This window comes from Salvia splendens, chromosome 18 (assembly GCF_004379255.2).
Source record: "Salvia splendens isolate huo1 chromosome 18, SspV2, whole genome shotgun sequence".
Taxonomy (NCBI): domain Eukaryota; kingdom Viridiplantae; phylum Streptophyta; class Magnoliopsida; order Lamiales; family Lamiaceae; genus Salvia; species Salvia splendens.
In genome coordinates this window covers 5078075-5150163 of record NC_056049.1, presented here as the reverse complement: position 1 = coordinate 5150163, position 72089 = coordinate 5078075, and the positions used below count along the sequence as shown (strand labels likewise).

Here is a 72089-nt window from a genome sequence, read left to right as displayed (position 1 = left end):
CATGTGGTGACCTGTAACATGGGGTGGACCTAAGAGTAAAACCGTGAGGGCTTTGCCCAAAGCGGACAATATCATACTAATGTGGAGTTCGGGTGTGCACCACTGATCCCCAACAGTGGTATCAGAGCCCTGGTTCAGGGCTGGGCCTGTGTGGCTCGGGGTTCGGTGGATTGCGCTTGCAAGTTCTCCAATGTCTCTATGTGAGCTCGATCAAGACATGTGGTGACCTGGTTGTTAGAATTGGTATACTGAAAAACATATTTCGAGCATGTTGCACGGATAGAATTGCTTGTATACAATAAACTCTACAATCCACTTCTAACCCAAGGTGAGAATAAGTGATTTTATCGCATTGGTGTTTGCTTGTGCATTTATAAGATGTTTCTCAAACATTTAAATGTATAAAAAGCAAACAAGTCTAATTCTTCTACATAGTAGATTGGTCGTGAACGACGTTCACAGAAGGTGACGTAGTCAGTTCTTTATAGAAGAGAAATAGAATTTCATAACCTAGATAGGCTTTGGCTACCTACCCTGAAAGGTTGCAGTGTCAGTCCTCATGTTTCCTTACCTTAGGAAATAAACGACATTGGTGTGGTATAGCACTGAAGGATCTAACAGTTGAGATAAGTCTTTCTTGCTATTTACTGAAAGACGAGGTCTCGGTGATTGTTATTTCTTAATCATTGTTGACATGACATTAAGCATACGATATTGATTATGCACTACTTTGATTTATCAAATGGTGCGGATTTTTCGCAATCCAAGAATCCTAATATCTTGGGTAGTGGTGATCAATGTCTAGAGGTGCTAGTATTGTTATTGCAATGAATCGTGTGCTGGGTGAGTCTAGTTTGATAATATCCTCAAGAGGTGTTCGAAAAAGGTTTTATTTTCAGAAACCCGTCCGGTTGAAATTTATTCCAGAATAATAAATAAAGATTTTGAACTAGACAACCCTCGGAAAAAGATATTAATTAATTAAAGTCAAATAACAGACTTAAATTAATTAATGGATATTTATATCTTAAACACGAGAAATAATAAATTAAATAGGTAAAGCTCGAATTACTCGTAATTTGGGATTGGATGGGCAGTCAATATTATTATACTTTTGTGGATGATAATAATATTCTGTTTGGATTTGAATTAAATTGAGGCTCAATTAATTAGTAAAAGTCCAACAGGTTTGACCCAAGTCCAACCTCCATGGATCTCTAATCTGACCCATCATAACTCTATACAAAAGAGACTAAATAGAAGACTTATTTAATTGATTTTAGCATCAAAATTCGTGCCCCCCTCTCCTAGGGAGTGGACGAAATTTTCAGTTTCACGAAACTGAAGTTCAGTCTTCTATCTAGTCAAGCCCTTTTCGATTCTGACAAGCTTTGCCCACCCAAAGGTCATTATCTGAGTTCGGGATACAGATTAGAAGATTCGTTGTCAAGTACGAAGATCTTCATATGGAGAAGGAGCAAACAATCGTCGATTCTTTGGAGAATCAGATCGGTAACCCTAGACCGTAGAATACCATGAATTAGGTTTTAATTCCTTAAGCATGATTTATGTGCGTTCTTGTATGCAATTCAATGTTTAACATGTGATTAATTGATCCCATAATCGGTCAAATAGATCCATATGTATGATTTATTTGAGAATGCATGACTTCCGCCGTGCAAGTGGCACCAATCTCCAACACTGGTGACCTGTAACATGGGGTGGACATGTGGTCTTGATCTGGTGGTCTTGGTTTGAGGGGAGGATTGTGAGGGCAAACAATTCCCATGTTGGAAAATAAACAAGAGTTGCAAGCATATATAAGGGCTACCCCAACTCCATTAGTATGAGGCCTTTTGGGGAGTACCCCAAGAATAAAACCCCGAAGGCATTGCCCAAAGCAGACAATATTATACTAATGTGGAGTTCGGGTATGCACCACCGATCCCCAACAATCATAAATTTAGAGAACAATGGTAAAAACCGGAATTTCACTTTTAAAATTGCTGAAAACTCATATACGTCAATATCAAACTCTATGTCTTTGTACTACTATTTTTTAAAAACTGATTCTGGGGAGCAAATCATTACCTCCTCATCTTCATCATCATCTCTAATCAGCCTAGTATAGCATTTGTTAGGGAGATTTACTGAATCTGACCAATTGGATATCCTGAAATGCGTGAAACACTTTTAGATCAAATCAATTTGGTGGTTCTACCAATATTTGATCGAATACAATTCAGGTTTGTAGAAGATTCGTCTGTTAATTCTGCGATAACAACTTTGAACCGAAAATGATCAATAAGAAGAGGTCTGAAGTGAAACGCCGCGTCTCTTCACGAAACGTCGCGTCTCTTCCGATATTAACCGATTTTAACTGTTTTTCAAGGGTTTCGAAAATTGCAAATTAGTCCTTCGACTATCAGAAATTACATTTCCTGATGAATTTTCTACACAGCTCGACCCCAGCCAAGGGCTCTGCTTGGACCCCGCCAGAGGTTGCCGCCCCTTGGACCCCGCTACTCGGGGGCGCTGCCCCCGAACCCCTGTCTAATCATAATGAATTCAAACAAGCGTGCACTCCGCACTTCCAAACTTATATGATGTCTCATTATGATAATATTGATCAATCAAGTTAATCCAATTACACTAAAATAACCAATAGCATTCCTTCCCAATTATGCACTAACTCCACTTGAACCTACATAATTTTGTAAATTGACATGGCCTATAATATAACATCATATTTGTAAACATACATTACATATATATAAGTGAAAAAATTAAAATACATTGAAGTGGGAATTGTACTCATATTATAAACAACAAGTACAACCGTGTTCGGTCCAATTATTGTGATAAGATAAATTAATCTAATAGCATTCCAACAAAATATTGACAACTTATAAACCAATGAATCACCTCATCATTCAAGAAACCAAATAAAATCCCAACATAAAAAAAAGCCATCAACTCAAATATAGCCATAGGAGAGCATCTCCATGAAGTCCATCTCCTTTTGGATGTCAAATTGCACGTTCATCTGCGTCTCCAAAGACGCGATTTGATGCATGCAGAAGGTGTCGTCATGGGCAGGGGCGGGGGTGGGGGCCGGAGAAGGGGCCTTGGCATCGACAATGATGGTTCGGATGTAGTTTTGGAGAGGGGTGGAGGTGGAGTTAGCATTGGTGCGTGAGGAAAGTTGCCTCCTCTTTGTTGCATTCCAATGGTTTTTTATAGTGTTCTCACTCCTCCCGGGCAAGTTCCGCGCAATCTCTGCCCATCGATTGCCTAGCTTTCGATGGGCTTCGATCAGAACCTTGTCTTCTTCCTCCGACCATCGATCTTTCTGCAATATGTATATGTAGTGTATATGATGGATATTAGTGTGTTTTGTTATAGTGTGTGCTCTTGTGGAATAAAATATGAAATTGAATGGAAAAAAGAAGTTTTTGACTAACAAAATATGGATTGAACATATTAACAAAAGAGAAATCGACCAAAGTAGTTACTAATTTCACATATATTGCCATCTTAATTATGTATATGACCAGAGAAGAAAATTTAAACTCATGAGATTTTTAAGTATAAAATGTTGGTAAATTAGTCAAACTATATGTGGTATAATTTCTTTGTGCACGGTTCACATGCAATGCATGTGTTTCCTAATGGTTTCGATTTAATTTGTTTTATAATTATATGTATAGGTATAATATCTAACAATATCATATTTTAGTAACCAGCACTAATACATCATGCATACATGTACTTCGAAAATTAAAAGTACACTCTTTGAGAAGAATCTTGAATTTGAAATGAAACCTACAAGATTTAACCCTATAATCCGAACTAAATATACAAGAATGTCAGTTACAAGATTTAACATACTCCATTTCTTATAATTTTATTTTAGCATATATTTGAGAATATAATTTCTTAAACTACAAATATATAATCGCAAGCGTATAAGTCACACGTAAAAAGTACAATGGTAAGCCGCAACTGCACTCTTGGACATATTGAAAACTCAAGTGCGTCAATTTTCAACTCTATTTTCGTGTCATGTCGAAAAGTTGAAAACTCAAGTATGTCAATTTCGACTCTGTTTTTTAATATTTTTTTTAAGCACGCCTAGAAAACAAATTTTGGAAAGCAAATCCACCTCATTCTCATTCCTAATCAGCCTAGTATGTAATACCAATACAATATCAAACAAAAAAGGCACAAAATGAATTAAAAAGGAAGAAAATAATGCAAAAATAGAAGCAAAGAAAAACCTTAATATCCGGTTTTAAATGGTTGTGCCATCTTTCCCTACATTGCTTCCCAATTCTCCCAGGAAGCAATTGAGCAATTGTAGACCATTTTCTCACACCGTGCTTCTCCACCAACTCCACCAGCATCCTACAAAAAACAAAAAAAATTAAAGATCAAGAATATAATTACAAAAAATTTTTTAAAAATTACCCATCTTCTTCTGGAGTCCATTGGCCTTTGATGATTTCTGACTTTGTATCTACAACTCTTTTTCTTTTATTTGGATTTTTTCCAACACTAATCCCTCCTTTGTTGTGATCATCATCTTCTTCCAAAAAATTCTTGCTCTGCAAATAATACTCTTCAAAATGGTGGCTTGTTTGAAACTGATGATGATCAACCGCTGTCTGAAACGAAGCATGCATGTAAGAATTCTGGGAAGAATCTTGTCCGAGAGCGGAAAATTCTTGGTTCAATCTGATGAAAGAGGCTTGAAAGGGGTCGAAGGGATCTTGAAACGTCGGGAAATTACAAAGCCCGTTCAAATTATTAGATCCCTCGACCGGGAAGTACTCGAGAGTGTTGTTAGTGAAGAATCGGTTTGAAGAAGATGAAGAGGAGGAAGCAGCGCCACCAGTGGTGAAGCTACTGCCCTCATCCATTTGTGGGATGTAGGGATTTTCGTCGAGGATTTTACATTGCAAAATTTCCTCCATTGATCGTGTCAAAGTCCATGGAAATTGCAAGAGAGATGAATGTAGGATTGGAGGAGAGAAATGTGGCTTTATCAGTGCGATAAAAATGGGGTTTTCATTAATATTCCTAATTGGAAAAAAGGTGGTGAGGGATGAGAAATTGAAGTTTGGGAGTGAAGAGTTTCAATTTTGTGAGAGATGAAAGCTGTGAGAATTTATGGTTAGGGGTTGCCCTTATATAGACCTTATAGCTAATTCTATTTTACAAATATATCTTTTATGAGAAATGGAGATATGGCTAAATTAAATATAATATGACCATACGGTGCTGAGATTTGACTAGCATCGATACTTTTTTGCTGCGAAATTTTATCTGGATAACTTGACTAAGACCGGCGATTGGCCACTGTAGTATCTTTACATGTAATGAGATAATAGTGAGACATCTAAAATAAATGTTTTTTTTTCTTTTTTTAAGGAAATTCATATTAATTGTAGAGTCTTAATAAAATAAAATATAATGCACAGATATTACATTTCCTTTTTATAAAACAACATATATATCATACATCAAATTATGGATACAACTCGTTTAAGCTTTATAGTTAAAGAAAAAACAGTCTATGTGGCAAGTTTATCAAATAATTATGTATAATAGCGTTTTTCTCTAATTAATAGGTTGTGTGATCGAATCACTGCAAGCAAGTTAGTGCGATAATGATTTTGGTTGAATAATAATTAAAAAGAAAAAATATATACTCTCTATGTTGCTACTCACAAACTGGAATGTTACATGTGATAACTTATTTCATGAAATTATATAATTTGACAGATTTGTTATACGTACCAGATTAATGCTACTTGAAGATACTATATGTTAGTATTATTTTTTACATTAAGATATACTTATACGTGTGACAGTGTTTTAAATTACTCCCATGAAACAAGAAAGACCATTTTTATTTACTGCAACATTAGTTATATGAAGTCCTTAAAACGATGAGGTGGAGCTTTAATTTGTAATTGATGGGTTGATAAATTCTATTTATGTCTTAACATAATTATTCGGCATTTATATAGGGAGAGCTTAAATTGAGCTATTGACTCTTCAAATGATAGCATTAATAATAGTAATAATTGACATTAAAATCTAATCTTTCTTCTTTGATCCTGTTATGAGGATTGGGGCAAAACTGCACAATCAGTTCAGTTCGGTTACCAATATACTGTTCGGCGATTAGGGACCGATATGCTGTTCGGTGATCTGACGAACTGCAATCATGCTCGGTGATTGGTCGAGTTTGTAGTCGTGCTCAGGGATTAACCGAGCTCAATGTTCGGTGTTGAGCTCGGTGCTCAGTGCTCGGTGCTCAGTGCTCGGTGTTGGTGCTCGGTATTGGCCGAACTTAAACGAGTTCGGAGTTGACAGTTGTTATTAACTGATGCACGTCGTCGGATGCGACTAGTTAGTTAGCTTTAAATGAAAGCCGTTAGGTTGAACTAGTTGTTAGATAAGTGTTAGTTAAATAGAGCCGAGCTGTGGAAAAAGAAAAGAGAATTTTTCATCCAAGAGTTTTGTAATCTTCCACACAAATAAAACACAAGATTTCCATTGACTCCCCAAGAATTGTTTTTTGCTTATTCATTTTCATATCAAGTATTCGTTCTTCTCGTTCCGGAATCGATCTCGTTGTGATAACAAGATTGAGTCGCGTATCTGATAGCATTACAAATTGGCGCCGTCTGTGGGAATCGAAGAAGGACGACGAATTCAACAATGTCTACCGCAAAGTTCGACGTTGAGAAATTCACCGGCGAAAATGATTTCGGCCTGTGGAGATTGAAGATGAGAGCTGTTCTGATGCAGCAAGGCGTCTGGGATTATGTGAAATCCAAGACGGACAAGAAAGAGATTCAAGGGATGGATGCGGCGAAATGTCAAGAACTGGAATACAAGGCGTATAGCTCGATTGTCTTGTGCCTCAGCGATAGAGTCTTGAGGGAGGTTCAGAAAGAGGATGATGCCGCGGGAGTGTGGGAGAAATTGGAGAAAATATATATGGAGAAGTCAATCTCCAATAGGTTGCATCTCAAGCAAAGATTGTTCAACTTTAGATTTTCTGACTCCAAGAATCTGGCGGATCAGCTGGAAGATTTTCGAAAGTATATAGATGATCTTGAGGGTGTGGATGATCCCATGAAAGATGAGGATAAAGCTTTGATGTTATTGAATGCTCTGCCTCAGAGTTTTGAGCAATTCAAAGACTCAATACTTCTTGGAAGGGATTCGAAAGTGACTTTGGAGGAGGTATTTTCTGCATTAAAGCTGAAGGCAATGCAGAAATGTGTCAGCAAGCCAATCGATCAAGCTGCTGAAAGCCTCAATGTGAAGGCAACTTCAAAGAAACAATTCAAATTCAAGAAACCCCCATCTGACAAGTGGAAGCCAAGATCATCTAAGGAAGGAGATCAAAAGGAATCTAGAAGCTGCTTCTGGTGTAAGAAACCAGGACACATCAAGCAAAATTGTTTTGCTTGGAAGAAAAAGCAATCTGAAAATCACAAAGGAGATGGTACAGCAGCTATCACTGAGGAAATTGAAGAGGCAAGAGCTCTCAATGTGGTGGAGGATAGCCCATTATCAAGGCTATGGATCATGGACTCAGGCTGCAGTTTCCATATGTCCTCCAATCTCGACTGGTTCCAAGATTTAAAGGAATCTGAAGGCTCGGTGTTGCTGGGAGATGACCATGTGTGTGATGTAAGGGGTGTTGGGAGCATATGTTTGAGGATGGACAATGGAATTTTCAGAACTCTCACTGATGTGAGATACATCCCATCCATTAAAAGGAATCTTATATCCTTGGGTCTTCTTGAGAAGAATGGCTACGAATTGACTCTCTTTGGTGGAGAGATGCTTGTCAAAAAGGATGGCCAAATGATCATGAAGGCTGTCAGAAACAATGTGCTCTATTATCTGAAAGCTGAGGCAGTTGCTGGAACAGCTAACAACACACAAAAGACCATCAATTGGCATGCTAGGCTGGGCCATGTGGGGGACACTGGGCTGATGCAGCTGGTAAAGCAAGGCATTATTCAGATGGCTGATTCAGAGATACAAAGAGCCATTGGATCGTGTGAAGAATGGATTCTTGGCAAAAACAAGAAGCTGCCATATGGAGTGGGCAAACATAACTCAACACAACCTCTCCAATATGTTCACAGTGACATATGGGGCCCTGCACCAGTAAATAGCATTGGAGGAGGCAGGTATTTCTTATCATTTGTTGATGATTTTTCAAGAAAGGTTTGGATAATGATCATGAAAGAAAAGTCAGAGACCTTCAAGAAATTTCAGGAGTGGTGTACTGCAGTTGAGCTAGAAAAGGGGAAGCCTTTGAGATGCCTAAGAACTGACAATGGGCTGGAATTTTTGTCCCATGAGTTTGATGAGTTTTGCAAGAGAAAAGGAATTAAAAGGCATAGAACGGTGCCACACAACCCACAACAAAATGGGGTCGCCGAGAGAATAAATAGAACCATTCTTGAGAGGGTAAGATGCATGTTGATAGCATCTGGAATGTCAAAACCATTTTGGGCAGAAGCAGCCTCCACAGCTGTTGTTTTAATCAACAAATGCCCCTCTGCTGCCATTGAAAATCAGACTCCGGATAGTAGATGGTATGGATCTTATGGAGACTATTCAAAATTAAGACCATTTGGGTGTAGAGCATATGCTCACATCAAACAAGGAAAGCTGGAACCAAGGGCTCTCAGATGTGTGATGATAGGCTATCAGGTTGGAGTTAAAGGTTACAGATTATGGTGCTGTGAGGAAGGGAATAAGAAGGTTGTCATCAGTAGGGATGTTATTTTCAGGGAATCTGAAATGCCTTTCTTCATGAAGCAAGTTCAGACTGTTGAGTTTGAGGTGGAGGGTCAGAGGGAATCCTCATCTGATGCTGTAAGAAGTCCACCAGATACTGTGAGAAATTCACAAGAAACCAGTGTTGGTGGATCCTCTGAACATGAAAGTAACATCAAGACTCCACAGAGACTGGTTGCAAGAGACAGAACCAGAAGGAGGATCAAGCTCCCTTCCAGATTTCAGGATTTTGATATGATGCACTATGCACTGGCCATAGCTGAGGAGATGGACTATCATGAACCTTCAAATTACAAGGAAGCAATAAGGAGTCCGGAGAAGGATCAGTGGCTATTAGCCATGCAGGAGGAGATTGATAGCTTGTACAAAAATCACACATGGATTTTGGTGTTGAGGCCAACTGATCAGAAAACAGTTGGTTGTAAATGGATTTTTAAGAAGAAAATTGAGGCCTTCAACAACAATCAAATCAGATTTAAAGCCAGGTTGGTGGCCAAAGGCTTTACACAAAAGGAGGGAGTAGATTATAATGAAATATTCTCCCCTGTGGTAAAGCATAGCTCCATCAGGATTCTACTTGCCATTGTTGCTCAGAGAAATTGGGAATTGCAGCAACTCGATGTCAAAACAGCCTTTCTTCATGGAGAGCTCGAAGAGAAAATTTACATGGAGCAGCCTCCTGGTTTTGTCCAACCAGGAAATGAAGGAAAGGTGTGTTTGCTGAAAAGAAGCTTGTATGGTCTAAAACAAAGTTCAAGACAGTGGTATCTCAGGTTCAATGAGTTCATGCATAAGATCGGTTTTGAGAAGTCTTTGTATGATCATTGTGTCTTCATCAAGAGAAGAGGTGGAGTTGCTGTGGCATATCTACTATTGTATGTAGATGATATGCTGATCTCTGCAGAGCATAAGGAAGAGGTGGAGTTAGTGAAAGGTGATCTGAAATCTGAATTTGATATGAAGGATCTTGGAGATGCAAAGAAGATCCTTGGAATGGAGATCATAAGGGATAGAGACAAGAAAAGGATATGGCTAACTCAGAAAGATTACATCAGGAATGTGATCAAGAAATTTCAGATGGATAAAAGCAAACCAGTGAGTGTGCCCCTGAGCCAGCAGTTTAAGCTCAGTGTAAATCAGTGCCCTAAAGATGATAGTCAGAGAAGAGAGATGGATAAAATCCCATATGCAAACATAGTGGGAAGCATCATGTACACCATGGTGTGTACAAGGCCAGACATCAGCCAAGCCATAAGTGTTGTGAGCAGATACATGGCAGATCCAGGTATGGAGCATTGGCATGCTTTAAAATGGATACTAAGGTATCTGAATGGTACTCAGGATTATGGCATACTGTTTGATGGAAGTAAGAATTTTGATGCACAGCCTCTATTGGGATATTGTGATTCTGATTTTGCTACTAACATTGACACAAGGAAGTCCCAATCCGGCTATGTTTTCTGCATGTATGGAGCTGCTGTAAGTTGGAAGTCGAGTTTGCAATCTGTGGTGGCACTCTCAACAACTGAGGCAGAATATATTTCCATGGCTGAGGCCGTAAAGGAGAGCATGTGGCTGAAAGGAATCTGCTCGGATTTTGGAGTTGATCAAGGAGCTGTGACTGTATTATGTGATTCAAATAGTGCCATATGTTTGTCAAAACATCAGACATTCCATGAGAGGAGCAAGCATGTGGATGTTAAGCTTCATTTTGTGAGGGATGAAGTTGAAATGGGCTCAGTGAAGATTGAAAAGGTAGCTACTGAGCACAATGCAGCTGATATGCTAACAAAGGTGTTGCCCGGACTTAAGTTGAAGTATTGCATGGATTTGGTGAATCTGATTCAGCTGGAGTGATTGTGGAAGATGGATGAAATCTATGGATTGTCCAGTTATGTCCCAAGGTGGAGATTTGTTATGAGGATTGGGGCAAAACTGCACAATCAGTTCAGTTCGGTTACCAATATACTGTTCGGCGATTAGGGACCGATATGCTGTTCGGTGATCTGACGAACTGCAATCATGCTCGGTGATTGGTCGAGTTTGTAGTCGTGCTCAGGGATTAACCGAGCTCAATGTTCGGTGTTGAGCTCGGTGCTCAGTGCTCGGTGCTCAGTGCTCGGTGTTGGTGCTCGGTATTGGCCGAACTTAAACGAGTTCGGAGTTGACAGTTGTTATTAACTGATGCACGTCGTCGGATGCGACTAGTTAGTTAGCTTTAAATGAAAGCCGTTAGGTTGAACTAGTTGTTAGATAAGTGTTAGTTAAATAGAGCCGAGCTGTGGAAAAAGAAAAGAGAATTTTTCATCCAAGAGTTTTGTAATCTTCCACACAAATAAAACACAAGATTTCCATTGACTCCCCAAGAATTGTTTTTTGCTTATTCATTTTCATATCAAGTATTCGTTCTTCTCGTTCCGGAATCGATCTCGTTGTGATAACAAGATTGAGTCGCGTATCTGATAGCATTGCAGATCCTTTTCTCCTAGGAAAATTTTAATTTATTAAAAGTATTCTATATATTTCTGAAATTGGAAAATTGTCGAAATTGTTGTTGCTTTTGTTTATTTAGTAAAGAATGTTGTGTTTTAATAACATCATTAACAATAACATAAAATTGTTGAGGATTACATTGATAACAAAAATATTACTATACATAAACGATATACAGATATTTTTTATGGAGTTGCGCTATTTCAATTTTTAGTGCTCCATTTGCGTTGAGATTTATGATTTCAAAATTGTTAATTGAAAGATTAATTTGCGTAATTATTTGTTGTTTTCATGATTCAACCTGTTGTATCCATATATAGTGATATTATCCGACCATAATAACTGTTTCTTAGCCGGACTATGTTAATTGGTATTTCTTTACCAAAAAAAAAATTGTATTTGTTCGTCAATAAAGTATCTCTCAAGATTAACTATCCCGATATATATAACTGGTCAGATCCAGTCAGACCCGAATTAAACCTAACACTGAACTCATATTCAACTAATTTATTTTCATACTTTTATACAATGGGTAAAATATAATTTGGATTGAACTCTAGGACTCATTGTCCATTGATTAAATAGTGCTAATGGGATTTATACTTGAAATTAAAATACAAAATACCAAGTCCTTATTTACGCAATCTCGACTTCAATGAGCATCTGAATATATAGGAGATCTAAAATCATATCCTAATTATTACTACACCTTAAGCACGATCTTAATTGCTTGATCAATTCAATTAATTTCTGTTTCTGAAACTCCTGATATACCTCTAAATAAAATTTCCTTTTAACTTCTCAGAATTGTCTCAGATTGTGAAAATTTCACTTGGTCTTTAACCTTTAGGGTGTTTTTATATTTATTCTCCTAAACAAAGAGAAAGTATAATTAAAAATGAATTTATTAGTTAAAGTGGGAGTCACATTTTTATCTAGATCTATCTCACCTTTATATATATAAAAATTGATGGAAAAAATGTTAAATATTTAAATTGCTCTTATTATATTTTTTTCATTGGACTAAAAATAAATTTTAAATCGGCGTAATCAAATCTTTTCATTAAAAGACGTAATAATAAAATTATATTCTACCTTAAGCTAAGTACATAATTTTATCCCTTAACACGATTAGAATATTAATTTCTTTCAATAATTATAATTTTTTAATATTTTTACAACAAAGCAGAAAGAAAGCAGCTACACGAGCTATCCAATATTCGTATCCATTGCATTATAATTGCAGTCCAAAAATATTAAGTGTTTAACACGTATCAGTACACACCACAAATTCTACGGCAAAATTGGCTACCCTTCATTGTTCTCTTTACTCGACATATTTCAATGGACAACACAACCACCAAAGGTAATCAAGGCATGAATGAAAGCTTGCACCTTTTCGACATCGATCCTTTCGGACATTTTAAGGAGCCTCGAGGTACCACGCCCTTCTTATCGTCGTCCTCTTGCTCTTGATAATTGGAGTTTACTCAACGGGTAGAGGTCCTGTTAACGTTAGGAGATGAATGTGATTTCTCATAATGACTCAATTTCTATAATCCTTGTTTCCATAAGAAGAGGGCCTTGTGCTCTTGGATGGAAACCTCTCTATGCTACGACTGCGACTTCGAGGCCTTTGCCCCCATCCTGAAATCTTTCTAGGGCTTCTGCTACGACTGCGACTTCTACCTCTAATCTTTGGAGCAGTCACCCCGTTCTCGTGGAAGCTCCTCTGATGGAAACTTCCAGTGCCATTTGTCTCGTATCCGTTAGAGAACCCAGAGACATGTCTGAAAGTATAGAAAGACAATCTTAGGACTACAGAAATAAAGGCAAAGGGAATAAAACGATCCATATGGTATAACTATCACATACCTATCACGACCACCAGCCCTATCTGTGGATGATGGCATTCCCCAAACACCTCTTCCGCCGTCCCTTCCAGTTTGAGAAGAACTGAAACGTCCACCACCACCACGACCTCCTCCATCACGCCCTCCAGGGCCTGATCCCCACTGACGTTTTGCTCTCCCCATTCCACCACCACGTGAAGCCATGTCACGGAGTTCGCTGGGCACATGCTGACTAGCACCTTCCAGGAGTTTGATAAGCTCTGAAGCATGCTTTGCATCCTGCTCACAAAAGAAAGTATATGCCACACCAGTGGCACCGGCCCGGCCAGTTCTTCCAATTCTGTGAACATAGTCCTCTACTCCTGTAGGGAAGTCGTAGTTTAAAACCACCCTGAGACAGACAACATAAAGATATGAGACAAAACACAATAGCCAAAACACATGTAAAACTAAAATGTAATATTGCAAAAGAAATTGTTGCTTTGTTCCCATAATATAATAGCAATAGCCACGATGCATAGATGGTTATACGACACACAGAGGGCGGTTGAAGAGAACAAGAGCTGCTGCAGCGAACAGTATGACATGCCTAACTTCTAGTAATCGTATCATAGCTGAATTAATTTATGTAAGACTGATAGACAGAGGACAATGGCTGGATCACAAAAAAATCCATCCTGAAAACAGTATTTGGTTAACATCTCAATTCTCAAGGCATAACTAATCCAGACAGAGGTGAACCACGCATGTTCAATAAATTATAAAGTCAATTCAAACACCAACCTTATATCCTTAATGTCCAGGCCACGGGCAGCTACATCAGTGGCCACAAGCACTGGGGATCTTCCATTTCGAAACTGATTCAACACGTAATCCCTCTCACCCTGAGATTTATCGCCATGAATAGCAGCTGCTCCGAATTGCCGGGTCAGATTACCTGCCAGCTGGTCACACATTTTCTTTGTAGAACAGAAAATTATTATCTTAGAACCAGGTTCCTGAGATCTCAATATCTGTTCAAGCCGCCTGCGTTTGTCCGTTGGCGACAAAACTTCAACATACTGTGAAAAATACAAAGCTCTACATTAATAAATGTCCAACCAAGCAAGTGCTGACAAGCATTTCCAGTCTTCACATGATTAAAAGAAAAACCAGTAGATCAATGTTATACATACCTGCGTTATTGCCTTGTTGGCAACGAGCTCATTAACATTTCCAATATTAACCTGAACAGGGTTAATCAGTAACTCAGCCGCAATTATGCGCACCTCCTTTGGCCACGTTGCTGTGTACATCAAGGTTTGTCTACGAGCAGGGACCTCCTTCACTATCTTTCTTATCTGAGGTTCAAAACCCATGTCCAGCATCCTGTCCGCCTCATCTAAAACCAAATATGAGACCTGATGGAGGCTTATCCTTCTCATCTCCAGAATATCATTCAATCGACCAGGAGTAGCCACCACCACATCAACACCTCTGTCTATGTCTTTCAATTGTGGACCCTTGGGTGCACCTCCATATAAACACTTCAGCAAACAGATCAAAATTGAAATCAGAAAGATGATAAGGGAGACAAAAGAAATGAAATGCAGAAACAAAACCATTTATTGTTAAAGGGTGTCCATTTAGAGCCAACACCACATACTAACAGAATAATCAGATTGGTTTTCAAGGAAGGAAAAGTTATTCATAAACACAATTAGATTAATCATCTCTCACTCCAAGCTTAGCCAGAAAAGAGGTGATAGGCTATGGAGACTGCTATATGAGAGGCACTGCTGAAACCATACCGTGCAAGATATCCTACACGACCTTCCAAACTTGACGGCTTCATCTTGAATCTGAGTAGCCAACTCTCTTGTTGGTGACAACACCAAAACTGTTGGACCTAATTTTGGGTTATTATGCCTTTGTTTCAGATGAATAAATCCAGGAATCAGGTAACCCAAGGTCTTCCCGGATCCTGTCTTGGCGATTGCTACAATATCAAGACCTTTTACAGCAATAGGCCACGACTGTGCCTGTATTGGAGTAGGAGCAGAAAAACCAGCATGCTGCACCTGTAGAATGAAACAAAACACCAGCAGCCTCATAAGCATATGTGGTGCTTCAAAATTTTCAGACGGTTTTCTTTTCAAATTAAGCAAGTGGCCAAGGCAATAAGAAGCATCATCCCGCCCATGAGTCAGGCCTGCTTGCAGAAGCAAGTAAATTAGGAGGACACTCTTCTTCTAATCAGACCAAGGGGCAGACATATTTGCTACCAATAGAAGTCTCAGCCAAGCTTGGATGATTCGGAAAGCCCCTCACATAGATTGGTCCATCAATAAGGGTGCTCCAAATACATGCAAGCCCAGGGGCGCACAGCGTACGACATTTGGCTCCTCCTGGAGCAAATATCGCACCTGGGACAAAAGTAGAGACGGAAAAGAAGGTTCTTAATCTCCACAACGAGCCTCCAGTAGTAATTCAACGTTGCAGAAAGTTAATTCACTCAAACTTTAGACTCACAGTGATCTTTAACACTTTTAGATTCAACACATTAAATTTAATTGCATACCTCCCTAAGAATCTCTGAAGCAAATCCAGTGGCTTCAAACGAGGTGAATGGTGGAGGGACATTGTCTCCCTAGACAAATTATGAAGAGAATGAAACCAGTTAGTATCAACAAAGGATTAGTATAGAAACTAAAAGATCACACACACATACACAGCAAACAAAGGAATAAAAAAATAGGTAAAAAACTAAAGTACAAATTTTTACTTTCATTCAGATATCTCATTCAATATTTACTTTCACACCACACAAAACTTAATCACTGTAAACTCCTTTTCTACAAAAATTTCAACTCTTACTTTTAGTCCTTTACTCTTCTACAAAACTGAACGTCTAACTTTAGCAGACAGACAAAAAAAGTCAACTGCATGATGTTGTTTCTTCTAAAGAATTTGGAGAAAATAATTGATGCAGACAAAGAATAGCAGGCTGCACTAATGAAATCGAAACATACTGTCACAGATATTTCATGACGCCGGCGATAGGCTTCAGCGGACACAATACTTTCTGCGCCGGTGGGAGCAAGAGGTCCATATCCAACACTGGCTTTCACCTCTACATCACTGTGTGAATAATCTGGTCTGCTTCTGGTGGCCTGTCAAAGTAGTGAAAAAATACCAATTGAGTACATCAAGCAAGTAACAACTTAGTTTGTTCATCACTGAAATAGCATAGATGGCAATAAACACAGATAAAGAGGACCAGTCAAAGTTTTAACAAATGCATACACATGAATTAACAAGACTGCATATATCTATAAGAACATCACTTGGGCTACCTGATAAGCTACTGGTACAACAGCCTTGGTCAATCCATTGCTAGCTTTGGAATATCTGTCGTCATTATCATTCGCATTATACTGTCCTTGGGGGGACTTCTGAACCGATGAAATCAAAGATTTATGAGCTGGTGCATAGCTTGTGTGACCAGGGGAAACAGGTTTTTCATACTGGGTTATATTGGTCTCTGGATTCCAATAGTAAACATATCCAGTCTTGTCGTCAACCAGACCCTTCCATGGTTTTGGTAGACCGGGGTCCTCAGGTGCGTAACTTATACCAGGTGCAGCAGCTGCCATGACAAATCTTCCCTATGGAGTATCTGTAACATAAATTGCAGAGAGATCAGAAAAACAAAGGAAATAACTTTATCAGACTTGTTAGTTAGGATTCATTATTAAACCAAAACTGCAAGATACTACCAAAGCAAAACACTCCATACTATGGGTACTAAAAAAAAGTACTACTATCTAATCCATACATGATTTGTGTTGAAACTTGTCCATTTCCAAATACATATTTTAGTAAAGCATAAATCAACATTGTAACTTCCGTTTTCACATTCAACGTTATAAAATACCATACTTAAACTATTCACGCCATAACAGCTATCAACAGGCATCATCAAACATTACGAAAGCAAATCAGCATTAACAAGGGGGTGGGTAAACGGCACAGCGTGGGAACGAGACATTCACATAATTCACCCCCAATATCTTGATAGGAAACCCTAATCAAATTACTAGTACAATTCCACCAAAATAACAAGCAATTCCAAACCACCGACCTATACATACAAATTAAACGAAAATTAAGCAGCTAAATTAGGGCAAATATAGAGAAGGTTACCGCGCGCTTTTTATTACAGTTAATAACGAAGCAGAAAATATCTTCTGCTCCACACCGCACCTTTCTCTATATGTATATCTTCTCTCTCACTCAGTGATTCACAAATAGGTGTGTGTGCGCGTGGATTGGGAGTGAAAGAGAGGGATCTACGCCTCCGATAAACCAGAAGCGTAGGTGAGTGGAGAAATGGAGAAGAGAAGTTACTTTATAGGGGGGAAATGGAATAAGGTCTAGTTGTTTCCGCTTTTTTTATTTTTGACTTTTCAAATTTGCTCATTTTTTATTTATCTCTATTTGTAAATATATTTTTTATTTTATTTTTTTAAGTATTTAGCCTATAGGTGGCCGAAAAGATTATTTGCGAAACTAAATTTAGTAAAATAAATATAGTAGTAGTTAGTTTGATCCCAAAAAAGTAACCCTCAATAGTTTAACATTTTCGATTATATACATATACATTATTGTATTTTATTTACTATTACCTTTTAGCTGGGTCAGCCTATCATTAAACGCTCATTTAAAAACCTTTTTTCTATCCCAAGGTCGGTTTTATTTGTTTTTACATTTGAACCACTAAATAAATTTTTTAAAAGAGCCCAATCATTTCTTCTGGGCCCAATATGGAGAGATAGGCAAAGGTTGGTGGGTTAAGAATTGTGGGTTGCTTATTCATATATTTTCAAGAGTGAGAGAAAATTGGATATAAAAAGGCCAGCAGTTGGATCCATCTTGATTTGGGCCATTGGTAATTTTTAATTTTGTGGCAAGAGAGGTGAGCATATTGTTTAATTTAATAAAATTATCATTCATGGTGAAGGTGGCGTAGATAAGTTATGGCATAAGCTAAGATTGAATCTTGTTTTAAAATTGTTTGGTTTAATTTTCAATTCTAATATAATGCAAAACATATTTTGCTTATGATTTATATAGTGTTAGGCTAAATGGAGTACTATTTATCAATATATACTTAAAATACTTCTCTTATGTCTGATTATATGTTAGTTTTGGAATTTACATAGAAAATATATGTAATTGCTACAATAATTTTAAAATTTTACTCTCATTGTTCCAACAATAGTCTCCATTTCTTCATTTTTGAATAGTTTATTCATGAGATCAACAATACATGACTTGTTACCAATTGAAGATTCAAGTCAGCTATGCTGTTTAATTATGTAGATGTTGATGAAATTCCAATTAAGTGCTAAACAAACTACACACTAGTCCATTCCACCATTATTCAATAGTATATTATTGTATTCAATTCGATGGATAAAGTAAAGAATCGTCAGAACGATCATGATTCGTGTCAAGCACTATCAACCACATCCTTTTTAGTTATGAACTCATTTTCGATTCATATGGATTTTTAACTAAATATTAAAATATGAATGAATAGTCCGAAATAAATTAAATATTTGTGTACAAGAAATGAGTGGATAATGCTGGAAATTATTGTCGTATTAGCTTAATTATGAGCACTGATATTCGACAAAAACAAGAAGACGAATTAATCCCAAAAAAAACAGTTATCGGTCACACTCAAAACCCCATTAATAAGCTAACAAGAATCTATTTAGAAACGAAAGTCTCGTGAAGATATTTACCAAAATAGTGACAATTAGTTAAATGTTATAACAACTTCCATAAAACCATAATTAATTATTTTTGTTTTCCAAAGAGTTGTGGCTGTGATTTACCTGTCATAATCAAGGCCCACGTAATCCTATTGGCTATAAAAATGACTTGTGGTCAGGAATTAAATTAAGAAATAAAAATACTTTTGCTTATTGGGGCCTCTTTATCTTCACTTTCCGGTTTATTGAAAATGCTAAAGGCGCATTTAATAATTAATCTCTTTTGATGTTTTCTTCATTTTGAGAAATATGTGAATGGATTAGTCATCAAAGTGGTTTCCTCTATTGGCAAAGCTATGAGTTATGGAGAAAAGCTGTAGTATTTATTAAGTTGATTATTAATAAGTGGTTCTTGTTAATGACACTTCAACGTCTTGGAAACCATTGTTGGAGCTTGATTTTATTCCATTGTTTTATGGGAAACTTTAATGACCTTGATTCGAAGTCTATTAATTAATATGTGGTTCTTTTTTCATATGTGACATTGACAAAGAGGAAATCCAATTTCACTAGAAAACGGCTAAAAACATTTTTAAATATACTAAAAACTTGTCACAAAGAGGAAATCCAATTTCACTAGAAAACGGCTAAAAACATTTTTAAATATACTAAAAATGCTTCAAGAAACCTCTCAACTAAAATTAGGGAACACAAATTAGAGCGATTAAAAAAATAAAAGATTAAGATAATTTGTCTTCAACTTAGGGACGCCTACTTTTGGGTTCTAAATTGTGAGTATCTTAAAAAAATCAACGTAAATAACTGGGTCTTTATTTTTATGTTCTTAAAAGATATTTATAGTTGAAACCTAAATAGGTATTGCTTATATCACAAGTTCACCATTTCATTTGTAATAACAGATCATTATAGTAGAACAAATTATGCTATATATGAACCCCACCTTTAAAAAAAACATCCTATCAACCTCACTTCTATAGTCACACAATAAATCCATTAAACATGCTAAATTAGAGATAATCAACCTTGAGTTAGTGCACAACATCTTTTTTAATTAATACTTCATTAGAGGTCTTAATTCCGAGGACAAAAGTACAAGATATATTAAATCTAGTGGCCAGTACGATCCACACTAATATCATCAACGGGCTCGAACTCGGCACCTCATGCAATAATGTCTAAGCTCCTTGCTGCTAGGACAATGACTCTGGACTACATTAATTAAAATATAGAGGGTTGGCGAATTATTTAAAGAGGGACCGTGGCATGTTAGGAATCAATCATTCAAAGCCCTTGATTTATTAATTTCTTAATAGCTTATGCGTAGACAAGAGATCATAATCTATTGCATCTGAATTTGTCCCTTCCTGTCTTTCCATTCCATAGACTTTTTTTGTGTGTGTATGTGGATAACAAGTGGCTCTCAATACCTAATTTCTACATGCTATTCATGAAATCTTGTCTACACTCTCTCACTTTCTATTATAGATCTTTGAATAAACAGCTAAGAATTTTAAGATACTTTCCCTCTCATCACAGATTGATTTAATTTTACTTGGACATTATTGATGGAATCAGAACAAACAAAGTTAGTCGAAAGCATAGATAGTTTTGATTTTACGATTTAAACGCCTAATTTAACTTGACTATGACAAAAGGAAATGCATCATGTGTACAAACTAAGACTTAAACATTACTCCTATTATATTATTTTAAAGAAGCATTATAAAAAGTAGTAATAAAAACATAATGCTTGTATATACTTACAGTAATGCTTAATTTAGGAATATTGCATATCATAAGAAGATAATAAAGGTCCATAGGAAACCATACAAATACATATTCATTTTTATAAGTAAGAGCTGAATATTACTAGAGAAATGTACACATTATGAATTTAGACATTTAGTAATTAATGTAAGTATGGAAGTAGTTAATTAAAATTATAATATCTAAAAAACATTGGATATAATATTAAATATATAAAATCAACATATGTATGAATGCATATATTCAACTCAATTATCATAATTTAAACCTCACGAGACTATTATTAGCATATCAAATTTCTTGTACTAAAAGATGCTTTTACAATCTATTTACATTTATGATCTACTTCGCTTAAGAATAAGAAAACAATTTTGGAACTTATTAGATAATGAAATTTTGTATACATATCCTATCCGTACAGTGGGCCCATCGAATTAATTTAACTGGCTTCCACTTTCTAAATATGGAAATATTCATTAGTCGTAATCAGCATTTGTCGACATATCCAAGTCAGAAAAAGGAAAATATGTAACTGGCCATCACTTTCCCTGTACAGATACTTAGTTGTCTAAACTCTCTTTGCCCACCAATTTGTCGACTTCGTGTGAAATTAATTTGCTATTGTTTGCCGTGGAGTCAAACCTTTTACTTTCTTTAGTATTAGTGCAATAATTAAATCTAGTTTCAAATTTATTAGATCACTACATTTTTTATATGGTCAAAATATGCAATAATTAAATCTAGTTTCAAATTTATTAGATCACTAAAATTTTTATATAGTCAAAATACACTCTATCTAAATATAAACCTTTTAAGTTGACTTCAAAAAAACAAATGCAGAGCATCTCACACTTTTACAAGCGAGAATATCTGCCTAAATAGAAGACATGCAAGGAAAACTCATAAGTACAAACGAGTCTTACACTCTTGCAATACACGAATTAATCACAAAATAATAATTTGTGACTTAATTAACTTGTTGGATCATAATAACGATAATTAATGAAAAATGAAATAATTTATTTGTAGTATAAGATTTACATTATATAATTTGAACCCCTAACTTCTTTGTTGGAGGCCGTAATCGAATTGCATGAAAACGTCTTACCAATTAACTTGTGATTCATAATATTATCCATATTATGTTTAAAGAAATTATGAATAATTCGTTATCATTACTATTAATATTTAATTTTTGAAAATCATTTATTAAAATGAAAATTCAGTTAAATGGGACATATCAATTAATTTTCGGATATTAAAAGAAATGACAATTTTTTTATTAATTGGGATGATTATATAACTCATTTTTTTCAGTTGTAAAACAGCTTTGTTTACTTGTTTAAGAATAAAGATACCGTCTCTTTAGCAGTATAATTGGACAAACTTTGACAAAAAAAAAACTAAATAAAAAATTGGGGGTGATCGGATTGTAATTGCAAAAACAATAAAAGATACATATTGCCATTGTAGCTTTAATTCTAAAAATAGTGTGAAAATGCAATTTAAGGTAACGGTTGTGTTATTTGTAGCAATTTAACTGGATTGATGATTGATTTAAACGAATAGGACATATTAACTGATAAATTATGGATAATGAAACTGGTTTTCGAAAGATAATTATGCTTGTCTTGTTTTTTAAGTCTTTCAAGCGTGCCCTCAATTTAATTTTTTCCCCTTGTATTTCTAAGTTATTATTTCAAGGGTTTAGCAATCCTTGGGGTTAGGGTCTAGTATGTAGTAAGTAACACAACCGTCGTCAAAGTCCATGAGTTTCAGGCATTCCGTTAGGGTTTAGATATCATCTCGGCTAGGGAGTAGTTTGAACTTATAAACATAATGTACAAATATTACTGAGTAATGGATGTTATTGACTCTGTAATGGACGATGTGTGAACTGCAATGTATATGTTTTATGAGCCGTTTAGTTTGGTTGTGTTACACAATTTCTTGAGTAATATAAGATTGGGAGTTTTTTTTTTATTATTTGGCGCACGTTTCATTTATTCCCTAAGGGTTTAGCAATCCTTGGGACTAGGGTGTAGTACGTAGTAAGTAACACAACCGTCGCCAAAGTGAACAAGTTTCAGTCATTCCTCTAGGGTTTAGATATCATCTCGGCTAGGGAGTAGTTTTAACTGATAAACATAATGTACATATATTACTGTGTAATGGTTTTTATTGACTCTTTAATGGACGATTTCTGATCTGTAATGTATATGTTTGCTGAGTCGTTTTTTTTGTAATTTTATACAGTGGTGGTTGTACCTGAATGTTCTCTAGAATTGAAGTCAATCGTTGTTCAGAAGTTCCAATCACTAGATTTTGCTTTCACATTTTACGATGTATATGCCTGTGCTGTTGGTTTTGATACGCGCAAACAAGGAATGAGGAAGACGGACGGTGTTACCACTTGGTATTATGTTGTATGCAATAGGGAAGGCAACAAGAAGTCGAACGAGGATGAGCAATTGAATGCACGTTCTGGTTTTTCTATGAAACACAGACGGTTATCTTTAAGGTGTTGAAGGAAATGTTGATGTATTTTGTCTTTCGGGTTAGTCTTATTATTCAATTCGTTGTCTTAGTCTTATTAGTCCTACCACTGTCAACATTTTACGCATAATAATTTTATGTTTTTAATCTATAATGTACATTATTATTAATGAAGTTGTACATTATTGTTTACAACCACTTAACTTACTGTACACAATTATTCGAGTATAGATCATTATTAGACACATTCTGTACATTATACATAATAACATTGCATTATTAAACTGTTAACGTACATTATTATTCATGAAGTTTTTCATTATTGTTCACAAGGACTTAACTTACCGTACATTATTATTCCAATACAGTTCATTAATAAGCACATTTTGTACATTATTCGGTTAATTACATCCATTATACAATTTCTATTAATTTTGTTGTACATTAATATTAAAATCCAGTTAACTTGTTCTACATTATTTTCTTCTTTTTTTACATTATTAAGCAGTAACGTGACATTATTCGGTACTTTAGATCCATTATATGTTTTGTGTTAATGACATCATACACTAGTACCAAAATATGATTTTGTTTGCAAGAAGTTCAGCACACTAGATATTGTTCAAAACAGACCAAGCCACAAGTCGGCTATTTTCCATTCCAACATGAGTTATCAAAAACATCATCCACCACAAGTCGGTTATGTATCCTGGAATCTCCTTTATGTTGAAATGGAGGATAGCTCTGAAACTAAGTTCATGACCGACTTCCTTCTGGCGTGGAGTTAGGCTTTTTAAACAGTTCAGGAACTCGGTTGGGGTCCGTCGACAGTAGAGATGGCCGACTTTCTTCCTGAAATTTTGCGCAATCGCAATTGGAAGAACATCATCCATCGCTTCGTCAATGTCCAACCTAGGTTGCTTCGCTGTTGTCCAAAAATCAATAATGTATCGCATTAATATTATATAATGCACACTACTAACTGTATAATGTACAAAAGGAAGCAAATAATGTACGAATAAATATAACATTATCTCAACCATTGACCTTTTACGAAACCGATTGATGTAATTTAAAACAAAAAACATAATGTACACCACTCCCTACAATAATGTAAAAATGGCCGCAAATAATGCACAAATGAATATAACATTCACTCAATTACAGGCATTTTATGAAACCGATTGATGTAACTTCAAACAAAAAACATAATGTACACCACTCCCTACAATAATGTACAAGTACTCCAAGAATTAAAAAGGCAAATGCAAGAGATTGCTCACCTGCAGTATGGGTGGGTTGGCTTTTGAAAGGTCGGCCTCTTTTTGTCATTCTGGATCTGTAAGACGAACCAAAAATCAAAATCGGATAAGATTTTCTCTACCAAATCGCCCAATACACAATTGTAACTATTAATTACCTAAACTTCAATAATGGACAGAACCCTAGCAAAAATGCACACGATTTCATGCTTTACAGAAAAATCGACAGCATATGTTAAAAAATCGTAAGAGTGTGTCGGATAACTAAAATCGACTAATACACACATCTAAAGCAACAATGAACTAAAAGGGGTAAATAATGAAGAGAACCCTACATCAAATGAACAAGCAGTTATGATTTACCAATCAAATCGACCAAATGTTTGCCAAAATAGTGACCGCGTTTAGTAGAAAACTCTGAATCGTCGACTTTATGGTATTTTTACGGCTAAAATCGACTCTTGGACTGCTCTCTTACCGAAAATCGAAACTTTGGAACCCTACCTTGTTGTCGATTGCAAATCTTCCACCGATTAAAACGTTGTTGCGTCGAACGAAGGGCGTTAATCCGGCAGAAATCGACTTTTCCAGTGAAGTTTCTCTGATTTTGCAGCGACTAGGGTTTAGAAATGAGAGAGAAAGGGTTTTGATCGTGGGTTGAGGGATGAGAGAGGTATTGTGAGAGAGAGAGTGTGATTGGATGGAAGGTCAATCGACTTCAAGAATGTAACACACACTATGTAGTATTATACATATAACATTTATATGCATACCTTTAATAGGGCTTCCAATCGTTGTATCATACATCTTGAATTGATATTGATATGTATAGTAAAATAAATACTGGTGAATGGAAAGCCTCTCGTGACCACTATATTAATTACTTTAATTTCTTAATACGTGTGGAAAATCAGTATATATGAATATGGCGTGGCAAGTGGGATTAAGGTAATTAAGATAGGTTGCTACAATTATACATCTAATTAGTTAGTCAAATATATCATTGGGAGTTCGATTTGACCTCCATGCTATATAGCCTTCCAAATTTCTTATACATGTAACTGATAATCTTTTGTTATAATCCCATGTGACTCCGTCTCATGTTACTTACATCCATCATAAATTTAAGATTAATTTTTTTAGTGTAATAAAATTAATATTTTAAATATAATAAGAGCTCACTTAATAGAAAAACACTTAATTAACTTTAATATATTAATTAAATACTATATTTCTTACTTAAAATAGAGGTAGAACTATCTTTTCTTGTTTGGTTGTCATAAATGGCGGTTTACAGCTTATATTTCATTGCATAATTTAGTGACTATGAGTAGCTAGGAACATGTGCTATGTCCAGTCCATTGTACTCCCTAGCTCCGTTCAATAAAAATAGAAATATTTGGAACGATACAAGTTTATACATGAGTAATTAAGAAACAACAATTAATTTCGTAGATCTCATCTTTCTAATTAGCAATAAAGATTAATCTCAATTTGGGCCTTTTAGTGCTTTGCTAAACTAGTGTCATTTATTATCTCAAAGTTATTGTCATTTAACTAGTAATATACAATCATTAAACTAATAGAAAATTAAACTAGCTAACAATAAAAATCCTTGTGTTGATGCAAATATTGAAATATTGCCTATTAATATATAGGAATTAAATTAACAATATGCGGTAATTGAAATATTGACAAAATAAACAAATAGAAAATTAGTATGTATTCTCAAGGTTATACTATACGTTCAATAGAAATAGTAATTTCTTAGATCCCATCTTTAAGTAATTAACTATAATGATTTATCTCAGTGTCTTCCTTTCAATGTTATACAAAATCAGCGTCATTGTTTGTGAACACTATTTTATTTTTGCAAGAAATTGAGAAAGTGATACTGACACGATCGTCATTACAATGCAGATACTTGGATTCTTTTAGCCGCTATTGAGAGAAGAGTTTTTCTTCTAACTTTTTAAAAAAGAAAAATTCTTATTTGATCATTTCTTAATTATGTGTATGTGTATGTGTGTGGGTGGAGTGAGGTGAATTTATACCGGTGGTGATGACACAATTAATTAGTCTAAATTAATTAACCCAGTGTTAAAATTTTACTAATTAAGAAGTAGATAAAACTATCCAGAATCCAAATAACATACTACTATTATTGACTTCTTCAATACTGCCAAAACTAGTGTACGTGCCACTGCCACATGTTTGCAATAAATTGCTATGGTATTTAAAATTTTGAAAAACAGAAAGTAGGGATGATATATAAAACAAGATATAAACATAAATTTAGAAATGAAAGGGTATTTATAGTATTTTGGAAAGGGCTACATTAGTTCTATAATTGAACGCTCGAGATATTTTACTTGGCAGCTAAGCTAGACTTCAACCTATTAACTTGCATATATTAAATTATTTGATTTGTATATGTCAATTGTCACACGTGCAGATGCGAGAACGTATCCTCGTACCATTTTAATTGATTGCACCATGTAAAAAAGTTTTGGAGAGGGTAGGTGTTCACTTTTTTAATATAGAAATGGGATTTCACCAATGATGTAAATCAAACCATACAATATCCAAAATTCATACGTGTTTATGTCAATTGAATCCTTAACTGGAATCCGATCTCACACAATATAACGAATGATCTCATAGTTTAGTCGAGCACTCATGTTATGTATAGGGATTAAATTCGATACCATCTCAATTTAGTCATATGTATATATGTGAGGCCCTTAGTAAATATTTTTTATAACTCAAACAAAAATAAAACAGTAATTTCTCATGATGATCACCAAAATAGTATTATAATTAATACATTTTTTTGTCACAGTTGCAAGCTTGCTACTAACTACTATTTGGAAAGAAGAAAATAAAAAAGGAACTTTTCAACGTACACATAATTGTTTATGTATGGAGACATATTTATTAAACGAAAAAAAGAGTTAAAAATCCATTTAAAAATAGAAGTATGAAATATGATAAAAAAAATTGAAATTAATACACTATTAGTACTATATTTTTATAATATGTTTTAGACCCTAATAGTATTACGAATGGTGAAACAAAGTTAGGTCAAAAGACATCCACTATGTTGTCAATTAATAGCTCATTTAACTGGAAATTTTTTTCTTAAACACCATCTATAAATTGAGCACCGCCTCCATTATTAATTTTATCCAGCCATATCTACATTTCATAATCCTTCTCCCTCTCTCCATACCTTCTTCTCTCTTTTTCTCGCTATATCTCTCTAAAGATGGATAAGAAAGCATGCAAATCTATAGATGTTGAAGTGAGGAAAGGGCCATGGACTATGGAAGAAGATCTCATTCTCATGAACTACATTGCGAATCATGGCGAAGGCGTTTGGAACTCTCTAGCTCGATCCGCAGGTAAATTAATCACACACACACACACACATTTATATACAAACAAAACCCTAATGATTTTTTTACTTTGATATTTGATGTAAATACTTTGATTTTTTTTTGTTATATTTAAAGGGCTAAAGCGGACTGGAAAAAGCTGTCGTCTCCGGTGGCTTAACTACCTCAGGCCGGACGTTCGACGTGGAAACATCACGCCGGAGGAGCAGCTTCTGATTATGGAGCTGCATGCTAAGTGGGGAAATAGGTATGTCCTATTTATTTTTTCGGTAGAGTTTTTATTTTAAAATGACAGTGTTTATTTTTTAAAATAAATTAATAATCGTTTTTAAGTTTGAAATGAAAAAAAATATGGTGTTAGTTTTTTCGTCTATGCATTTGCTCATCAACCGTCTACTTTTTTTTATCACTTTATTGTGTTACAATTTGGGCTTATTTATTTGATTGGTGATGAAACTATAATTAGATTTGAGAGAGAGAGGGCGAAATCATAAAGTTCTAACTTCTAAACGTGAGGAATTTAAGTACTTGGCTGCAAAATTTTTTTAAGAAACATGCGATTTTAATTTGTAGTTTATGGCAATCCAACCCATACCTTTCTTGAACAATTATTATCCAATAGGTTTAAATAGCGTTGTTAGCCCGATAATTATAGAGGTTTAAATATGATTTATTTTAGTTGATTTTAGCAATTCATTTTCTTGGTTATTATTCTTTTTTTTTCTTTTTTTTATATAGTGTCTTAGTTAGGAAAAAGAAGAAGATAAGTATTTGGTAAAATAGTGCTGAAAAGGAAGGTTGTGAGAGGAGAAGCCAAAAAGATTGGGGAATCCTTTTTGATAAATCACATGTTTACTCCTTCAACCACTTGGAAGAATAGCTGCCATTTGCTCCTTTATTATCTTGAAATTGACATCTGCCCATAATGTTTTGCCCTTTTTTCAACAAAAGCCCCCCTAAAAAATTTTACATTATTTTTCATTTTAACCTTTTTTATTGTAAAAATTGCATCTTAGGTGAAATTATGGGTTCTTCCTATTTTTTAATATCCATTTGATAATAAGGTGAACCAAGAGAGAGAGAGAGAGGTCTTTTAGCCTTAATGAGAAGTTTTGCAATATTTGCCATAAACGATAAGCATAATGAGAAGTTTTGGAAAATGGTAATTTCTTAAAGTGTTTTCATTGAGGGAAAAAAAAAAGAATTTTCGAGCCGCTTTAAATAATTGTACTTTTTTATGTAAAAAGTTTCCAATTTAGAGATGGTGAGTGAGTGCAAAGATTTACCAACCTGTGAGGAGAGAATCAAAGATGAGATGCCACACTTTCTACGTTTTTGTCGAATTGAAAAAATAAAACACATTTTTTAAAAAAGAAAGAAAGAAAAATAATATTTACGAGGGGTGTTGATACATGCACTCGTAGTATTAGTTTTTCTTAGCAAATGATTTTTCAATTTGGAGAGCTCTCTTCAACAATTGCTTTAAATAAATAGGGAATGGCAACAAACTTTGATTTTAGCCGTAGAACATGGCTTGCCGATAAAAATAAATCATGTGTTGAAGCAATTTTTTTTGAAATATTTCCTATATATAAATATAGTGGCCCATGGTGGAAACTATTTTAGCTCGTTTTACACGTGTTACTATGTTTTCATACAATAAAATGCTCAAAGGTGTAATCTATGGAAGTGGTAGCTGTCCCATCAACTTTATAAATACCATATATCATAAGATATACAAGAAAAACTATATTTTTGTGCATGATTTCTATGGCTATATCTATACATATACATATGCGTGATCTTAGAAAAGAAAATTGCAAGTAGAAAAACAGAGCAAAAGTGGCCCACGATTGATATAAATTTTGACCAATCTTAGTAGTACTTATTTACTTCTCTAGTTTCACGGTAAGAAATTTGTGATATTTCACGTGGCTTTGTACTGTATATACTCCATTGTACACTACTTGAAAACAAAGAGATATTATCAAGTGGTAGCTAATTTGGATAGTGATTAAATATTTTTGTGAATATAGGTGGTCAAAGATTGCAAAACATTTACCCGGAAGAACAGATAACGAGATAAAGAATTATTGGAGGACTCGAATTCAGAAGCACATCAAGCAAGCAGAGAACTCCAACGATCAAGCTAGCACTAGCCATGTCTCGAGCTCATGCCCTCCGGACCATATTGTTGAATCATACTCTCCACCTTCTTTTAATGGCAATAATATGGAACCACCACAGGGTCATTTTCCAACCGAACAAAACGAAAACCTCTGGAGTGTGGAAGACCTGTGGTCTTTGCAGTTACTTAACGGGTACTGAGTCAGACCTAATTGACTCAATGGGCCCCGCTATCACTTCCGTATATAAAGTAGTTAAATTTTCTCCCTAGTACTACTTCCTTCCATTTCATATAGTTCTTGAATTAAGGGCAACGTGTAATATGATGTGATGAAATATAAAGTTAGGTGCATTTATAATAATACTATATAAATATAATATACTAAATGATGAGGAACGGTGACATATATTGTACATTAAAGTATGATGAGCTTTGGTGAGTAAAGGGTTTTCCTTTTCTTTTTTATTTTTTTCTCACATTTATATGTACACATACTATTTTAAACAAGGGTTGATTCTATTGAGATTAGGACAATTAGTACTTTTGGTACTACTTAGTCTTCATCAAACAATGATTAATCCTACTGTTATAATGATTGATGGTTGATTGTTTCTTTCCTTGGTTTAATTTTTGTAACTATGTAGTACTATGTCTCTTTTGGAATTAGCTTTACACTTAAGAATTTACTTTAATTATGAACTCCCCCCATCTTAACGTGTTGTCTTAATCAAATTTGAAAGCTGAACTTTTGTTTTTTTTTTTTTTTGAAAGCTGACCTTTTGTTGTCGATCTTATCCTTCATAAAGTGGAATGCTAATGAAATGCATTTATGAAATTATGGGTGAAAAGAATCATGCAGGAAACAAATACCAAACTGAAATTAGGAGAAATAGCCACGTGGAAAGGTGATGAAGCCTTAATATGGCAATATTGAATATCTACTTTCTATATATGTCTATATATGTTCATTGCAATCCCACTTGGAAATATGACTGCTACCCAATTCTTTACCTCATTTTCGGAATGTGGTCCCCTCTTTTTACTATAATAGTATAATAATTTGAAAATTTATTTTATAGAATCGAATAAAAAAATTATATAGGTACAATTTATGAAATTAAATTAATTCGCCAATTTTTAAATTTAATCTAGAGACTTAGTTATGTTAAATACAAACCCATAGAGTCATTGTAGCCAGATTATTCAAAATTTGGATAAATAATTAAATAATTCACAATGTAGCCATGTAATTGAAAGAACACCAAGTCCAATATAAAGTTCCAATTTCTAGGCGGCCAAAATATAAAATAAAGAAATGAGCTTAATCTCTAGGATTTAACCTTACTTGTATGCATCTTTGTCTCTTAATTCTTTTTCTCTCCATGCAAGTCACCATTACCACACACATGATTTCCCCTTCACCAGTTTTTATGAAAATTTAAGGGCTCGTCCATGGCGTTTTCGCCGACAAGGAAAAGTTAGGATCTTTTAGCGACTTAGGAGAAATCGGTTGCTCCTCTCACCCACGAGATTTGCTGAAAAATGAACTTTCAAAGACCCCAGTTTAATCTTAAAGTCATGCAATGTAATTCCTACTTTTCAAAGTATTTAATATTTTCAATAAAAAATAGAGTAAATAAGAAATGAAATTTGAGCCACTAGCATTCTTTTATGGCACATGTTTATAGTGTGAAATTGAAAGAAAGTCTAAGCCAGCACGTGAAGGATAAGTAACTGTCACATGGGGGGTCGGCTATATATAACTTCATGGAAAAAAAAATTTACTCGCCAATTAGTCTAGTCACCATGTTGAATGTTTCTAAGGGAATAAATCTACAAAAGGGTGATAATTATAGAGACACAAGCGTGATACAATGTTAAATTTAAAGAGAATCAAATTATGCATGTAACTTGGCATAGGGGTTGAGTGATTTATGGCTCCAGTCAAAAGTTTTAAATTCGAATTCAATGTGACACGATTTTTAAATTTCGATTCGTTTGTTTATAAAGAAAGAGATTCAAATGAAAATATGTAGGTATTTATGAAAGACGTACTGGACTCTTATGTTCGTAGTTGAATGATGATTTGTGAGAAAAGATGAAAAAGGTATATGGGAGGAGGATATTTAGTATAAAGTTTTACCAGAATATAGTACGTTAATAAAAATGAAAACTTACTTGGAACATCTTAAATTTTGAACAAATTTTTATTTCTTCCACAATTTTGAAAATCGGCCGTAAAATACATAAATTTTAACTTTTTCATTTTTTACAATGACGAGAACGCCCATGAATTTTATCATTTTTCTTAACAATTCTAATAAATAATTCAATCATGTCTTCAATTTTAAAACACACGTATACCAAATCAACAATATAACAAGTAGGAAATTAGAATATTTTATCGTGGAAAAACTTTGCAAAATATAAAAATCTGTAGTAATTTTACAACTAAACAGACCTTGAACAAAATTAATGATTTTTCCAACTATTTTTCCCAAAAATGCCATATCAAAGTATAATCCAACGTGCATAGATGTATCGGATGTCCATTTTATGCATGTATACTTGTGCAACGAAACTTCTCTTCTAAGTATTTTAAAGTGTCCATTTTAATTTTTTATGCATGATATATAAAAAGCATGATGTTAAAAAAATAAATATTACTAATAGACTAACAAACACCGTTTAATTTGCCAGCTGGAAATTTGGACAATTATACTGTAAGATGTGATGAACTTAATGGCCTAAAAATCGTGTGGAGTGTGGGCCACAATGATGAGTTATAAACACTTTATGTTAATCAGCATTAATTTTGTTACTTCAGATCTAAGGAAGTACTTTAAAAATACACTTAATAATGCACCAATTGTTAGTATGTGTTCGATTTAAAATACATATATCTCTCTCATTGAATATCATTTCAATGATTTTGTTGGATATAAAGTCGATATCAAAATTTCCACCAAACATGGATTCAACTAGTCCTGTCCAATGCTGCCAAATAAAATTCCCTTTAGATTAGGATTTTAATTTCTAATTGCCCTATAAAATTCGCTTTGGATTAGGAATTTAAGTTCAGAATCTTCCTGCCACAGATGCTCACTTATGCTATAGGTTAGTTCTCTATGTATTTATCGCATTGCAGAAACAAGTAAACAGAAGCAAAACTCACCAACAAACAAATCAACACCTAAATTATCGTTAGGTTAAAGAGTTTTGAACAATATTGAGGTTCATGTTTGTTTACTTAAATTTATTTGTACACTGTAGAATAAGATCTACAATCATTACTTTATAACATTAATACCACCAAAACTTATTCACAAAACTAGCAAAAAATGAACATTAATAAAATGACAAAGTGTTATTTGGAACATTCATTAAAATGATTTATAATTTTAATAACAATTACTTTTAACACAATCAATTTAATTATTAGAGCAAATACTTTTCATACGAATCACTTCATGATAAGTTGTTAAAACAAAAATCAGTTAGGATCATTTTGGAGAATCACTTTTCATACGAATCACTTCATGATAATTTTTCTAGAAGTTCATTGTGGAGAATTTACGCAACTTGTTAAAACAAAAATCAGTTTGTTATTAATTTATCTTCACAGAGTTCACTCTCCAGAAATTTTTACTATTGCCTCTGTTCCACAGTAGTAGATGCATTTTCTTTAGCACGCAATTTAAGAAAAATTGTATTAAGTGAGTTAAGTAAATAAAGAATAAAATAGGAAATGAAAAAGGTAAAGAAATGAAGAGAGAATAAAGTAAGAGAGTAAAGTAAGTGAGAAAAAATGTGTTAACTTTTTCTAAAAAGAGAAATGACTCAACTATTATGGAACGTACCAAAATGGCAAAATGACTCCACTATGATGGGAAGATTGTGATATAGTTTGTAGATCATAAAATAATACGTTCATTTTAACTTTACAGTTCAAAATTAATACTCGCGTATTTGGTGAAGAGGTATAAATATAACTCTTGCTTTGGGTAGGGATGCCCCATATTATTGTTTTCCCTAGCTTCTAATCTCATTTATTTATTGTTTTGCCTCACAAGTCAAATTAGGGGTGGAAAAAAATACCGAAAAAATGTATATCGATTGTATCGTATTAAAAAATATCGAATTTTCGGTACGGTACGACACTGTAGCGCAAGTATTCAAACGGTAACAGTATGAGTTTTCTTATACCGCACAGTTATCGATATTTTTGGCGAAAACCGGTATTTTTGTCGAAAATCGGTATATACTTATAATCGAAAATCGGTATATACTCATAAATAATAATGACTCTAATAGTTATGCTAATATTGTGTATCTTAATACTTTGGAAGACAGAAAAGTGTAGACAAGAAGTGAATGCGTGGTGTGTAAAGGAATCTAAGCCTCATTAAATAAATACTCCCATGAAATTTAGTCACCTTCTTGACAAGACTCATCTTCGTAAACGCAGTCTATTACTCTCTCGTTCCATAAAAATATGTGCACTTTTCATTTTCATCCGTCCCATAAAAATATGTGGGTTTCTATTTGTGGAAATTTGTCCCTAACTCATTACCGGTATATGATAGGGCTTGTTACAAGCATGGTTTTATAGGTGTTTATTACACTAACATGGGTGATAATGTGCGAAAAAGTGTGTATTTGAGTGTGCAGGGGCTGGAAAAGTGCTGAAGCAACGGAGTGCATGGACGACTTGATGATCAAGTAGAGTTCACCACATGAGATGATGAGTCATAGGAGAGAAAAGAAGATGCCATCTCAGGGGCATTAATGTCAAGACATGATGAGCTTAACCTAGGGATTTTGGCCATGGCCATCCTATAAATAGTGGAGAGGATGCACATAGAAGGGGGTTCGTTCTTTTGGATTCAATATCATTTTATTCACTTTACAGTTCACTTTTACACTTTGAGCATGGAGCACAGAAGCTAGGAGTCACCGAAGTCGCTGTTCTACCTCAATCTTCCCCTATTCTTCCTAGCAAGAAAGAAAAGACTCAGATCTGCCAAAAAGCTTTCATAATTTGTTTTAAACCCTGAGGGGTCAAACTGTTGTTATTCAGTTTTTAGTTCATGTTCCTTTTCCGAAGTTCAATTGTTATTCTGTTTTTCTCTTAGTTGCTACTCTAGTACCTTTGGTTGTTGCTCGATCTTTCGAATCTGAGTTTGGATTTCTGTTTTGTTTGGTTTATCGAAGATCGTTTATGAAATGGAGTTCTTAATTGCAAGCTGTTGTGGATCTGATGTTCTCTGATCTTGTTCTTTCTTGTTTAGCTTAGTTCTGATTTGGAAGTTAACTCTGCGTAATTCAGTTGTTTGTGTTTAGATCTGATGTTCGAATGGAGTATGCGATGCATGTTGGTTTGAATTTGTTGATTTCTGTGCTAGATCTTGTTAGAAGATTGCTCGTTGCTCTGTTTCAGAATTCTCTTAGTTAGATCCGAGTTTTAGTTCGTCAACTTGCATGAAATTAGGATAGCTGCTTAGATTTGTTTTCCTTCCGTCCGAATTTCATGAATCCGTGTTTCATTTGTTTCGTTCCTCGCTTTCACGTCATATGCTCTGTTTCATCTACCGTGCTTGCTTTATTAGTTGCTTAGTGAAGAAGAAGGTCGTAGTTCGTTAGGATTGCAGTCTCGGTCACCTTTTCGTTATTTACGGCTTTTGGTAGTGCGCAGTTTTCTTTCAGTGGTCCCAGTTGTTTTATGTTGACATGTTGTTTCTACCTGAGTTGATCAGTTCGAGTTATGTTGTTTTCATCTTGCTAGTTTAGTTGATCAAGTTGATTTGCTACTTGAGTAGTCTTAGTCTTAGTTAACCCACCATTAGTGAAGCGTGGCAGCAGCCAACCCCCAACATGTCTCATACACAACTCAACCCGCCTATGTCCTTGTGGGATTCGACCCTTACTTCCCTTACTAGTCTAGTATTGTGAGTTAAGGTATTGAAGACCCTTAGTCTCTTAGTTTGCATGACCAACGACATAGTTGCTGACTTGATCAGTTCAACATCCGACTTGATCAGTTGCGTTGACCTTGTCCTGCTAACTAGAATGCATTAGCAATCACTAAAAAGTCAACCTTCAATATACATTAATTTATTTACAACTTATACCATTATGACCCATCATTACAACTCATTAAACACTAATGATAATGTATGTGGGTCCCACTATCTATTTGCACTACTTTAACTACCATTCTCATCTCTCTGTTGCTACATCCGGGCGGGTGACTTTAGGCTACCAAAATCCACTCGGGCAGGTGGCTGCCCGAAGGAACGATTGAAACAGCAAATTCCACCCGGCTGGGTGGCTTTCGGCCACCAAATTCCACCTGGGCGGGTGGCTACCCGAAAGCATGGTTGAAACAACAAATTCCACCCGGACGGGTAGCTTTCGGCCACCAAATTCCACCCAGGCGGGTTGTCACACCCCAACTCCTCTGACGTATATATTTATAATAAACAAATACATATTAAAGTAAAGAAAAACTATAAATCATTTCACCATTCAAAATACTATAATTACAAAATCCATCATTTACTATGCTTATTTACAAATATTCTAAACCCGCATAAATAATTGGCATCAAATATCATAAGCAATTTAAGATCCATATGCATATGTCTCTATGTCCAGTTTATTATTTTGTGACAAATCAAGCCTGGTATCTGCCCGGGATTTCCAATATGCCAATATGATTTGACCCGAAGGTCCCAATATGATTCAACCCGAAGGTCCCACTGTGATTTGACCCGTAGGTCCTAATATGATTAACCCGAAGGTCTCACTGTGATTGACCTGAAGGTCCCAATATATCCATTGTGATTTTAGATTCAGGGCAAAACCGTCACAGATCTTCTTTAATCATATGATTCATGTACTTTCAATACCATAGGTAAAACATATCAAATTCTATCAACTACATATCCATATTATATTTCATCAAATAATTCTAATACTATAAATAAATATATCTATCGCACAAATCACATGTCCAAATCATTTTGCACCATCAATATCAAACACATACATGATAATCAACAAATAAATCTAATTGAACTCCTGATTTCGTGTTACATCTCTCGATCATACACTCAAACTATGAATCTATTTCTTTCTGAATTCTATATTCTCTTCTCTCCGTCAACTTTCTTTTTCTTTTCTTTTCTTTTCTTTTCTTTTTATTTTTCCTCCTTTCCCTTTCTCACTTCCCCCTCTTCCTCCAATGATACTACAGTACTATATAAGTATATTCATTAAAAGAGGCGGTTTCTCTTAGACACTTATCTATGATTTACTACTACATTTCTTTACATCACAACACGTGTATCATTATGGTCACCCAACTTTTTCTAATATTTCAGCTTGAGAAATGTCATGACACGATAATTAAGATACCTTGCTAGAGCATGAAAATGTTGATCATTTATCATATATATATATATGAATACTCCTTAAATTATATAGTGTCACACGTATATCCAACATATGGAATTATGGCATGTTGTATAATTACAATTCTTAGAAATGAAAATAAAAGTAAGGTACTCTAATATGAAAACAACTCATGATTTTGAAAGACACGTGTCTCTTCTAATACATGTCAAATATTAATAATCACATAGCTAATTATTAGTCATTTTAATTTATTTACATATTTTCGATTTTTACATGTATATATATAACTTCTTGTAATAATGGGGATGCTTTTTTCCAGTTTTTATACTTACACACGTATAAAAGTACATAAATATATATACATAATTTTATGAAAGTGTCTATTCATATATAGATGTTTATATTGACATTTTACTCTATAAAATATCACTATAAGTCTTATTTATAAGAAATGACTTTTCAGTTTAATTTCATTTAAATTTATCAATTATCACCTCAATACTCAAACGGTATTTCATTAAGTCGGGGATGTTACACGGGTGATGCCCGCAGAGACTAGATTTTGTGGGCATTTTTCTTGGAATTTGGGCCAAAGCTATATATAGCACATCCTCTCATTTTGTAGTTGATTGATTGATGAATTAAGATATCTTCTTTGTGAATTCTTCTTTGAGGATGGTATCCAATTCCTTCATTGAAGATAGCTTGTTTCTTTCCTAGATAGATTCAAGTAAAGGTATGCATATTAATGGAAGTGTATCAATTGACTAGTGGAGCCAAGGGATGACTGGAGTTGATGAAAGTTGTCTAGAGTTGTTTCCATGTTTTTTGGTCAAGGTCCAATGGTTATAATTATAATCTCTCATCTTATACGCATCATTTCATTTCTTATCTTCCATGATTTTCTATTTTGGATTTAGTTTTTGTGGCTAGATCCACCCTATCTTTGTTTCAATTTGTATTTTGTTGGTGGATCTACACTTGTGGCATTATCTTGGATAATTTTATGGATCTAAACAATCAAAATTCTTATCACTCCCCTTTCTTGCAATTAACATTTATATTGGCTTAAGCCTCAACCATGTTATTTTTTAATTTTTCTTTTTTCTATTATGATGTCAAATTCATTCAAATTTGATGTAAATTGTTATGTAATTGCCTTTGTTAATAATCTAAGCTACCTAAACAAATATAATTTGTAATAAAATTTTGAACATAATTTCTATTGATTTTTTTTCTAGGTCCGTTCCTGCGTGGATCTATATTAGTTCAACATGGATGTGTATATTATTTCAAAATAAATCTGTATTTCATTCAACATGGATATGTATGAATATGTATTTTCAGGCTTGTTAAAACTCTTAAGTGTCGATTTCAGTTTATGGGCCCATAAAATATTATACTCAAAAATAGTAGTATACGTATATGTTTTGATATGATGCGAGGAAATTGTTTCTCATATATAATTAGGAGTCAAATATAGATACCAAGGATCCGTGGCGCAATGGTAGCGCGTCTGACTCCAGATCAGAAGGTTGCGTGTTCGATTCACGTCGGGTTCAAATCTCCCGATTTCAGATCCTAAATTTTTTAGCATTTCCTCAAGGAAAAATAAAATCCCATTTTCAACACCTATAGCAAAAAAAATGTAGGTTTTGACGAACATTTCCTCAAGGAAAAATAAAATCCCATTTTCAACACCTATAGCAAAAAAAATGTAGGTTTTGACGAACATTTCCTCAAGGAAAAATAAAATCCCATTTTCAACACCTATAGCAAAAAAAAATGTAGGTTTTGAGGAACATTTAGGTTATGGGATTGCGATTTCAGAGAAAATAATGAAACTAGTGAATTAAATACGACTACTTGACTCTAGCCGTTGAACATAAGCGCCTGCATTAATAAATTAACAAAGATGAATGAAATTATAAAATAAATTCAAAATTAGAAAGAATTCACAGCTTCACAATATTATTTCCCCAACACTTAATGTCATTTTATAGAACATGTCACGTAAGTCGCCCGGACGAGCTTGTGTATTGGCGGATTATCGAGCAGCCTACAGATATGGTTGAGGTTGAGGTTGAGGTGACACAAAATGAGATCTAATGAACCAGTCATGCACGTTGCACGGACGTTGCAGCCTATAGATGTGGCGGATTATCGAGCAGCTTATGGAGGATTTGGTTATTTATTGGTCTGGGCACGCACGTTGCACGGACGCTACACGTACTTGTACATTTATGTAATGCATTGGCATGAGATGAGAGGGTAGGAAATCGCTATCGCGTAATGTTGAAGCGATGGTTTGTAGGAATGGATGAAATATGCATCGACCTAAAGGGAAAGAAGTTAAGTGGGATTGGAACAGTTGAGGCTGTATCCATGGCCCACATATACTCAGAAGGAAGCAAAGAAGGAGGAAGTCAAGGAAGAAGAAAAAAAGGAAGAGCCTAAAAAGAAGAAGAAGAAGAAAATGTGAATCGGACTCCAGACTCGCATCTCGTAGTGGCATATCTTGATCTCAAAGCAAGCACCAACTTTGATAACACCATCCTTAGGATCTAATTACGCGATAGCGATTTCCTACCCTCTCATCTCATGGCAATGCATTACATAAATGTACAAGTACGTGTAGCGTCCGTGCAACGTGCGTGCCCAGACCAATAAATTGACATTGAGACCACCAAGAATGTCCTTATACATTTCAAGTGTCGAAAGCTTACTTCTAGTGAGGGATCAGTCAGTGTGTGCTTGGAGCCAGAAGAGCTTCGCCGCGTCTCCACCATGGCTTCTGATCTTACAATTGAACGAATACAAACCTTAAAAATCAAGAATTTCAGTCGAGAATTTAAAGAAAATCCTCTCTCCACCAAGACAAAAAATACTACTACTACTACTAGTATATTATGTGCAAGTTTTGACAGAAAGAGCAAGAAATCTCCTTAGCAAATATATGTATGTGTGCTCGTCTCAAGACCTATAAAATTGAACTGAAAATATTCCAAGACACAAATTGAATCACTCTCTCTGTAACAGCGACTGTTGGGGATTTATGGGCTGCAGGTCGACACACAAAGCATAAAAGGCTCTCTCTCATCTCATGGGCTTGAGGTGAATCAATCTCTCACTGACACTCCCACTCTAGTTATCAGTTATGCATTAGTATTTTTATAAGGGGCGGAGGGATTCATCAATTTTTATTGCTAATTTGACTATATAAGGATATCAATAAGTAGGAAACTATATAAAACAACATTTCAATTGCAAATCAATACATTTATTACTTTATTAGTACACCCTTATAAGGAAAATAAATCTTTATTACTAATACACCTTGCATGAATAATAACAATACAAACATTATTGTTAGAAAATAATGTAACATAATAATCAAACAACCATCATACATCGAACAAGTTGGCAGTTACAGCAAAATATATCTCAATTCCCTTTCTTAGTCCACTTGGCTTGCAACGGCGGAATGCTCTGTTCGTTCTTGAAGAAATTGGTCGGATCAACAATTGTTTTCACCCGAACAAGACGATCAAAATTATCCTTGTAATATGGCTTCCCCCAAATGCTTGCTTGTGCGTAACTTGTCTTCCCATTAGGTTTATTCACTCCAATATCGAGATCTCTGTAGTTGTAGTACGCTTCCCTGGGTGAGCTCGAGACATAAGGAGTCATGTATTGATAATACCTGCGGCTCCAGCTTATGTATCTGTCCGCGTCCGCAGCCTCAGAGTTTTGCCAGTAAGTCAAGCCGGCAAGTTTGTAGAGTGCACCGGCTCTGTGAGGAAATGGAGTTTCCGATTCTGATATTTCATCCATTCTTCCACCATACGGCACCATGTAGTATATCGTCTCGTCTGCTTCTGGTTCACGCAACATAGTCACCATGCCTTCAATCGCGTCCAGAGGAATGGGCGTCCGTACATAATCCGACTTGGCTTTGAGCTGCCTCAGACCGGCCTGAGTCCGGTTGAGCAAAGTATCAAGTGGAGTTATTGGCATTTGGTTGCTAAATAAGGTGGATTCGATCCAGCTCATTTCTGTGCAGTCTTCTCTCACTAGCCCTAACTCGGGGAAGATTTCTTGCATGTATGAAACTAATCTGTCGGCGCCGCCTAGGAATACTGAGAAGAAGTTAACTTGGACCGTGGAGTTCACCCTGAATACGATAACTCCTACGAACAAATCTTTGTCCGCTTGAGGAGCCACATATTGCCAGCGATGCCACAGTGCAGCGCCATTCTGTTCTTCCACATTCCTCGTGATTGAGAAAACAGTGACAGTTTCTGGAACATCCACCAGTTGGACCTTCCAGGCAGTGATCACCACACCAAAGTTGGCACCTCCGCCGCCTCTGATGGCCCAGAAAAGATCCTCTCCCATTGATTTTCTGTCGAGAATTCTGCCATTAGCGTCGATTATTCTTGCATCGATGACGTTGTCTCCAGCGAGGCCGTATTTTCTCAGCAGTGTGCCGTAGCCTCCTCCACTGTAGTGGCCACCGACACCGACAGTAGTGCAAATAGCCCCGGGAAACCCTAAAGTGGAGCTCTTTTCCGCAATCTTGTAGTATACGATTCCCGTTGTCGCACCGGTCTCAATCCATGCCGTTTTCGCATCCACGTCGACGGTAACTTCGCTGAGATTGATCAAATCAATGACCACGAACGGGACATGAGAGACATAAGACAGTCCCTCCATGTCATGGCCACCGCTCCGTGTCCTGATTTCCAGACCACTTTTCTTGGCGCAGCGTACGACAGGCGGGATCTGGGAATCGTGTTCTGGGGTTATGATCACTTGCGGTTTAGGAGTGGATTCCGACGCGAATCTAGGGTTTCGGATGGAGAATTGGAGGATGGAAGTGTAAGATGAGTTTGTATGAGTGTAGACTTCATTTGAAATGGAGGAGTAGTTTTCATGGTTTATGATTATGAAAATATGAGTTTGTGATTGTGTTGTTTGAGAAGCATGCATTGTAACCTATTTATAGGAACATTAAGTTTGAAATAATTCCATATAGCACATTGAAAGTCAACCGTCTCAATGGCTGCTTTATATGAAATTTTTTACTCTTAGAGGAAATATAAGAGTATTTTGATTAATTATAAAAAAAATTCCTTGTAATTGAGAGTTCAATTCTGAGTCCCTTGCCAATGAAGGTGCTCTCTTCTTGGTATGCTTAATTAATTAAGTAAATTGAATGGCCAAATTCAAGTTGCTGAATAATTTTAGATAAGTTTAATACCAATTCCAAGTCATGCTGATTCAATGATAGGTTTGACTTTACAATATTCACATCCACGGTGTTCGACTATCCGAGATTGATTGAATTTATTCAAGATTATTTTTGTCATAGCGATTACACCAACTAAGGTTGTGATTAGCGTTGTGAGTGGATTCCTACGACAAACTCTAATTAGCTCCTTCGTTATCAAGGAATTAAATTTGCGAAATTAGAATTGCGGCTTTCAATTCAAAATTCAAAATTGGTATTACAAATATTTGGATTTGGTTATGATATTCAATCTCGTGAATTTAATTATTAAATTTAACCATTCAAATAAAGTATAAGATTTTAATCCTGCGCAATATGATTTAGATCAAAACAAGTTCTACATGCTGTTGATAAAAATAAAAATGTTTTCCACTAATTGAACAAACAGAAATATTGTCAACCTGAGCGATGTTAAAATGTGAGAGAACCTAGATTAAAGTTATGACTTGACTTGGTTCATGAAATAGAAAAGAGCAACCTTGACTTCGTCATAAATTTAATACTATCTCCAAATAATTAAGTGGAGTAAGAATGAAAAAGGTATCTCTTTATTTACACATTTAAAAGTCAATTACACTTTGATCGTGTTCATTCAAAAGACGCTGTTTCCTTTTAACATTTTAAATCCGTGTTATTTATGAGTATTTTCTAATTGTCAAATGTCAATGGTTGAGTATATCCTAATAGGACATATAATACCTTTTAGAACTTACATTTTATATTTTGTTAATTACTACTCCCTCCGTCCCCAAAGAATATGCACTTTGAGGTCGGCACGAGTTTTAATGTAAAATTGGTAAAATAAGTGCGAGGTAGAGAGAAAAGTAAAAGAAGTATTGTTAGTGGAGAATGAGTCTCACCTCATTAGAGAGAAAAGACTTTCCAAAATTAGAAAGTGCATATTCTTGTGGGACGAACTAAAAAATAAAGAGTGCACATTATTAAGGGACAGAGAGAGTATTAGGTTCTAAATATACATTAGTAGAATGTAAAGCTTTTTTAATCTTCAATTTTCAATAGTAAATATTACTGAGATCGAGTTTATTGTCTAATAAAAAAGTTTAAAATAGAAATTATTAATGGGAATGAATTAATAAAATAGTGAAACTAATACGAGTATATCTTCGGAAATATCTCCCATATCTCTATTATTATATTATCATATATTTTCCATATATTTGTTGTCTTGTTCACTAAGTTAGGTTATTAGTAGGATTATTATATATAGGAACTATTGTTATCTTTTGCAATCCATCAATGAAATCATAATTATTGTTTTCTATCTTTATTTAGTTTTTCCATCTTTATTTAGTTTTTCCGTTTAGAAATTTCGATGGCCGACAGAGCACGGTTTCTCTGCGACATTCTCTATCTTTTTCACTTGATAAGGGTTTTTACCATTATCAACTGGTGCTTTCATCGCGATCTCACCATGACTTCCAACGATGAAATCTATCTATCTTACCTATGTGACCAGATATTGGTTGCCTGCAACAGAATACACAAGAAGCTCGACAAGTATGACGAGTTTCTCTCGTCGAATACAACCCTGGTGATTTCCTACCACGAACAACCTTCTTGGCATGTTGCAACTGAGACCTCCACCAGACCCGCCTAACGGACAGTAGTGGAACTACGTCCAGCCCGGTCCGGGCCAGCAAGTCTAGGGGTGTGCATTCGGGTTTCGGTTCGATTTTTCACCCAAACCGAACCGAAACCGAAAAACCTAATTTAGGCTAAAATCAAAACCGAACCGAAACCAAAAACCGAAAAAACCGAAAACCGAACTTAAAAACCCGAATTAAATCGAAAAACCGAAATTTTATGCAATTTTAAAAAGCCTAAAAACTTAAAATCGAAAATAACACAAAAAATCATAGTAACATAAATAACATCCACCAAAACATAATAAAAAATAAAGTTTCATGATATCTAATTAATTTACAACATATTATAATAAATTAACAATGTAAATCCATTCCCAAGTCTTCAATCTTCTTCGTTCCACGGGATGAGCTTTGGCCATATCTTTTGGCCATAATTTTTATCATAAGCTTTGAATCAACTTTGTAAAATCTGAAATATAAAATAATGCCATAAGTTATGTACAATGAAGCATAGAATATATGAATGTATAAGGAAACTGGAAATGCTACTAACAGTAGATAGGTTGAGAAAATAAGAATAAAAAAATTGAATCTGGTGCAGCAGATCTGGATGATTAAGGGAGCATCCAATTTTTAAATATCATAACACTTAATTTAAGCATATGAATTCAGCTTCAATACTTGCAACATTCATTTTTAAATATCAAAGTTTATCTGTCTTATCTTCTTTTATGGTTCCTAAAAGAACAGATCCAAATATTTATCGTCTGAAGAACACATTAATGCCTAAACACAATAACATTAGAAGTATTTTAATTTTGAACACTAATTTGAGAGCTGTTAAGAAATAGATAAGTTTTAGATTTTACCTTCTTCTGAAGACAGCGTGGATGGCTGGAGCACGACCAAAGGCGGCGCGGATGGCTGAACCACAGCTGCACTGCTGGAGGGCGCAGATGGCGTGGATGGATGGAGACGATGGGTTGGAACAGAGATAGGCGACGGGTAGGAGGCTTAGAGCTCGTGAGATTTAGCCTTTAGGGTTAGAGACTTAGAGTGGAAACCGGAGTTGAGAGTGGAGGAAGAGAGATAGAGAATTGAGAATGGAGGTGGAGAAATTGAGAATGGAGGCGGAGAGGCAGATTGGGAATGGATGCAGAAATTTTTTTAGGGTTAGAGTTAAATATATATTTTATTATATTTATATTAAATAAATTCGGTTATTCGGTTTTTTTCTTCGCCCGAACCGAACTGAAAAACCGAAATTTTTATATTTTCAAAACCGAAAAACCGAAATAACCGAACTGAATTTCAAAATTTTAGTTTGGTTCGGTTCGGATATTCGGTTTCTGGTTTTTGTGCTCACCCCTAAGCAAGTCCCGACCTATGGTCTCGTGTCGGCGTATGATCCTGAGCTTTACCGTCATCAGTTCAACCCTTCCACAGCCCCACAGCCGCCCTACACCTACACGGATTCGTACGCGCTGCTGCGAAGTCCTTATGCCGGACCTCAGAATCTACCGCTGCCTCCATACAAGCCGGACAGAGACCAATTGCACCACGGCCACCAACCCATCGCCTATCAATAGCCACCGCTGACAGCAGCTGCCGCCGCAAACCTACCCCACCAAAACTACCAACCCGTTGGACAGCAACGCTGCACCGGAAAGCCACCACTCGGCTGGCCACAGCCACCCCTGCAACACTCACCGTCCTGCTGGTGTCCACCGATAGCCACGGCGCTGCCCACTGCTGTTGTCCCGGTCTCAACCCCTGCCAATGGGTTTGTTGAAATCCAACATTTGCCGCATCCGCCGCAGCATGCCCAATTTCAGATTTTTGTTGAGAGCTCATTATTTCAGATTTGTGATACTGCGAGGATTAGTTATGCATTCACCTCCAATTGGGGGATTTTGGAAGGAAGATCATCCGAACGAGAATGAGCTTCTCTTGGTGCAGGATTTCTTTGGATACACTGAGGATGTTGTTACTGAAGGTGCTGCTGACGATACTTACATCAAAATGGGCCCAGAGAAGGACAACAATGAGTTTATTGAGAAAGACATAGACTCGCCCCAGAACGACACTTTTTCTGGAAACAGAGAGATTTTTGCTGGTCAAGTTGCATCTGGTGATGTTGATTTTGGAAAGTCTTATGAAAGGATTGGTGGTTATGGAGGGCCTCGTGGGTCTTTCCGATGTGGTTTCAGCAACGGAGATGAAGGAGAAGGAGATCACCCCCGGAGGCCGCTGGATCGCCGTAGCAGAATTGGATGCGATTACAAGTCAAAGAGGGAAGGAGCCGGCCGTGGAACCTGTGGTACTTGGACTGATGAGATGGTCAATGTGGTCGGAGAGATCTCATGCTCGTTTTCCTAAACTTCTGATAAAACCGATCGACGCAGTAAAGTTGCAAGTTCGAGTTCTTTCTGCAGTCTGCACTATACTTCATGGCGATTAGGTCGACACCCCCTCTACTTGGAGTCTACGGATTATACATGGGATCCATCCCGGAAAGAGTAGGACAGTTTTTGAGTCATGGCTTGCAAGCTGGCATCTCCGAAGTGACCAAGATCGCCTTGTTAAACGTCGCACATTCAATTTCAGAATTACAGGTAGAATCCGTGGAGTCGCTCATGGGGACTTTTCTGGGAACTACGAAAATTGGGTGTGAGGTGCTGATGCAACGGTGGCAGACGGGTCAGTTAACTCCTTACACAGCTTCTAGCATCATCCGACAAATGTATAACACTATATGGAATGGATGGAATGGTGAGTGCTTTTTGTATGCGCATAACAGTGGAAAACTCATCAAGGTGGGGTTAAATGGTGTTGCTTTGGCTCCTAATCAGCGACCATGCATATTTTTATCGAGGAAGGGACCCTGCCCAGCTTCGATTATCGACTCTCTTCGTTGGTTCATGGTTTCCACCTTGAGGACAAGGTGGATTTCAACCATGGGGGAATTGATACGATTCCCATATCTTTTCCATATCTTGATTTGATTTGTATCCCACATATTATAAATATGTGTGGAGTCTCTCATATTGTTCATATCAAGAAATATCAATTCAGTTTATCTTTTATCGTTCATTTATCTTTTATTGTTGTTTTATCTTTTCTTGCAAGTTTTCTCCTACGCTCAAATCCTAGTTGAACGATAATTTGGCTGCTCGACGGGACCAATCCCGCGAACGATCCAATATCTTCATCGCGAACCCTCGCAGCTATCTCTCGATAGAAACTAACAAATATTTGTCAAAATAGTTTATTGAGAGATATCAAAAACTGCAACCTCCTGCACTTAAGAAAGAGATTTGAAGTAATCCACAGCGTTGTTACAAAAATTGTCTCATGTATTATTTATGGCCTTATGGGTCTCACAACACTTACATATATCTCATCTATACATCTATACATAAAAGGCGAGTTTTGCCCTTCTTTTAAAATATTTATAAGTTTTGGTGTTATTTTGCATCTATACATAAAAGGCGAGTTTTGCCCTTCTTTTGAAATATTTATAAGTTTTGGTGTGAATATGGATATTTATGAAATAATTGGTATAAATTGAGCCGTTACATGCATTTTTGGAGTAATTGGTATAAGTTAAGCCGTTATCCTTGATTGCAAAATTATTTATTGATTAATGGATATCTAAATTTTGCAGATATTATATTCAAATGTCAAATAAATTATAAAACATATTAAGATCAGCAATAAGTTGTGCATATTATAATGATTATATTGTTAACTATAGTAAATGCTATCTACAATTATTTATATTCTATTTGTTATAAATTAATTTAAAAAATTGATTGGTGGAGTCATGGCTTTATAAGAAATGTTTTTTTTATAAAATGAAATGTATATTTTTAATTGTTTTTCTTTTATTTCTATAGACATGGATGCTGCAATGAAATGTTCTATAAGTAACGGTAAAAATAATTATGTACATTAATTCTTGGTGATTGGATGCTGCAATGAAAAACGTTTCTCATAAAGCCTTAGACTCCATTAATCATTTTTGAAATCAATTATTCAGTTTTTAACTTACTTATCATAATTAACGTGTGAATTTTTAAGTTTTTTGAAGAATAGTAAACTACAAAAATGCAAGATTTTAATATGAATATTTACTTTATATAAACGTAAAGTAACGGTCAAATAATTTATGGCTACTAATTGGTAGGTTTCAAATATTTTGTTTTATATTTTTTATCTATAAATATAATATGTCATTTGCATTTACTTCTTGCTTTCCCCATTGCATAAAAGATCGGTAGAATTCTTACTCTTTTACTAGTTAATTAACAAAGAACCATTTAATGGACTCATTAACAAAGAAACATTTCCTTCCTACTTCATAGTTCATACAAGCCATAGTTGAGAGGCGGCGATGCTCATTTGGCTCGACCTGCTCTGCTCAAACGCCAAGCAATCCTGGACCTGACCACAAAGTAAAATACTTGGGAACTCTGAACTAAGCTTCCGAGACTTGAAATGTATGTTCAATCCGCTGCCCGAGCGTGTGCAATGCAGTCTCAAAGTTAGACTCACTGACAGTTAAAATGTCGTGCTGCCGCAACTCACCAACTAGGCACATGGGTGAGATATATTTCTCATCTTTACTTTTTGTTTAATTGAGAAAAAATTATACCTGCTAGTGCAATGAAGGACCAATATATATTATCAATTTATTGGTCTGGGCATGCACGTTGCACGGACGTTACACGTGTACATATATAGAACAATGTAGCAACATTGAAAGCGTTAGTATATAGAGGTAGTTAAGATAGCATTATACCTCAAATTAAAGACTCTCCAAAAGCATTAATTCAAAGAAACCAGCGTATTGCAAATCTGAAAGTTGCATTAATTCTGGGATATATGTGAAGAATCTAATAGGAGAGTTATATATATATATGTCTTCTTAGTCGAAGCATGCTTTCCTACATCTTACACGAATACAAATCTATTTGTCTAGTGAAGACACCTTGCAAGAAGCTTGATTCCATGCTCGATCATCTTTGCTTCACCCATACATCACAGTTCTATTCTCTAAGCACCTTAAATTAGGCAGCGGTATGAGCATTCAATGCCACAAGCTCGAGCTCCTCTATCACGTTAACTGCAACTTCGCTCGTCAAGGATGGTGTTATCAAAGTTGCTGCTTCCTTTGAGATCAAGATATGCCACTACGAGATGCGAGTCTGGAGTCCGATTCACATTTTCTTCTTCTTCTTCTTCTTCTTTTTAGGCTCTTCCTTTTTTTCTTCTTCCTTGACTTCCTCCTTCTTTGCTTCCTTCTGAGTATATGTGGGCCATGGATACAGCCTCAACTGTTCCAATCCCACTTAACTTCTTTCCCTTTAGGTCGATCAATATTTCATCCATTCCTACAAACCATCGCTTCAACATTACGCGATAGCGATTTCCTACCCTCTCATCTCATGCCAATGCATTACATAAATGTACAAGTACGTGTAGCGTCCGTGCAACGTGCGTGCCCAGACCAATAAATTGACAGTGAGACCACCAAGAATGTCCTTATTGCTTCGTCATACATACATTTCAAGTGTCTGTAGCTTACTTCAGGTGAGGGATCAGTCAGTGTGTGCTTGGAGCCAGAAGAGCTTCGCCGAGTCTCCACCATGGCTTCTGATCTAACAATTGAACGTATTCAAAATAACCAAATATATAAAACAAAATAAACTTTTAAAATAGAATCCATATATAGTGTTAAGTGAAATGTAGAAATGATGCATGCAGTGTAAGTGCACATAATCGTGCAAGTGAAATGCGAAGATAGTGCTAATGTATGAGAGCAAGCCATCTCTTGTACCAACATAACTCCATGTATAATTTTTTTCTCAATTTAAAAAGTTAAAGATGAGAAATTTATATTCCACACATGTGCCTAGACCCTAGTTGGTGAGTTACGGCGGCACGACTTTTTCTTCACGTTAAAAGTATCACAAGGCGTGAATCGCGAGAGTGATTGAATTAATTAATAAATTGATTCCGCGTGCCACGTGTAATTGATTGTTTCTAATTTTAAACTTATTTCAATTATTTTTTTTGAGTTAATGTTCGATTCAGTTACTATAAGAAACAAATTAAGTAAAATATTCGACCGCATTTGCTTATTAGTAAATGAGTGTATGACGTCGAAAACACCTTCTAACAAGGTGTTAAGGGGTTTTCCCTTAACGAGGCCGGCGGCGATGCTCGGCGGCCTAGATCAACTCCGGCGCCCAACGTAGGGTCGGCGGAAAGTAGGTTCGAACTGTGCGTGGGCAGTTTCCCGTCGGGCAGTTGGTTCCTAGGGTTTGTAACTTGAGAATCAAGATATTTGGGCAAAAGATAATTCTTATTCATGTCTTGAGTTTGTGAACAAGCGCCATATTTATAAGACTAAGGGCCCTAGGGTTGGTTCGACTCCTAATTCATCTCGGGAAAGAACCAACAAAGAAAACCCAAAACGGAGCTTATAATTACGCTCGACACTTAAAGCAAAATAAATAATAAAATACTAATATCCAAAAAGAAATAATAAAAAAATAAAAGAGTTAGTTAAGATACTTCGGCTTCCGGCTGTTCCTCCCCTGCATCTTGCACTTCGGCTTCTTGACTAGCTGGCTGTTGTTGTATCGTATCACAAGGCTCACAAGAGAGTTAGTTAAGATAGCATATTACACCAAACTTTGCTTCCTCCAATAGTCAGCACTCCATATAAAATTATATACCAATGATATTTGGTATGTTTGTTGATAGGGAAGAGTTGTAGGATAAGGTGGAGAAGCAGGGACTTGATAAGAAACCGTTCAGTGTAGAAGAAAAGCGAAGGCTTCCTTCTCCTCCTTCTTCTTCTTCTTCCAAGTGATGAACATATATAACTCTCCCATTAGCTTCTTCACATATCCCAGATTAATGCTATTTTGAAATTTGTAATACATTTGGTTTCTTTGAGTTAATGCTTTTGGGGAGTCTTAAATTGGATTTTGAGGTATAATGCTATCTTAACTAACTGTGCATTATTATATATATGTAAACGTGTACCCTCTGTGCGACGTGTGTGCCATGCCCGGACCAATAAATTGATACGTATATATACGGTTCCTCCATTGTACCAGCATAATTCTAAGGATATTTTTTTATCAATTCAAAAAAATAAAGATGAGAAATATAGCTCACCCACGTGCCTAGTTGGTGAATTGTGGCACCAAGACATTTTAGCTGTAATACATACATTTCAAGTGTCTGTCTGAAGCTTACTTCAGGTGAGGGATCAGTCAGTGCATGCTTGGAGCCAGAAGAGCTTCGCCGCGTCTCCACCATGGCTTCTTCTGATCTAACTATTGAACGAATACAAACCTTAAAAATCAAGAATTTCAATCGAGAATTTAAAGAAAATCCCCCCGTTACATAGACAAAAAAATACTACTCCTAGTATATTATGTGCAAGCTAGAGAGAGAAATAGGAAAGAAGAGACAGTGAGAGGAGATGAAAAAGTGAATAATTGCGGGAATGGATTATATATTTATAGGCAATCTCCTTTTTCAAGTTATGACTGAAAGAGCAATAAATCGATTATTTTTAGTATGACAGAAAGAGCAAGAAATCTCCTTAACAAATATATATATATATGCGTTAAGTGTAGAAATGATGCAAACAGCTGTAAGTGTTAAGAGATGAAGTAAAAAATTATGTGTGAAGCACATAATCGTGCAAGTGAAATGCGAAGATAGTGCTAATGTAGGAGAGCAAGCCATCTCTTGTACCAACATAACTCCTGGTATAAATTTTTCTTGAAAAATAAAGATGAGAAATATCCACGCATGTGCCTAGTTGGTGAGTGCAAAGTTACGGTTGCACGACTTTTTCTTCACTGTAAAAGTATAATAAGTCGTGAAAAATACTACTACTACTACTACTAATATATTAGTATGACAGAAAGAGCAAGAAATCTCCTTAACAAATATATGTATATGTGCTCGTCCGTGCGACTTGCGTGTCAAGACCTATAAAATTGAACTAAAAATTGAAGGAGAATATTGGCGGATTATCGAGCAGCCTACATATGAGGTTGAGGTTAAGGCTGAGGTGTGAGAAAATGAGATCTTAACCATTTTCCCATCTCTAATACTCATGCCAACACATTAAGCAATTTCATTTGTATGTGAAACTGGAACGCTGGGAAGTGGATTTCCTAAATATTCGCTAAGATTTATTGGTCTGGACACGCACGTTGGCTACACTTGTACATTTATGTTATGAACTGCCATCAAATGAGAGTGTAGGAAATCACTATCGCATAATCTTGAAGCTTCCTCTTTGATGGGTTAGAGTTTAGGTGATCAAGACAAAAATATGTGGCAGTTGTTTATAAATTTTTGTTATGATGATATTAATATGTAGGAATGGATGAAATCAGAGTTAACTGTGATTGGAATTGAAGAGTTGATGGCATTAATATTAGAGATGGGGCAGCGTAACTTGCTATATCGGTATATATAAATGTACACGTGCTCGTCCGTACAACATGCTGTGTCAAGACCTATAAAACGTGATTTCTAACACATTTTGTTAGATCTAGCATATTTGCTTGTCAATTGAAAAAATATGTATTCCATCTCTGTCTCTCTATGTGGAGGGGTTGAAGGAGCAGCAATTGTGGGTTGCAGCAGTCGACACACGAGGCTCTCTCGAGTTGAATACTCAATCTCATGCCCGAGCAACTGCAGCTTCAAAGTTGGAGAAGAGAAGCTAAGTTGGGGTTTTTCTAGTCATTGGTACAATTTTAAGATTAGCATTATAAGGTGGTTCAGAGAAGAGAATGTGATTTATGAGCGAATCGAAGAGTTAGACCGAGCATGGAATCAAGCTTCTTGTAAGGCATCTTCATAAGACAAATAGGTTTGTAGTATTTGTGTAAGATGTAGGAAAGCATGCTTGGACTAGGCAGACATATTAACTCTCCTATTAGCTTCACGTACATATATTGTGCTAATGCTTGCTATATTGCTACATTATAATATAAATGTACAAGTGTAGCGTCTGCGTGACCGGACCAATAAATAACCAAATCCTAATGCATAACTAGATTAGATTATCATGTTTGAGAAAACCTCAGTCAAGAATTGTTGGAGAAATAATATTCTACTGCGTCAACTGATAGAGAGACCACCAATATTGTCCTTATGCTTCGTCATACATACATTTCAAGTGTTGGAAGCGAGGGAAGTCAAGAGTGTGGTTCGAGCCAGAAGAGGCCACTTTTGGTGCATCGGAAAAAAGGCTGAGCTGGAACCTGGCATCGAGGTCCGAGGATGTGTTATCAAACGACTAACACAGCAGAGAGTGTGCTCCTGGTCACCCATGAGCTGACAAGTCAAAAAAGACACAAATGAAACAACTAAAAACAGAACACAAGGAATGAACTCTGCATTGCATTACAGTTACTCAAAACATTATTCTTTTTCCCCAATTGAAGTTTGGAGAAATTCATTGGTGCATGGGAGACGTTAGAGACATAGGAAATAGACGATTGTTATATACTAACATAGATCACTATCTTCGCAATTACTTGCGATTTTGCTATTTTGTTCTTACACAAATGTTTAATCATCCTTTCTCTATTCATCTACTTGTGGGAGTAGACTATTCTCCAAAATACAAAAGAAGATGAAAAATTTTAGTTCTACACCTAAGTATTTCCTTAGTACGTAATGTGCTCTAGTCTTTCCATACATTATTAGTTAATGCGAAATTTATCCTTTATACTATTCATAAATATAAAGAACTCAACATGGGCGTTTGGTCTAGTGGTATGATTCTCGCTTTGGGTGCGAGAGGTCCCGAGTTCGATTCTCGGAACGCCCCTTTGAATAATTTGCTGTTTGTTTTATTCGTTTTTCAAGTCTATTGAGTATATTAAATGAAATAAGTAATAAGAGTATAACTTATCTAAAGGGGATAAATTAGTATTTAAGTAAATAAAAGATGTCAGATAACCAAATTTTTTTAATGTCTCATGACTTGTTTCACTTCCCCATTTGATATTTCTATAAAGGGAAATTGGTCCCTAAAACTATAACCTTTTGCGATATTTCTCACGAATTTTAAAATTGGTATATAATATCACAAACTTTGCATTTTGTTTGATATTTTCTATGGCATGTCTATTACTATATTTGACTAACTTACGAGACATTTTTATCATACTTGACACAATTAAATCAACGTGGTTTTCAACATGACTTTTTATCCTACATGTTATAAACTTAAAAAGTGATTTAAAATATCATAAAACGTATCACGGTTGTCTACGTAAAATAAGATTTTGATGAATATATCTTATTTGAGTGAGTTTGGGAAATACCAAACAAAATACAAAGTTTGTGATAATATAGATCAATTTCAAAGTTCATGGGAAATACCAAATTTTAGGCAAAGTTCATGATTTTAGAGACCAATATCTCTTCTATAAATATACTCATTCATTCGTCCCATAAGAATATGCACTCTTTCTTTTTTACCGTACCATAAGAATATGCATTTTCTAATTTTATAAACTTTTGTTTCTCTAATGAAGTGAAACTTATTCTTCACGAACAACATTTTAATTACCTTATCTTTTTATCCTTTTCTTGCTTTACCAACTGTGCATTAAAACTCATATCGAATCCAATGTGCGTATTCTTTTTGACGAAGGAAGTATTTTCCTTAAAATACAATAAAATACGGCCCAGCCCACAATCCAGTTTTAAGCCCATTTAGGTTTCGTTTTAATACATTATATTTTGAAAAACAAGTATACTCAATTTCTCATCTTCCAATTCTTATCCTCCTCTCTCTCTCTCTCTCTCCACAATTCAGCAATGGCTTCAGCGCTCTCTTATGTAACCCTCCACACCCCCTCTTGCCCCACGCCCTCCACCGCTCACCCCGCCCCCACATTCCCCCGCCACACCATCGAATTCCCCCTCAAAACCTCCCCCCCACACCTCCGCCGCTGCACCACACACCTCCGCCCCCTCGCCGCCGTCGATGCTCCGGAGAAAGTCGTCGAGCTCGGCGACCAGATCTCGAACCTCACCCTCGCCGACGCTCAGAAGCTCGTCGAGTACCTCCAGGACAAGCTCGGCGTCTCCGCCGCCTCCTTCGCCCCCGCCGCGGCCGCCGTCGCTCCGCCGGCGGCGGGAGACGCCGCTCCCGCAGTGGAGGAGAAGACCGAATTCGACGTGGTGATCGACGACGTGCCGAGCAACTCGAGGATCGCGACGATTAAAGTGGTTAGGGCTCTGACGAGCCTGGCGCTCAAGGAGGCGAAGGAATTGATCGAAGGATTGCCGAAGAAATTCAAGGAAGGAGTGACGAAGGAGGAGGCGGAGGAGGCGAAGAAGCAGCTCGAGGAGGCCGGCGCGAAGATCTCTATTGTTTAACAAGGATGCAGAGGAAATTCGATCGACTAATTTTGTGCGGTAAATGTATTTCAATTCCTGGTCGATTTCGTTTGAGATTCGATATAGATGTGTAGATGCAGTTCATAATCTGAATTTGTGATTCAATTGAGCTCAATTTTCTGTTCAATTCCCACTGCCGAAATATTCGTTAACTCAATATAGCAGTACTTGCATTTTCCTTTGCACTGTGTTATGAACAAAAGCTGCTGTTTATTTAAGATAAAACAAATTTGAATTGGTAATTTTAAAATTGAGAAATTTCATCATCCGTTTGGGAATTGGAATTGAATTGTAAGAAATTGAAATAGATTTGAATTCCAAATAACTGGATTTGGAATTGAAGCTCCGATTAGAGTATGGAATTAGAGAGAGTTGTAGGATCACAGCATTCCTATCATTTTCTTTGCTCCGAAGTTTACAACATAGCGCGTTTTAGTCGAACCTGATCTGAAGTTTATCGGGAACGAAGACATAACACGACACGTCCAAATTCGCGAAGTTGACTTCATGTTCCATAAGTTATGGAACGCTGATGTAAACTTGAGTCTTGCTTGAGGTCATCTTAAAGGGGGCTAGGGTCGTAGACTCGGGCTGTAAGCTCGAACCAGGGCTTGCTGATCTCCCGGAAGTGGACACAATAAGAAAGAATATGAAAGATGAAGAATCTTCTGCATTTGCATTTCTTGAAGAATTGGATGATAAGGCCTGTGAGAATGAGAAAATGGCTCTTTTGGAATCTAATGTTGTTGAAGAGAGGTTAATGAACTGTTGCTTAAGTTGGCATCTACCTAAGAAACGAAGGCCATCTTGATACCATTCGCACGTTCGCGAACTGATGATCTCGTATCGGATGTTAGAATGATTAGGCCGAAGGTCGACCCAATGACCAAAATCTTGGAAAATCACAGCTCGAAATTATCAACAAACGTTTGATTGCAAAGGTGGTGATGGCGGGCGATAATGTAAAGTTAATGGTTGAGAAGACATCAGCTTGAATGGAAAGTTAGTAGCCTTATTTTGCAAATTTGCAGTGATATTGGTTGGGATTCGTTGGGAGTTTTACCGATATAGAAAGAGGCGATCAGAATCGGTACTCGAATCCCTTTACGATCCCGAGTTTTCAGACACATCGCACTTCCACTCGGGTCGAGGCTGACAACATTATTTTGTAAAATTATGAAATGTGACACTTGCTAGACTACATGTTTTATTCTCATCAAACACTTATTTGAAAATAAAGAAGCTATAGATAAAGAATAAACAAACTTCAAAAAGGAGAAGATGAATTACCCTAATCAGCCTCGGTGCTACTAGCATAAGAAAACCTTCCAAAATTCATATGGTCAATGCCAGTATCCGGCAGCTCTAACCCCAACTCCTCCGCCCCCTCTCCGGCGCCGGCTCTAGGCGCTACAGTTTCAACCATCTCCGTCCCTCCCGGCGCCTCCTCCCTCCTTCCCATGCAGCATCGCACTGCCGCCAGCGGCAGCTTGAAGCAAGCCAACACAAAGCAGCTCAGCACCGAGCACGGGCAGCATAACAGCGCCACGCAGCCGCCGACCGCCCCTGCCGCGCACGATTTCCCGTCCTCCGCCGCTGCATCGCTCATTTCAGTTCCTAAAAACACGAGTGGAATTAGATTTCTGGTGATCTCGATTTGTTTGTCCCTAAATTGCTGATATGAAGATGAGAGGAAGATACATACTCCCCATGCAATCAAATTTTGTGTATCAAATTCACTAGAGTTTTTTCTAAATCTCACATTTACATTTACACAACTCGATCACATTACATTTACACAACTCGATCATACTACTTTTTACTATCAATACTCCGTATTAAATTTCATAAAGAATACCAAATTATGCCAACACCAATTAACTTTATTGAATCCCCAATTTGAAATATTTGCTACAAAATAAATACTCCCTCCGTCCCGGACTACTCGCTCCTTTCCTTTTCGGCACGGAGATTAAGAAATGAGTGTATAGGAAAGTCAAAAATGACGGTTGTAGGTGAAAATTTTTACTAAAAATGGAAAGAGTGCAAGTAACTTGGGACGCCCAAAAAGGAAATAAGTGCGAGTAGTGTGGGACGGAGGGAGTATTACCTAGCAAGTAATATTAATGAGAAAATGAATATGATTACTTAGTATTTGAAATCTTATGGTATACACATACGCTTGTTTGGTATTATTGAATTGGACATACTGAATTAAAATAGTGTATTAGTACTTTTCAACTTCAAATTCAATGTTTGCTAGCAAATACTTTGATTCGGAATTGAATTACAATTCCCATTAGTTATAAAACTGGGCACTTTCACACACTAACACTACACATATACAACTACACATGCACATACACACACACATTGCACTCTCATTGCACACACATACACACACACACAGCACGCTCATATACTGCACACACATACAATGCACACACATTGCACGCACACACATTCACACACACACACACATTGCACACACATACACTCATACTGCACGCACACATGCACACACATTGCACTCTCATAGTGCACACACATACACTCATACTGCACTCTCATTGCACGCACATACATACACACACTTTGCACACACATTGCACATAGATTACACACACTGCACACACTTCATATATATTGATTAATTTATTTTTACTGAACAAAGAATTTGGAATGAGTTGTCTTCTTTAGTTTATAAATTGAATATTTAGAAAATATTTTTTGATTTCTATATTGATTAATATGTATGCAAAATAAAAATAAAAATAATATTAAAGTAAGTATTTGCTATGGACACATGTCGAAAATAATCAATTTGTGTTACAAACCAAATAAGAGAATTCATTCTAAAAAAATATGTAATATTGTAAATCTATAACAATCCCCTCCCATAGTAGTCAGCTCCATATTGGTCATGACTGAATCTTTTCTCAAGCCACCAGTTCAAGTAATCAACCTTTCAATAAAATAAAAATATTAACATTACAAAATAAACAAAAAATCTCAAAAAAAATTACCTACAAAAAAGAGTTAATCTCACTTATAAATTTCACACATTGCATTACACAAGTTATATGAAATATTGGAATCCGTAACAAGGCGACTAAGATAGTTATTGAGATAAGTGGAATAACTTAACAAATTAACAAAAGAATGATGTTCTCATGGATAGTAGCCATCCAATTATAGACTTCATGCGTCTTAAATTGGGCCATACATTAATTGATGATTAGATGTTTGAATAAATTGGAAACCATAAAAACTTTGAAATTATAATTTATATCAGTAAAGTTAAATAGTTAATAGTTAGTTTCATAGTATGGCATAATTTGCATTAGTATACTTAATTCAAATTGACTAGAATACAGGTGGAATGTATTCAAATTGCGCAATGATAGAATGATTTTTCAAATTTATATTTAGACTCTGTTTGTTACTTTTGATGGTGTGGGTCAAATATTATGTATTTTTTATGTTGATACTTTCGGGTATTTTTTTTGTTACTTTTGTTAGTTTATGCTTTTAATTATCTTGTAGGGTTCTCAATCTCTTGCCTACCACCAACTACCCAATATGCGACCTGCATTAGTTATTGTGAACTCTCTCTCTCAATAATTTAAAATGACAATCCTTTTCCTTTTTAATACTAATAAACATATAGTTTAAAAAGAAATGATATGCTGAGGACTTTAAATGAGCGACATTGTGAGAGCCTCGGTCCACGTCATCTCTCCTTTCGTTCTCTAATTTCAATTTCACGCATCTCTTCTGCAATTCTCAAACGCAACCATCAAATCCGACAGGAATGCAGAAAATTACCGCTCCTACTCTAAATCTGCAAACCCGCTCGTCTCTTTCCACGTTTTCTTCTTCCCCAATCCTTAATTTTATCACAATTAAAAGCTACGCCGCAATCAGAAGAAGAAATTCGCCAAAATATATTTTTTAATGTTGATAATGAATTTGGATCTTTCATAGTACTTCTACATATTTTGGTTGCTGAAAAATTGATTTGCTTGATTTTGAGATTGTGGGTAATTAGATTGATAATTCTTGCAACTCAGATCCTTTGAGAAAATGCTTAAGTAAAAGCTTGCACTTATTCAACAAACACTCTTTTTTCGTTTTTTTCTATAGCCTAATTTCATCTTGATTTTTGTTTTTAGTTAATCTGCTGAGTTTGTTCTTGGCTTGTTTGTCATTATGCAGACAATTGTGCTCATGAGATAGAGGTGCCGATAAATCAACAGATCCTTTGGCTTCGACTCTGCTGTTGAGGGTGTCCTCAACAAGATGCTTCTAGAAACAGGCTTCTACAAGGTGTTGGGCTCTGGATATCACAAAGGATCAAAGATCACATCTTGAATTGTCTACAATAATGCATAGCAAATTGTGTGCATAATGAGAAAGAAGAAACAAATGGATTATGTATAGCTTCTAAATTTTTCCAAGTTGTTTAGGAAAATGAAACTCACTGGAAAATAGTGCAAATACAGAGCATAAATAAAATCATTCTTCAGTCTAAATCGAATTCTTATTTGTAATTCATGGCTCTGAGTCTCATTTTAAACCAACTAGCAAGACTACAAATAGCAATTCTTTATAACTAATTATGAGAGCTAAACTGATAATAGAGATTGAAACAATTGAAATGAAATGAGAATAATATACAAAAAGCAACAGATAATCGTAAGATTATATGAAAGGCCAAATCAAATTAGCCAACATAGCAACTGATTCCAAGAAAAAGTAACATAACAGTTGCAACTCCTTTTGCAAAAAGAGAGATCATTCTGTCTTGAAGCTATCTTTTCCTTCAACTTTCAGAACTGATCAAGTCTTCTCATTCTTGTTGCTTATTTCTCACTCTCCATTGTCATGAATGGTACCTTTTCTAACACATTGCTTCTTCAAATTCAATCCAATTGTATCATTCCTTTTACACATATCATCGAACAGTTCTTCCACATTACATCCAAAGTGAACATATTATAAATTGTAGATAAAGAAGTGTAAAAGAAACATTGGTACGCAGATTTAAGCAATGGAGGTGGTCATTTCAATTCGGAGCAGAATTGGGGAGTATTAAAATGGCCGTGGCTTTTATCACCAAGAATTAGATAGCAATCAAGAGAGAGGAAGAAGACGGTCGACACCATCCTCTGCGCTATCATCCTCTTCATCGAAGCAGACCAGAAAATTGTGGCGAATTTCTTCTTCTGATTGCGGCATAGCTTTTAATTGTGATAAAATTAAGGATTGGGGAAGAAGAAAACGTGGAAAGAGACGAGCGAGTTTGCAGATTTAGAGTAGGAGCGGTAATTTTCTGCATTCCTGTCGGATTTGATAGTTGCGTTTGAGAATTGCAGAAGAGATGCGTGAAATTGAATTTAGAGCATCTCCAACGGCGGCGAGCGGTCAGGCTAGCCGATTTCCGGCGTTCACCGGTCCGCTCGCCGAACCATTGGAATCAGCGAGCGCCATTTCGGCAAAAAAATCGGCTAGCGCATCGGCGAGCGCTAGCCGCCATTGGCTCAGGACCGGCGAGCGTTCGGCGAGCTAATTTATTTTTTTTTTAATTTCGAAACACTATATATACGTGCTTTGCACGTCATTTTCATTCACACCCCTTGTTTTAAAGAGTTATGGGCGCGGAGGATTGCACGGCGTTAGTTTTTTTTTAATTATGTAATTTTTTTAAATGTACTTTTTTAAAATTTTAAATAAAATAATTGGATTTTCCCGTATCTATGTCGTAAATTTAATTCTGTATTTTGTGTGATTGTCAATTATTTGTTTTATATAATTAGGAGTGATGTGGTTAGGCTATTGCTGGGCTATTTGCTTGTCCTGATGATGTGGCAGGAGGATTTTTAGTGCTGATAATGTGGCAAGAGGAGTTTGTGGCTGGGCTATTGCTGGGCGAAAGCCACTGGAGATGCCCTTAGAGAACGAAAGGAGAGATGACGTGGACAGAGGCGCTCACAATGTCGCTCATTTAAAGTCTTCAGCGTATCATTTCTCATAGTTTAAATAACAATATTATGTAGTATAAGCAAGAAAAAAACACAATTCTTATTGTCTAGAAAAGGTTATCCTTTCCATGATTAGCCGGTATTAAAACCGAATAAATGAATTGTGAATTATGACTTACAACTCATCATTTTTATTACATCACTTAATAAAATAGTTAGGAGCCGAAAATTGCAATTGGACCTTTTTGCATTGTCCAATATTTTATTTCCGGGGTTATAACTTGACCATATGTAATGCATTTTGTACTTCATCTATCAAATAAGTGATCTTAAGTTAAGAATGTAGTATTATCTTAATATTTTATTTTTCTAAAGCTTTTATTTGTGTTATTTAATTTTAGTTGGGATGCTAAGAATGAGAACATATTTTAAAATGTTGATGATATATTTAGAAAAACAAACTAATGTAATTAAAATACTATGTCATTAGAATTTTTTTTGTGACATATGGCACTAGCTATAACATTCTGAAGCAAAATTTGTTTGATGGAGTAAGAAGTATAGCTGTAAGCCATGCATGAACTATGCATTTTATTAATTAACTAACATAAATACAAAGAGTTGAAGATCCCAAAAAGGCACAGAAAATTTCGCTTATAATTATAATTGTAATTATAATTGGCCCTTAATTAACAAATAAATTAAGCAACAGATTCTCTTTTTCGAAATTGTTTGACAGCTCTGCCTCTTCAGTCCATGCAAAGCTCTGTGGACCTAGCTACGATGGTATATAATATATAGTTCGTTTAATTATTCTAAAGTCATTCCCACCTAAAAACTTTATATATTTAACTATGTGAACATAATACTTGAAAAAGGCCTTATTCATGCCTTAAATTTCACCATACACGTACTTGTCAATTCTGCAATTCGAACATAGTAATATTTACTTCCTCTGGTTCCCAATATATATGTCCAATATTTAATGCGGACCCAAAAATAAATATGAATAGAATTAAATTTTCAAAATTTAAAAATAAAATTTCAGGAAATTTGGATTATTAAAAGAATTTTATATAATAATGTATACTATAAACTATGAATAAATTTTAAAACTTTATTACAGAAAAAAAAAGTTAAAATTGGATTTGTTAGGGGGCTAAAACCCTTCCCCTTTATATGTAGGTCAAACTATTCCCATATTTGAATGTTATGAGTTTTAAAAATTATTTGATTTTGTAAAAGAAAGTAAATGAAAAAGATTGATGGAATGTGAATCCTAATTTCTTATATTAATTTAATTAGTAATAATCATGGTTAAATAAGGGGATTGTGAAGTCTATTTAATAAGAAGATAAAAGTGAAATAAAATATTTATTGGGATTTGTCTAAATGAGAAAATACGAGATATTTAATGAAAACAAGATATTTATTGGGATTTGTTTAAATAAGAAAATATAAAATATTTAATGAAGACCAGGGAGTAATAGTTACTACTCCTTATTAACTTAGTTTTAATTTGAAGAGATCAAAGTATTCATACTTTATACTATTAGTATTATTTTGTAGTATATAATGATTGCGCCCATAAATAAATAAATGAAAAACAAGGCAAGAAAGAGTGTCGCGCTGACATTTCATTCTATAAAGAACAAATTAACTACTAAATCCAATAAAAAATGCTAAGTAGCTTTTCTACCTATATAATTGCAATATATCCTATCCTTTTCAATATATCCAAGTTCCCAATCATTGTATGAAATATAAATGCTACCATAACTTGTTCAATTTATGTGTAGTTATAATCACTTAAACCATTTTGAACTAAAACATGTGAAGGTGATATATGTAGAACTTGAAGAAAAGGCATAACTTCTTAAACCAAGGGCTAAAATAGACAAACACAAAAAAAACTTCAAACGCTTAAAAAAGGTGAGATATCACTCTCACAATAAAAAGAAAGAAACAGAAATTTCTAAAAACATTTTTAGCATAAGAAGGAAAAAAAAACACGTGAATTACCTTAATTACCCTTGGCATACAAATTAATCCTAGCTGAAGAAACCCTCCCAAAACCCAAGTGCCCAACCTCCAGCCACCACTCCTCCGCCCCGTCTCCGGCGGCGGCTGCCTCCTCCGACACCTCGATTTCAAACACCCCCCCTTCCGCCTTCTCCGATTCTCCATCTCCGCCGCCGCATTTCCTCTCCTCCCGCTCCGCCACCCTCCGGCGGCGGCGCCGCCGCAGGCAGCGGCGCGCCACCGCCCACGGCAGCTTGAAGAAGGCGAGCACAAAGCAGCTCGCCACCGCGCACGGGCAGCAGCACAGCGCCACACAGTCGGCGATCGCCCCCGCCGTGCACGACTGGCACGACTTCCCCGTGCACGCCGTCCGGGCGGCGGCGGCGCCGTCGTCCTCCGCCGCTGCATGGCGGCGGAGGCGGAGCTCCGGCGACGGTTTCCGATTTCTCATTTTTTATGCTAAAAAATGCGAATTAGATTTGGTCCGATCTCGAATTGAGAAGAATTTCCATAAACGAGGCCGGAATTTTTTCTCCGGCGGCGGCGGGAGGGGTGAGTTTTCTCTCTCTAAAGGAATAGAGAATTGTCCATCTTCTGCAGAAGTGAAGATGAATTGAAGAAATATATTAATCGCTTTAGCGTACCAAATATGGGGCTTCCCCATGCAATTATATTTTTTCTATTAATAAATATATAATGATGATGTGCACCAACTTTATTAATAAACATTTGTTCGTATGCTACACATTTAAATACAAGTTTTTAACTTCTTAGTACTAAAAGTATTTAAATCTACCAATTACAAATTTTGACGGCAGTAAATTAGATGGGAGTAGTATATTTATTCGATTAAATAGTATAACACGTTGAAAATAATAGGCTACATATAACACTGTTTATTTTGTCTTATGCTTATAGTTTGATTATAATACGTTCAAAAATTATATTGACATTTTGTATTTCAAAGTTTTATAAAATCAAAACTCGATTTGTCATTTTATGCATTTATTGAATTATTGACAAAATGAACAAATCGAGCGTTGTTTTTTATGATTATTGAAAAATTAAAAATGTCAATATTGATTTTTAATGTATTAGAAACAAATTAAATGTATATAATAGGACAAACAAAACTAAATATGCATTAAACGACCACGGTACTCACATATGATGCTTTTACATTAGATAGCATGCCATGATAAATGTTGATGCAACATTTAAATGACATAATAATAACATTACAATTCTAATAATAATAATAATAACTAGTACTACTAGCTAGTACATTACAAAGAGATAGTTAATAAGTACTACTCCCTCCGTCCCCGAATAAGAGTCGCTAATTTCTATTTTGGGCCGTCCCCCATTAAGAGTCACTCTTCATTTTTACCATAAATGGCAGTAGGCCCCACATTCCACCAACTCACTCCACTCAAATTTTATTATAAAACCAATATAAAAATGCGGGTCCCACATTCCACTAACTTTTTCAACTAACTTTTCTCTACATTTCTTAAAACTCGTGTCCAATCAAAGAGCGACTCCTATTAGGGGACGGAGGGAGTATATTTTAGGCGATAACGAGAATACAAAGATATTACTACTATATTTTTGCCAGTTAACTGAAATTTTTACTCGTGTATATATAAATGAACAGTGAGTATAAAATATGACTAAATTTGACAAAAATAAGACTAAATTTGTAATTATTGTAAATTGGGATCAAAAGTCACAAAAAGATAAAAGATACACAATGTTGTAAGCGGCAAAACAAAACATAGTCAAAATATTTAAAAATAAAAGATACAATGCCGCAAATATAGAAAGTAGAGTAAATTATTTTCATGTCCAAGCATAAATAGCAAAATATTAAATAAATGTTTAGCTCGAATTACGAATTTAGTCGAAATATCTTGCATCTCTCAATTACTAGCCCTTTTAATTGAATTCACATTTGGATGTATACAATTATGTATTGTATTTTTTTTCAGAGGATACAAACATTTAAGATTGTTTGCAAGTAATTCAATTACAAAAATAGATATCTTTACAAATTTATTGCATTGCAGTTGGGACCACTATATAAAAAATATTTGAGACAATAGTATTTATGTGATTACTATATGTATACGTACCACTGTCAAAAATAGTATGGTCTAATTAAGGAGTGCATTTAAGTTTTTCATACATACATATATATATAATATAAATATTATTGTAAATTAATACCCATATCACGATTTATTTGAAAAACAAAAATAGTGTAATATATTGAAGATATATTAGTTTAATAGTAGTATTAAAGTTGTAAAGTATGATGAATTTAACAGGTATTTTTTTCGCCAAAAAGAATTTCCATTACACCTCTTGGATGTATATAGTAATCATGAAAAACTCTTTCGATTTTATATTTCATTTAATATCATATTTGTAATTGTCACATCCATGATATTTAAATCATGTTTATGCATGTGACTTATATGCTACTAATAAAGAAATAAAAGACATAGGAATATAATAAGAACAAAAACTTCAATATCTATACTGAAGAATGATTATTGATTTGATCTATAAATGTCATCTTAAAATGCCAATTAGTTACTATTTTTCTCTTTTAAATGATGTTCTCTAATTTTAAATAAAAAATACCACTCAATGTGGTATTTGTTTAATCCACTTTCAATGGAAAACAGCGATGGTGATTGGTGAGGAGAAGATTGATTGGCAAGGTTAACTAAAACAAATGCCTAAACAAATACAATAGGAGTACTATCAAATGTTTCTCAATGATAAATAATGTTTAATCAAGGAAAAGAAATTTTTGCACAACCATTACATTAATATTTAAGAAATTATAAGAAGTGGGACATATTCTAAAAATGATAGGGTGCAAGGGTATTTAACAAAAGTAGGGTAGTAATAATTTGGCCAAAAAAATGAAAGAGAGTTTTTGAGGAAAATGAGAAAAGATAGAGACACAACAGGTAGAATCACACTTATGAAAACTTTTCCTACATTTGGAATGTCAGTAAATTTCTTCTGTCAAATACACTACAAAAAGCTATACAAACTGATTCTAAATTTGTCTTTGGCAAAACATAAACATAGTACTATATTTTTCACTGTTAACTAATTAATGTGCAGTTTCACAAAATCTATAGTTACTGTGTCTACGGAAATATTTAATTTAAAATAAATATTAGCTGTTTTATACTATAAAGACAAAATATACAAGAAAACTAGTTACTGCTATTTTTTTAGAGGATCCAAATGTTAAATCCAAATCCAAATCCTAAAATATTAAGCATATAGTAATAGAAATGAAATAAAATAAAACAAGTTTCAAAGAAAAGCATGAGGTTTTCACATGGGGTGTTACCTATAGTTAAATCTTGCCTTGTTCTTGCTTGGCTGGCCACTTCTTCACTCCCAATTTTTAATTTTTCTCCCTATTGTTTAACTTCTTCACCTGTATTATTAGGGAATAAATTAAAAATTTTATGTATATGTATATAGGAGTCCCATTAAATTGAGACTTTAAAGCAGTGTTTACCATTCAATAATCCAATCCAAATATCAAATCATGCAAATATTTTTTTAAGTAAAGTAGTAATCTAGGTTTTCTTTCTAAGTAATAATTTATGATATTTATGGATGAAACTCATTACTCCCCTTTTCCCAAATAAAAAAAGCGAAAAGTATTAGTAACAGATATGATTTCTTTTTAAACAGGCAACTTTCTAATCATTCCAACACTAATATATATCAACCATTTCAAACTGCTAAAACTTTAAAGAAATAAATACTAAGAAATATATTACCATAAGTCCATAACATTTTACAAGCCAAGAATTTGTTCTGTTTTGTGAAACTGTAAATTATTTCTTTTAGTTTCTTATTGGCACTGATTGGTTGGAGAGAAGATGAAAGAAACTTTTTCTTGAGCAGTTCAAAACTCCTTGCTAATAATAGTAATAATAACGACATTATAAAAAAGAAGCAAAAATATAATCATTACGCAAAAAAACAGCAAAAAAAAGTAACACTACATAAAACTGGTCTAAATGCAGAGTGCTTTGCATAGTTCATAAACAGAATCAGAAAAGGCGAAACAAATCTCTCCTTTAGTCTTTTCTTGTTTTTATAATTTTCAACAAAACAAAGCTCCACAACATCAAATGAAATTAATTTAACTCGAATCAAGTACTAATAAATAAATAAATAAAACACAGAAAATGTGGAACACTGAAAATGAATGGCAACTTGAAGGAAGAAAAAAACAAGAAAAACAAATCAGACATACCTCAAAAATCGCAAGTCTTTGGATTAATAAGCTAATTAGCCGCTTGATTTAGAAGTGAATTATTGAAGAAATAAAACACTTTTTTTAATTTGAGAGAAGCGTTTGATTTTACACTTGTGAAGGTAGCAAATAGCAATAGATGATTAAATTGTATCACCAGTTCTAGCTTGTGTGAGAGAGAGAGAGATTGCAATATATATATATATATATATATATATATATATATATATATATATATATATATATATATATATATAGTATATGAGAGCGTGTAACGTGTGGATGAATAGCATTTATTCTCTTTTGAAATTATATTATACTAGCAAATTAAAGCAAAGAAAAGCAATTTTGTGAATCTTGACTGCAGCAGAGCAATTTTTGTGTATCACAGTAATTGTAAAATCTTACATCCATTTACAAAACTCACATGGATTTACTGTAGCTATGATCACACTGGAGTTACTTAAAATCATTTAAATAAGGAGTCCTAATATCACTTTCACCGAAATTTGGTATTTTTTATAAACTTTTAATTTTTTGTGTAAATCATGAACTTGTGCTTTATAGTGGATTCCTTATGAAATCAGTGTTTTCTTCAACTCATAGGAAATTCACTACTCAAAAAAAGTTCATGATGATTGTTGCGGCCCATTTTTAACTTAATGAAAAATGCCGAATTAGGCCAATGTTTATCATTTTAGGAACGAATTAATTTATCGAATCCCCTATTTAAAGTATTTGCTAAACACTAAATATAATTTGGAAAATAATATTAATGAGATGAGTGGATGTAATTACTTAGGATTTGAAATCTTATGGTAAAACACATTGATTACACACATTTGATGAGTAAAAATAAATAAATATGAAATAAATACTGTTTAAAATAAGAAATTGTGTGTGAGAAATTATAAATTTAGACTGAAGTTTATAATTTTAGGGATCAATACCCTTTAAATAATAAATTAAAATTGATCGCATAACTTAAACAAGCGCTAAAATTTAAATATTAGAGGAATGTAATTAAAGACGTTATTGACATGAGCCTCCATTGTTGTATAATGGGCTGATCATAATGGGCTTTTTATATGGACTCAAGCCCAGATGGAGATGACTTTACTAACCTAACAATACTATAATCATCTTTTATTTAAACTATAATAACAAATTCTTAACCATGGAAGAACGATTCACACTTGGAAAACTACTACACTAATTCACCACCACATTCATAATACATACACTATACACCAACACCAAACAAATGATACAGCAAAATTTGATTTATAATCTCATCTCATTATTCATTCACACAACGGCGTGGTCTCAACATGAGCTGCCTAAGCTTTGCGTTCGACAGCTCATACTGAGGCCGGCTGCTAGACGAGGCGCCCCCTGTTACCGAGGCTGCGCTTATGCCCGTCTCAGCAGCCAGTCTCTCGACCTCGTCTCCTCTTTCTATCACTTTGTCGAAGCAAATGTACCTGCCCGGGGCTGTCTTCTTCATCTCCTCAAAGACGCGTACATGTGCCTTGGCTAGTGTGTCGATGCTAACTGTTGCCAGCAATCCATACGCGTACATTTCTTCGACTCCTTTAAGGTATGCAATGGTAGGCGTTGGATTTCTCCGGTAGAAATCCGAGCCGGTGATGAGCCCAGTGCATATGGTGGCCAGCTTCACGCCACTGGCTTTAGCAATCTCCCATGCGGCCTTCTCTGCTCTCAGCTTTCCGAGCGCATACCAGAGCTGTCAATTAGATGGACAAACAAAGGTTGGGATCGATTCTACAGTGATTACACAGACGACCACTCTAGTGATTTATACGGCTAATACCTTTTTGTTTACACATATAGCCTCGTCACTCCAGCACTTGTGGTTGATGAGGTGTGGAGCCTCGTCACTAGAGTTGTCGCACCAAATGCAGGCCAAGAGAGACGATGTGAGCACGCAATGTCTAACTGTAGGAGAAATCCCGCAGGCCCTCACTACGTTTTTGCTCGTATTTACTTCAATATCAGCCATGGTTTTCTACACAACAGCATTTAGTTAGTTAAACTACACGGCTAAACAACACTGCAACCGTCAGAACATAGTGTATTCAATACGTAGTAGAGTTGCCTATAAGTAAGATCTACCAGATTCTTGAACTAATTAAACAGGTTGAAATTAAATGATTGCCTAATTTCAGTTGCAAATCAACATCAAAGCTATTTAATGTGCAACAATGATCATACCCAAACAACCTTGATTATTATGTTCACGAGATCAAGCTTAATTAGAATACTTATCCTTCATCAATAAACAATACGTGTACCAAACCTATACCATAAAAGGCTGAAACGGTGATCACATTGAATACATTTAATGAAGAAAACAATCAAATTATGACTTCCCACGTGTACTAGACTGATTGGTAAGCAGAGATCTATTCTTGAAACATTAATGAGAAAGATGCAAAGAGTCAATACTCACGGAGTAGCCGGAAAGCCCGGCTGGGTCGACGAATGCAGCAGTGTGGAAGACGCCACGACAACCATCAAATGCCTCAGTTAGGCTCTCGACCTCGGTGAGCTTGGCCATAACAACTTCAACCACACTGTTGTTCAACCTCATTTCACCGGATGTTTCCATCTCCCTCAGCCTCTCAACGTCCTCTGCTTTTCCGATTTTAAAGGTGTTAGTATCTCATCAAAGTCAAAACAAGAGATGCAAAATCTGTGAATGGCTTTTATAGTTTCTCCTTTTGAGTTGCAATGAGCATTCTCAGTAAATATCAAATGTGAAAGCTGCATAGCATTACAATGTTAGGTTGTTTTTCCTTTTATTTAGGGACAAAAAGAAAGCAACTTACATCAATCAATATGCATCAAAAGTGGCGTACACTTGAAAAGGAAAAGCGTTTTTATGCTGCAAATGTTCCAAATATACAGTATAATGAGCAATTTTAACACTCTCTTAATAGAATCAAACACCAATTAATTAATACATTGATGAAATTCAGTATCAACGCAAAACTTCTTCAATGCTGAAAATCATGGACTAAGGAAGCAGGGGAACTAGAAATCAAAGCAAAAATCTGGACACAGGATCAATAATCAATAAGAATTGTAACCTAAAATATCAATTGAGATTACAATTCGTTACGAAAGCTTTCAATATGAATGTATAAACGACTGATTTCATAAAACAAACCGAATTCACTCGAAAATTGCTACTTCCAGACACAGATTGAAGATTAAGAAACAACAACCGACCTTCATTATCGACGATGATTCGAACAGAGTAACCGTTGACTAGGAGCTGATTCACGATAGCGATGCCGAGATAGGAGACGCCGCTGGTGACGCAGACCATCCTGTCGAAGACGTCGCCTCCGCGACCGGGAATCGCACTCTCCCTGGCGCCGCCGAATCCGTCGCCGTCCTTCCGCCGGTTGACCGCGGCGCACGATAGCAGCATCCGGCGGAATTCCTCGAGCTCCGCCTTCTGCGTCGCCTCCTGCCTCACAATCCCCATTATTGTTGCAGCTCAAGCTCTGCAGAAATGCGATGTGGCAAAATTGAATATGGAAAAAAGAGAAAATAGAAGAAGAATGAAGATTTATGGAGAGAAATAAAAGGTTTTAGTTGGAAAAATAAACTATCATTCATAGCTCGCGCGGCGTTTTTAGCCGGCTCGAGTTTGGGTTCGAGCTCGAGTTTTTTTAAACCGAGAAAAAAAAATTCGAGCTTTTATGACCGCAATTGTGCATAGGAGCTTGATACCATTAAAACTGAAATATTTTTTTTATTATTTTATTAAATGTTTTTTAAAATAAAGAAAAAATAACATTACTTAAAATCTCATATTTAAAAACAAACGAGAATAGAGATAATCACTCCGTTTCAAGGAAGATGATCTCTTTTTTGGATGACACAAGAATTTATACAACTTTATTTTGTATGAAGTGGAGAGAGTAAAATAAAGGGGATGC

At 35.5% G+C, this 72089-nt stretch overlaps 6 protein-coding genes, 2 long non-coding RNA genes, 2 other non-coding genes and 1 pseudogene across 10 annotated transcripts; 5 read left to right on the top strand and 6 right to left on the bottom strand.

The window, feature by feature from the left end:
- Nucleotides 1-2821: 2821 nt before the first annotated feature.
- Nucleotides 2822-4995, bottom strand: LOC121777102 (annotated as a pseudogene).
- A 7549-nt stretch (nucleotides 4996-12544) lies between these two features.
- On the bottom strand, nucleotides 12545-17572 carry LOC121777280 (ATP-dependent RNA helicase-like protein DB10). The gene is made up of 9 exons (XM_042174474.1): nucleotides 17373-17572; nucleotides 16523-16845; nucleotides 16199-16339; nucleotides 15748-15816; nucleotides 14978-15247; nucleotides 14363-14713; nucleotides 13971-14248; nucleotides 13210-13578; nucleotides 12545-13124 (listed from the first exon to the last, which is right to left on the bottom strand). Exons 2-9 carry the CDS (start codon nucleotides 16820-16822, stop codon nucleotides 12881-12883), a joined length of 2022 nt encoding a protein of 673 aa, XP_042030408.1. The 5' UTR covers nucleotides 16823-16845; nucleotides 17373-17572; the 3' UTR covers nucleotides 12545-12880.
- Nucleotides 17573-24005: 6433 nt separating this feature from the next.
- LOC121777281 lies at nucleotides 24006-25169 on the bottom strand. Its single transcript, XR_006045456.1, has 3 exons — nucleotides 25000-25169; nucleotides 24517-24572; nucleotides 24006-24158 (listed from the first exon to the last, which is right to left on the bottom strand). It is a non-coding gene; the product is annotated as an uncharacterized LOC121777281 (long non-coding RNA).
- A 2504-nt stretch (nucleotides 25170-27673) lies between these two features.
- On the top strand, nucleotides 27674-30486 carry LOC121776537 (MYB-like transcription factor EOBI). The gene is made up of 3 exons (XM_042173707.1): nucleotides 27674-27899; nucleotides 28011-28140; nucleotides 29930-30486. Exons 1-3 carry the CDS (start codon nucleotides 27764-27766, stop codon nucleotides 30219-30221), a joined length of 558 nt encoding a protein of 185 aa, XP_042029641.1. The 5' UTR covers nucleotides 27674-27763; the 3' UTR covers nucleotides 30222-30486.
- Nucleotides 30487-38930: 8444 nt separating this feature from the next.
- Nucleotides 38931-39002, top strand: TRNAW-CCA. The gene has a single exon. It is a non-coding gene; the product is annotated as a tRNA-Trp (tRNA).
- A 1882-nt stretch (nucleotides 39003-40884) lies between these two features.
- On the bottom strand, nucleotides 40885-42432 carry LOC121776629 (berberine bridge enzyme-like 18). Its single transcript, XM_042173820.1, has one exon. It carries the CDS (start codon nucleotides 42430-42432, stop codon nucleotides 40885-40887), a length of 1548 nt encoding a protein of 515 aa, XP_042029754.1.
- Nucleotides 42433-54151: 11719 nt separating this feature from the next.
- TRNAP-UGG lies at nucleotides 54152-54223 on the top strand. The gene has a single exon. It is a non-coding gene; the product is annotated as a tRNA-Pro (tRNA).
- Nucleotides 54224-55177: 954 nt separating this feature from the next.
- On the top strand, nucleotides 55178-55933 carry LOC121776061 (50S ribosomal protein L12, chloroplastic-like). The gene has a single exon (XM_042173182.1). It carries the CDS (start codon nucleotides 55222-55224, stop codon nucleotides 55783-55785), a length of 564 nt encoding a protein of 187 aa, XP_042029116.1. The 5' UTR covers nucleotides 55178-55221; the 3' UTR covers nucleotides 55786-55933.
- A 3575-nt stretch (nucleotides 55934-59508) lies between these two features.
- LOC121776522 lies at nucleotides 59509-60415 on the top strand. Its single transcript, XR_006045317.1, has 2 exons — nucleotides 59509-59849; nucleotides 60025-60415. It is a non-coding gene; the product is annotated as an uncharacterized LOC121776522 (long non-coding RNA).
- Nucleotides 60416-63770: 3355 nt separating this feature from the next.
- LOC121777030 lies at nucleotides 63771-67270 on the bottom strand. The gene is made up of 2 exons (XM_042174159.1): nucleotides 67192-67270; nucleotides 63771-64406 (listed from the first exon to the last, which is right to left on the bottom strand). The coding sequence occupies exon 2, from the start codon at nucleotides 64261-64263 to the stop codon at nucleotides 63814-63816; it is 450 nt and encodes a 149-aa protein (XP_042030093.1). The 5' UTR covers nucleotides 64264-64406; nucleotides 67192-67270; the 3' UTR covers nucleotides 63771-63813.
- A 1965-nt stretch (nucleotides 67271-69235) lies between these two features.
- LOC121777519 (cinnamoyl-CoA reductase-like SNL6) lies at nucleotides 69236-71815 on the bottom strand. Its single transcript, XM_042174802.1, has 4 exons — nucleotides 71371-71815; nucleotides 70589-70770; nucleotides 69950-70144; nucleotides 69236-69862 (listed from the first exon to the last, which is right to left on the bottom strand). The coding sequence occupies exons 1-4, from the start codon at nucleotides 71630-71632 to the stop codon at nucleotides 69416-69418; spliced, it is 1086 nt and encodes a 361-aa protein (XP_042030736.1). The 5' UTR covers nucleotides 71633-71815; the 3' UTR covers nucleotides 69236-69415.
- Between the last annotated feature and the right edge of the window lie 274 nt (nucleotides 71816-72089).

Excerpts from the sequence above, each read along its gene's own strand:
- LOC121777030 (XM_042174159.1), bottom strand. The coding sequence starts at position 64,263 with ATGAGAAATCGGAAACCGTCGCCGGAGCTCCGCCTCCGCCGCCATGCA.
- LOC121776629 (XM_042173820.1), bottom strand. The coding sequence starts at position 42,432 with ATGCATGCTTCTCAAACAACACAATCACAAACTCATATTTTCATAATC.
- LOC121776061 (XM_042173182.1), top strand. The coding sequence starts at position 55,222 with ATGGCTTCAGCGCTCTCTTATGTAACCCTCCACACCCCCTCTTGCCCC.
- LOC121777519 (XM_042174802.1), bottom strand. The coding sequence starts at position 71,632 with ATGGGGATTGTGAGGCAGGAGGCGACGCAGAAGGCGGAGCTCGAGGAA. Across the intron at positions 70,145-70,588 it reads CCGGGCTTTCCGGCTACTCC|AAAACCATGGCTGATATTGA; the intron begins GTGAGTATTGAC and ends GCTGTTGTGTAG. Across the intron at positions 69,863-69,949 it reads CTATATGTGTAAACAAAAAG|CTCTGGTATGCGCTCGGAAA; the intron begins GTATTAGCCGTA and ends TCTAATTGACAG.
- LOC121776537 (XM_042173707.1), top strand. The coding sequence starts at position 27,764 with ATGGATAAGAAAGCATGCAAATCTATAGATGTTGAAGTGAGGAAAGGG. Across the intron at positions 27,900-28,010 it reads CTCTCTAGCTCGATCCGCAG|GGCTAAAGCGGACTGGAAAA; the intron begins GTAAATTAATCA and ends TTATATTTAAAG. Across the intron at positions 28,141-29,929 it reads CATGCTAAGTGGGGAAATAG|GTGGTCAAAGATTGCAAAAC; the intron begins GTATGTCCTATT and ends TTGTGAATATAG.
- LOC121777280 (XM_042174474.1), bottom strand. The coding sequence starts at position 16,822 with ATGGCAGCTGCTGCACCTGGTATAAGTTACGCACCTGAGGACCCCGGT. Across the intron at positions 15,248-15,747 it reads CTTCAGAGATTCTTAGGGAG|GTGCAGCATGCTGGTTTTTC; the intron begins GTATGCAATTAA and ends TTCATTCTACAG. Across the intron at positions 14,249-14,362 it reads CCAACAAGGCAATAACGCAG|TATGTTGAAGTTTTGTCGCC; the intron begins GTATGTATAACA and ends TATTTTTCACAG.